The 60,948-nt window shown below is 40.0% G+C and overlaps 1 protein-coding gene across 1 annotated transcript; it reads right to left on the bottom strand.

The window, feature by feature from the left end:
• Positions 1–1,584: 1,584 nt before the first annotated feature.
• prkx (protein kinase X-linked) lies at positions 1,585–46,453 on the bottom strand. The gene is made up of 8 exons (XM_073462471.1): positions 45,752–46,453; positions 36,581–36,749; positions 30,739–31,002; positions 22,124–22,243; positions 15,148–15,243; positions 6,402–6,459; positions 2,749–2,826; positions 1,585–2,057 (listed from the first exon to the last, which is right to left on the bottom strand). The coding sequence occupies exons 1-8, from the start codon at positions 45,897–45,899 to the stop codon at positions 1,932–1,934; spliced, it is 1,059 nt and encodes a 352-aa protein (XP_073318572.1). The 5' UTR covers positions 45,900–46,453; the 3' UTR covers positions 1,585–1,931.
• Positions 46,454–60,948: the final 14,495 nt, after the last annotated feature.

Here is a 60,948-nt window from a genome sequence, read left to right as displayed (position 1 = left end):
GGTGTAAAAACAACAAGAGAACAGTATAACAATATGTTCCCAGCAGTCCTGTACTGAACCTTTCAGCCACAACAGCTTGATTCAGTTGTGGATGTTGTTCCTTTCTCATAAGTTAAACTGATGCTCCCGGAACATTATCAATTATAATGTTCCAGGAACCACACCAGCATGAGTGGTGTGATATGATAAGAGATAGGACAAACCAGGACTAGATACCAGGGGCTCACTACACCATTTTTTGGGATGGAAGCTGGAATTTGCAACATGAAATTATGTCTCATTTGAAAGCTTTAGCACAAAACTACTGTTTGAACTTGTGGGAGTCCTGTCCGACTATCTGCAAACAACGATCAATTGCAAAACATGACAAAAAACTATCAAAACAAAACCAGTTTTCTGTTAAAACCTGGGGAATTATTACTAAAAGAGGCTTTTCTGCATGATGTTTTATAGTACAGTTGCAATGATTAATCGATTAATTGTCAACTATAACTATTTTGATATTCAGTTATAGTCATTTTTTGGACAAGACAAGACATTTGAGAATGTCATCTTGGGCTTTGGGAACCACAACTGATTAATCTAGGATGAAAATAATCATGAGTTGCAACCCTCCTTTATTGTCTAACATCCTGTCTACACAAGCCACATGATAATTTAATGCTGATGTGCTATGCAGCCAGTGTAGCGTGTCACTGATAGCTGAAGCATCACGCCCCCACCAACACGGCTCACTGAGCTTTTTCGACACGGTGCCGTTTTTAGTCCAAACACGATGAGATATTTTGAGTTGGGTAACGAAGGGTGATGTTCAGAAATCGTCACTTAGATATGAATAGCAGCAGACAAAATCATTTATTTTAAAGGCATTGCCCCAAAATGCCTGACTACGGCAAACTGAAATGTCAATAAATACTGGTGGTCAACTTTAATGTAGCTCTGTAGAGCGAGAGGTTAAATATTGAGTGCCAAACACCTTTCACCACACGTGACTTGGCTTTAAATGCATGACAACAATGATGATGAGGATGAGGATGATGAGTGAAGTGAGTGGGAGCATAAAGTCAACCAGAAGTCAGTTGTTCATTAGTGGAACAGCTGTGTGGAAATAAAGTATTAGCTGTCAATGAACCTGTTTTAAGAGGTGCAATAGGAAAACTGGGGGGAAAGCTGACAAGTAGGAGACATGAGAGAACATTCAGCAGCCTGTTCTCTGTAACAGCACCTCACACCAACTTCCATTATTACTACACACAGCGCTAATGGCTGAGAAAAGCACTATTTCAAGTGAACTTGATGTAATTGCAAGACATCATGCCCGTCATGGTGATGTAAGGCACCTTTTAACAAGTGCTACTGGTCACGCATTTTCAAATAAAGTGGCTGAATCACGACTACATACAGTATCAGGAGTCTAACACCGCACATTAATGACAACTGGCCAGCTGACAGTTACAGCACCAGTCTGGAGTCACATTAAATATGACCGCATGAACATTTTAAAAAGAGATACAAAATTAAAACATGATAATATTAAAAAAAGACCTGATTTTTCTTTTTTTTTAAGCCTAGAAAGTAACAGTCTTTTGGTTTCAAAGGAACCACATCTTTTCTTTTTTTGTTTTTTTGCATATGAGCAGGCTCAGAGAACAAACTGTGATAAAAAAAAACAACTTTAAAACAGCAAAAGTTTGACTTTGACGTCAGATAAATAAAAATATAAAAAGCAAATCATCTCTGTGGTATGACACACGTCACAGTATCAATCATTTGGAGTTTGTCTTTGGGGAGGTCATTATTTCAGATACAATGCGACTCTCCCGCTTTGATAAATAAGGATTTCCTCCATGAAAGTACCTGTAACAGTAACTTTACAATATGTTGTGTCAATTTTCAAGATATTTAATCAATAAATAAGCCAGGCTGAGTGATCAGAAGTTCTTGAAGATCTCCAAGTCCTTTGGAGGCACGGGAGGGTCTTTCTTCCAGTCCTCCTCTGGGTAAACATCAAAGTTAGAGGTGTCCCCCTCATGGGAAACTTTAGGAGCTATGGGAGGCTGTGGAGACAACGGAACATTCAGGAACTGACGACTGCCATAATATACATGTCCTTCACAAGTCGATGTAAACTTTTGACCACAGCTGTATATCATCATCATGTTATATATTAAATATACCAACAATATTAGAACAAGTAAAACAACATTTGGTTGCAACAAAGTGAGAACTAGTCGAGAGATGCATTTTTGAAAATGACAAATTCTTAGTTTGGGTAAAAAAATATTTTTTGTTATAAATCTATTTAAATTAATACGTGTTACAAATCATCCTTTGGGTTTATTGGATGATTCGGACAAATTTCAAACCCAATCCAGTGAGAAATAAAGAATTAGTGAGGCTATGAATAGATATACAAAGAATCACAAAAACTGATTTAGCTCTGAGGGCCAACCTTCAAATACTCGAGTACAGCTACAGGATTTTTTGCAAGGTCCCATGAATTTAAAAGACGTTTTTACATGATTCTTTTCAAGAAAATCCTCAACATGCACTGGGAAAAGTTCTGAATTCTGGGTGAGTTCATAAGCAATGATCCACCTTTGAAAACCAAAATAAATTCTCTAACTTTTTTGCAATGGAAAATTTAACGGTTAAGTGTTGGACCAGTCTTAACACAAATCTCACCTACTTACTGCAGTTAATTATCACCAGACAGATTAAATTAATACTTTAGAGTACAGCTCTCACCTTCAGTTTCCTCAGAGGAACTGCGTCCCAGTCAATTGGCTTGAACCACCGATGCTTCTTCACGTCGTCAGCTCCGTTCTGAAACACAAAACATGGCTGTAAATAGGCAAGTTTATTTGTATAGCACAATTCAGACACAAGGCAACTCAAAGTGCTTTACAGGGACATAAAATTACATTAAGACATTAAAAACTGCATTTCAAATCTATTTATATAGTGATGGGAGGATAAAGGATATCATCGCAAATTGAGAAGTTGATTGGGGTGAAATTTCATTATCAGATAATTGACACAAATACTGGAATTACTGGATCTCCTGATGATATTCATCTCTTTCCTCTTTCAACCACTTTCCTTCACTATTAAGGAGATAGAACAAAGAAGAAAAATGCAATTAAATTACTTTTAAGTGATGCATAAATAAAATTAATTAAAATTAAATAAAATTAAATATGGACATCAAATGAGACAAAATAGCCAACTCACAACTTTTTAATTTTTTTGGTTGTTAAATGATAAAATAGTTCAATTTGAAAACGAACCACCATAAAACAAAATTAAGTCTGACCCACGGAGCAGCAGCAGGTGCGCTGATAGTCCAACACTCAACTCCCACTGATATGTAACAGCTGGCCAATCAGAGCCCATGCTGCTGCTCTGTGGGTTAGACCTAATTTCATTTTATTTAAGTAATCTGAGTGCCCAGATACTGTGTGTCAATGAGAAATCATCTGTTGTGATGGGAGGTGAAGCCATGGGAGTTAAGTGTACAGCGTGCAGACTCATAGTCAGCCAGCTGTGTGCACATATCAGGCTGATGTCTTGTCAATACAAACAGCAGGAGCAGATGAATGAGTGACGACGGGCACTTTCCACCCTGTATGAGCTCAAACTGAGAACTGAAGTGGGTGTGCAGTACTTATTCAATGCCTCTGGTAATGACAGAAGACAACTGGATGAATGGCAAAAAAATGATCCCCATGGTCTCAAGAAGATCAATCCTCATCACTTTAGTAATCCTCTGACTTTTCCTCTTGTGCCATCATCACATTCAAATTTTAATTAGTCCAATATTTTTGTTTATAATAAAAAAATAGCAAATTACACATTCCCTTCAGCTGCATTTAACTGCCATTTAGCTTTGTTATTGTTAATTGTTAATAAAAACATAAATGTTAATTACAGAATGTGAACATGGTAAACATTATAGCCCCTAAACATCAGCATGTTAGCATTGTCCTTTTGAAAATGCAAGTATGTTGGTGTGTTTGGTGCATTTAGCTGAAAACACTGCTATGCCTAAGTAAGAGTCACACAGCTGCATTGTGGCTCTAAACTTTTGGACTTAAAGTGTGTAATTATAAAGCTCTTACGTGTGTTAAAAACAGCAGTTGCTAACAAGTGGAAATGTTGTGTAAATGAGACTACAGAGGACTTTAAACGTCATCACAGCGACTCATCTACTCACTAGTCCGTCTTTACAAACTATTCTAACTCTGACTTTACAACTTGTACATTGATCAGTTTATAGAAAACCTGTATAGTAATTGTGTAGTAAGACGCTTAGTGGTGGTGACGTTTAAGTCATGTGATCGTGAGGTAGTCTGTTTATAGCCTAACATTAGCTTTTTACTGCTAGAGATTTAATTTATGCTTCAAAAATCACAAATTGGTGTTCACCTATGAAGATAATCTTGATGAACAAAACGTGCAAGTATCATTAACTTGTATTTGTCACAGAGGTTATTTTTGGCGATATTCATAAATCCAATTCAAAAATCTTTTTGTCGAGGGAACCAGGGCGATGCTAACTTCAGTTTAGTACGCTACATACATACGCTATGTGACACAGGGGTTTGCTACCAGGAAATGATAAACATTGTGAGTGTTTCTACAGAGTCAAGAATCAATCACAGACTTTAGATAGTTAATTAATGCATATTTTAAATGCAATTGTAATTCAACACTGTAGAAGTCTTCCATTGTAGTGGCACAGTCCAGCCTCTTTTCATGAGGAGACAGCCTGTGACGGCACAGCTGCATCAGTGTTAATGAGTGATGTGACTGGAATATTGGCAGCCACAAATCAATATCATCTTGTCTGGGATTATGTGTGTTAATCACTGGGCTTAGACAAGTATTTGTTTTATTGAGAGCAGCTCTCAGTCTGCAGCTCCTTTCACTAATGTTAATTGAAAAGCTCCAGTCCTCCAGTTTGAATGGGAATCTACACAGCAGCCATTGATAAATGATGAAGGGGCAGGCTCCCAGTAAAATGTAAAACATACACACTGTTTTCCATTCAGTAATTCCTCCAAGAGATCACTAGAAAGAAATGGCTCTTAACTTCCTGAGGCTGCACACAGTGAAGTTAGACTAAATGCTTTCCTTTCACATGTCTTCTTGTGTGTTCGGGTTCTGAAATGGAGCTGTTCAGGAGGTTCAATAGGAGTGAAATGGAGCAGATTTATGTGTTCTTTTAATTCCAATCTCATAATCAGGGGACAAACCTCGATAGGCTCTCTTAAGATACATTCATTGCAGTAAATCAACGTATTGCTTTGAGGAAGGAGGCTCACTGCACATGAAATGGTTGGAGCTCTAATGGAAAGGGTCAGAATGGGCTCAGATTGCTGCTGGCAGCCATTGTTGCTACATTAGTACTGAGCTATTTATACTACCTGCCTGAGACCTAGGTACTCTCAACTTCTTGTGTGACCCTGTGTCAGTTAGGTAACTGTATAGAAGTTATGCAAGTCAAAATAATGGTTATATAAATCTTACGTTGCAGTCTCTAGGTTTTGGTCGTGTGTATCTCCCACATTCAATATACAGCTAAGAGCACAGTGAAGCTGTTGGACTGAACATTTGAGGCATAATCCAACTTCCAGTTTCTGTACCACTGTGTTATAACTTATTTATTTTTTATTTAGTAGATATGTGAAAAATATTTGACCATTACAGTGGTGCTGGTTATCAAACATTTATACTTTGAGCACTCAAGATTTTACAGTTTTAGTTTGATTTCTTATTAAACTGTTTACTCGTCATAATCTACACAAGAGAAGAGTAAATAAAAATGTTGTTATATTCATCTGGGTTGCACTCAGTAATAAACAAGTGCTCATAGCAATAAGCTTCACGAGCAGCAGTGAGTAATGTGTGGGCTGCTTACACATCTCCATTGTAGACTAAATGAATGACTAAACTCATGTTTTGTCCTGTGTTGGTGCTGGAAAAAGGTTCTGCGAATATGTCTTTGTGTTCTCCAACAGTACTCTGCAGATTTGACAAAACTTGGAGTTGTTTTGGCTTGACGAGTCATTAAAAACACTTCCATAACTGTGTTGCTGAGAGGAGCAAGTATGTTGCTCATAATAGGGACTGAAAATATTTATATTACAAGTCAGACCTATAATAGAGGCAGCCACAGGCATCCAACCTGCTGGAAGTATAAAACCTTAAAAGTTCAACAGAACCTTCTGTAAGTGTTTCTTCATTTGTGACTAATTGGGACCATGTGGAGCTTCAGTCACACTGAGGGCTTTTCCTGTCCTGTCCTTGTCCTCATACTGCTGACGTCAAACTACCTAGCAGAGGTATGAAATATGGTGCCATGTGGTTCAGGGAGACAGGAAGTCTAACCAACTCACCTTCATGTTGCCTAGCCGCCGGGCTCGGTCAATGACCAGAAATTTCTTGATGAGGTCTCTGGGGGAGAAAGAAACAGTGAGTGAATCCAAAGCTGTACAATCTCCCTCCCTCTCATGAGGAAAAACTGTCAGAAGGTCCTCCCCAGCACTGTCAAAATGACAAATTCATCCTCACCAAAGGCAGCCTGACAGCCTGTAAAAAAGTGACGAGGTCAGGTTAAGTGAGTTGTGTCCCTCTGACAATCTTTTAATTGAAGAAAGTGAGCACTTTTTTCCAGACAGGATCTTTGAGACTATAAACTTTTGCACGTGATGTAGACATCCATGAGGGAGGAATGAGGATGATTCACGGGGATCTTAAAATGGCAAAGTGTAGGCTTTCGGATGAAATGTGATAGCTGCTGACGAACAGAGAGCTTTTGATGAAGGTACCGTATCTCACATCCCAACAGCTGCTGACAGGCTCATAAATACAGCGGCTGGATGTTGGCAAGTCAGCTATTTCTCTGTTTCCGACTAAATCCCTCCTATGCTTAAAGACAGGCCTTTGGAGTGATATGTCACAGAGAAATATTTTAATCAGCTCGAGGGGAAAATATTTGTATTTATGCCTTTTCATGGATTTCATGAAGGAAAATTTATCCAGAAATGATGGGGGACAAAACAAGGGAGGAAGGATATGAAAAGAAAAAAAAAAAGGCTACTGGATATTTTGTGGTTCATTTTACCAACAGATGTTTGCTTTTCCTTTTTCCAATTGCAATTTTCAATCTCTTTACCCCTTTCAGCCGCATTAATCATTACGGTTATATTACCAACATTAATTATAGATAATTATCACCAACTCTGCAGTTCACCCTAAGCTCTAAAAAGCCTTTTAGCCTCTTAGAGCACACTTTTTGGTTTTATGACCTCGAGGTTCAGCTCTCATCTACAGCTTTTCCAGTAGCAGCAGGGAGCTGCCAGTAAAAAAAAAACTGATAAAGCTGATGAACATGACCTGCTTAGCAACAAACAACCGACAGACACAGTTAGAGTCTAACTGGTAGAGCAACAGGGCACAAAATTTTGGATTTGACACCATAGATGAAAATTTTGGATCAAGGTAAGTAAGCAGCAGCTGTGTTACAGAAAGTCTACTCAAATGAGACAGTTAAGAAGCCATGAATAAACATCATATCTTCACAACAAAAAGTTAGTCACAGTTGAGGCTGTGTGTTGTGTAACAGATTATGTGTTAGTTCCAATTCGTTCAAACAAGATTTTATCAATCAATCAATCTTTATTTTTATAGCGCCAATTCACAACAAAAGTCATCTCATGATACTTTCCAAATTGAGCAGGTCTAGACCATACTCGTTAATTCATTTATTCACAGAGACCCAACATTTCCCTCATGAGCAAGCACTTGGCGACAGAGAGAGAAAAAACTATTAAAAAAGTATTTAGCAGATAAAGAGCCGGATAAATTTCATGGAGACTAGACTGCAGCTAAAAATATCTCAACATCTCCAAGATGGATTCTGAAAAACATAGTACAGACATTCATGGTTCCCAGAGGATGTACGCTACTGACTGTAGTGAGCCTCTAACCTCATCTTTAGCCATAAGGGTTGATATTTGTGATATTTGGTGTTTGTGGTCATTTCAAACAAAGCAAGAAGAAGCTGGAAACAGAACCAGAAGTTTGATATAAGTGTGTGATATAGGCTACCACTGATTTATACAAACAACTCCCTGAAAAACTGAGAAACACTTTAGATATTTCATCACAGACTTGTTTTATGTGTTTAAGAATGTGGGCTCTGGGTTAGTAAGTTGTAATACATGATTTGAGGGTTGTCACACCATAAAAAATGTTGTCATCTTCACTGTCTCCTGCCACTGTGAAGAGCAGAAGTGTGTTGACTCCTGTGACAATTTAAGTGTCAACACTGTGGTTGTTTGTATATTTTTCAAACATTTTTAAATTTGACACACGTTGCCATAATGACCAGTTTTGATCATCATAGTTCCAGACTGTTGACACCATCATGCACATCTATGTTAGGCTGTGCTTCTGTAGAAAACCTCTTTGCATTCAACAATTTGACGGGTACACATGTTTTTGTCACTGCTGAGAAGAAATCTTTGATTATTGATTTATTCAGCAGATACCTTCGCGATATCTCGATATCTAAGTCTGCTCTGTTCAACTCTGAAACTAGTACAGTTTCAACTTGAGCCCAAATTTGATTACGATTACTCTTTTCACTGCCGCTGCGATATCGTCACCGTGTCGCCATGGACAGAAGTCCCAGTGAAAGAACCCTGGTAAGATTTTCTTATTTGACCTGAACAGAGTTTTTTCAGTACTGTGCCTCTCTCGTCCAGCCTCAAATTTGCTGTTATTTCTTCATATTTTGTCTTAAGCTTCAAAAAACATAGTAAATCATTTGAAAGCAGATTCATTTTCAAACAGGATACATTCAATGAATCATTAATAATTCTCTTGTGTTAGCCACATTGGGAAATGCAGTACCTCATAACCAATGTCAACATAAGACTGTACGACTGACATGTAGGTTTGCCATTTGTGCCATGCAGTTCGTTGCTGCCGCTTACGGCCCGAGCATGCCGGCTGCAGTACAGCTGCAGAGCTCTGAGCAGCTCCCTCACCCAGATGTGAAGGAACTCAGAGATGTCCTGTACTCCGCCATCATCGAAAGCAAGTCTCTCACAGCTCACAACAAGTCTCTGATGACTGAGATTGGCCAGCTGAAAAAGAGCCCGGTCAAACTGAGCCAGCTACAGAAAGAGCTGACTGAGAAGGAAGACGCTCTAGAAAGGGCCAGAACCACCGCCCGTGTGATGGCTTGGTCATCAGAGCAGTGGAGGAGCAGATGTGATGCTCTGGAGAAGAGCCTTGCCTCCAACTCCACCTCATCCCAGCTGCAGGTATGCTGCCTCAGATCATCACTTTACTTCACAATAATCACCTGTTGGATTCTAACAGCTTGTGTTGGACTGCTTCAGAATCAGCTTTGTTTATGTAAAGTAAAATTAAACTACCGCTTCTCTTTTTTCAGGTGCTCACCACTGACTTAAACAAACAGGGGCAGGTGGTGACTAGCTTGCAGGTGGAAGTGACCCAGCTCCAAGTGAAGCTGGACCACAAAGTCCAACTCCTCCAGAGAGCAGAATCTGCTTTTTTTATGTAAAGTAAAAAAAAAAAAAAATACTGTTTTTCTCTTTTCAGGAGCTCAACTCCAAATTAACGGGGCAGGATCAGATGGTGGCAAACAGCCAGGTGGAGGTGGCCCAGCTCCAAGTGAAGCTGGACCACAAAGACCATGCTGCTGCTACAGAAGGCCATCAGGAAAAGGCGGTCCATCACCAAGACCTATGTGGACACCCTGGACCTGCTGGCTCAGACAGAGCAAGAGCTAAAGAGGAGCAGGCGTGATGCTCAGGAGGAGAGCCTTGTGTCCACGTCTGCCCAGCTGCAGGTACGCTGCATCAGATCATCACTTTACTTCACAATAGTCACCTGTTGGATTCTAACAGCTTGTGTTGGACTGCTTCAGAATCAGCTTTGTTTATGTAAAGTAAAAATAAAATACTGTTCTTTCCTTTTTTTTAACGGTCCAGGAGGAGGCAGAAAGTGAAAGAGGAGGAGGGGAAGATGGAGGAAGAGAGAGTAAAGGTGGAAAATGAGGCAGAGGAGATGAAGGAGAAGGGTGAAGCAAAGATGGAGTACAAACAACGTGAGCAGGAGCAGGAGATGAGGACGAGTGGTGAGAGAGAGGAGAGAATTACTGAAATGTTCAGTAGAGAGGAGGAACCTGCTGCTGGTTGGACTCAGGGGAGACATCATCATCCTCCTTCCCCCTAAAACCCCAACCTGCCTCCTACCCCTAACTACCTCACCCTCTCCTGTCTTCCCCTTCCCTACTTTGTACCCACATGTTAGCATGTCCACCCGGATGTTGTGTTTCCAACACAGTCAATCGGTCATTGAACACTTGAGTAAATGCTGATTATACATATTCACATTAAGACAAAAGCAAGGTGTTAGTGGGTATTCGTGGGTTTTTTGTCCAGTGTGAAAGGGGTATTGGTAAGGCACTCAATAGGCTGGAGGAGTTAATACCTCCACTAAGGAGGTTATGTTTTTTTGGTTGGTTGGTTAGTTGGTTGGTCAGCAGGATTACACTGGCTCTTGGCCCAGAATAGACAACATTAAATTTGGGTGTGGGTCCAGATAAAAGGTCAGGTCCATGATTTTTTTCTCACTATGTTAAATGCTAATTTCCCAGAGAATCATACATGGATCTTGATAAAAAGAAATCAGGTGGCGGGTATCTATGAGTGAGTACAATTTGATGTGGATCCTAGCTCTGCCCTATGGCAGAGCATTGTGACAATTAAGAATAGGGTTAGAGTTACCCATTTAAGTCCCTCTAACACATTCTTGTCAGCCCCCTGGGGAACCAAACACATCTAAGGAATAACATGCAGACTTCCCAGCACATAAAGACAGCAGAGGAAGGTGTCTAGGTGGTGCAGAGGGTATAAGGTCAGGTCAACACAATGTCAACATGTCTATAACAAGTCCTTAACAACCAACTAATTTTATGACTAATGTCTTACAAGACTTTAACTGCCAGGGTCACCCTGGGACAGTTCTCCAGTCTGATGCTCAGCAGCAGCTGCTGCTGGAGACACAGCAGTCTGCCTGCAGTCCTCTGCAAGGCCTTTCACTTCTTGATGGATGGGAGTGTGTGACGTGGAACTGTGTAAGAGTGATATAAATGGTGGAAATATTAAAAATCCTTCTGTCTGCTGGCTGCAAGATAGATGGCTTAACAGTAGGAAGCTGTGGCTTCGCTGAATTATCAGGGGAAGCAGTGTGTGTCTGGTCTCTCCGGGGCCACTGTGTCAGGACTGATTGAGTGAGTGGGTGCGTGTGTGTGTACACACTCACTCACTCACTCACACACAAACACACACACACACACACACACACACACACACACACTCAAAGTGTGCAGAGCCTGTAATCTTGCACATTCCTGCGCCCTCCAGCTGGTCTAATGGGCGGTGTGAGCGGTTGGGGAACCTGTCCAAATCAGCTGGGTGTGTCATTAGTGACTGCAGGTCAACCTGAAGCCCCTCTTTAGCTCCAGGGAGCTCATTGTCCCTGTGTTAAAGGGGACTGCAGCACTTAGAGACCCAATCGACAGCCAATGTGGCCCCACAATCGTTTGAAGTATTATGCTTTAATAGGCATTTAAATGGTGGTGGTGGTGGTTGGGGGAGACTGGTGGAGTGCGTCAGTGACTCTCAATAGGGAGTCTATCATTTCCTGACTGGCCACAGCTTATGAACATGTTCACCTGCAGGCCAGGTTTTGGTTTTAAATGGGCACCATGTGGCTAAAGTTAGGAGTCCTGGCACCACGGCTGGAGCTAAAGCTAAGGACATTCCGGTCATGTTCCTGGTTTGGCTTGTATATTCAGGGGAACTTTTTTGGGCCGATTTGAGCATTTTTTAGACTTAGTTTATTTAAATTTGATTAGTATTTTGATCAACAATAAACAACCAGAATATTTTAAGGATAGAGGGTGTCATACAGATGAAACCTCTTAAAACTTCCTGTTCCTCCCTGACGGGGCTCTAATCGGCCTGTGACGGGCCGTGCTCAGGCCTGAGGGAGTCCGTGACTGGATTGAGATCCCCCATAGTTAACGCGGAGCCGAATCGTAACACCCCTAAGCGCCATGTGTGGAAACCAGTTGCAATGGCTGAAGCATTACTTCAGTGTGAAATCAGCTGTTCTTACTGTATCATGGGCATACAGTATTTGACGTGTGTGAGAGAGTTTCGAAATCGATGTAGTCATTTCCAAATCCACAACATGTCTTTATCTAACAAAATATTCTGTTTCAATCAGTTTAATCACAAAAACAATATTTTCACTGTGGCAAAACAAAGTTTGCTCTCGGATTTCCACACGCATTAGAAATTACATTTATAAAACTACAATAACAAACAAAACAAAAAAAATGTTTTCAGCTCTTTTACTATAATAGTTTGTCCCATCCCCACATCATTAATTCCCCAGCTATATTACTTTACCTTCTATGCAGTACTGTTGAAAAACAAAAAGCTGAAGCATAATATTGATGACCTCATGATATGGTAAATAATCTTTAAATATGCTTGGTCCATGATCATATTTGTAATTGAATATTTCACTGGCCGTGGCTGGTTACAAGACGCATGAACTATTATGCTCAGGTGACACATTTTCAGTGGAAACTATTGTCATTGCGCTGTATAATTTTTCTGATATTTTTCATCAGAAATTCCTCACACAGTGGCGGATGATAAAAGAGGTGCAATCAGTTTCTAAAAGTGTGTTCACAAACATCCTCTGCATATCTTGGGAGGTGACAGAGGCCAAATACTTATTCAATAGACATCCCTCAGGTCTTCCAGCCCCCATGCTCATCTGGCGGCTGCAGGGCTGGTGAATCAACTTGAGAATTTTGTCCCACATTTTGTCAGCGTGCGTCTACAGACACAAAGAGCTCAGACAGATCTTGATAGCGAGAGCTGCCGCTCGCTCTCTAAACTCCGATCAAACTGTCTAAATCTGGTTGTGCAGATAACACATGAAGCAAGAATCTGTTACTACACTGCATTTTCATCCTCCAATATGCTATGAGGAACATTATTAGTCTAGCGCTTAGCTAAAATAGAGAAAGCTTGTGAACCGGAAGCCCCCGCCATTTTGTTTATGTACTATGAAAGTGGAGGCTACAAAAATTCTAACGAAACTGTGAAACAAGTCGGTGGGGGGAAATGTTTCACTTCTCTTGGCGGAACAGCTTGGGAGATGATGGGAGGCATGGTGGTGACATGCAGCGAGAGACGACGGGTTGGGCTCCAACCCTGGGCTTCTGCAGAGTGTCTGTATATAGGCTGCACGCTCTACAAACTGAGCTACTGGGGTGTGTCAGTGAGAGACATTTTAATCAGAGCAGAAAGATCTTCATTGACTGATTTCACACTAAATAAATAGACGTTCATGACGGAATAAACAAATGGTCCATTTCAGAATAATATACGTATAGTATATTCTCGAATTATAACTATTGATGCATTAATGTGTTCAGAACTTTAGGGCTGCAGCAGGTAGAGGATGAACTAATTTTAACAACTGTTTATACTGCTGGGTGGCTTAACCTATAATAATATAACCTAGCTACAACTTTAGATTAAGTATAAATTAAGTAAGTAAAGTAAAGTAACCAGTTGGGCTAACGCTTACTAAACTAACTAAAGCTTTAAAATAAATGTAGTGGGATAAAAGTAATATTTGCCACTGAGATGTAATGGGGTAGAATAATATGTTTTAGGTTTAAAGGGCATATATGCTGTATATGTTTTTTGTGAGGGAAGCGCCATCTCATGGTGACACCCTGCAATTGAATGAATGGCCGTGTTTACAGTGGAATCTAGGCAGACTTTTGTGTGAACTCGGGGTGTTGATTATTGATTAGTCGACTACACGATGAAATGTTGCTACTCTCATTAGTCAGCACCTGTCAGTTAAACTTACTATTATTATCCAGTAAATATTTAAATTACATATTGATATAATTTGTACTGAAATTTAATTTCTTCCTGGTCAAATGTTGCTTCATAAAAAACAGGCATTAGGTAAATTATTGCCTTTAAGATGTAATACACATAATATGAGCTTAACCTTGTAGATTCAATTGTGTTACATTTTTACTTTTTGTTTTCTTATTTTTAGACGTTTATAACTTGACTGATTGAATTCAAAATTGATTGTTAATATGTTCAACAACACAAGAAGTTTGGCTTTTGGTCCAGGTGATCAGGTGACTATTGCAGCCCTAGTGGCCTACCAGGAGACTATGCTCATCAAGAAAAAACAAGCAAATAATCAAAACACCAATCATCCTAGAAGCAGGGTGCGGAGGGAGTTTGTGTTCTACACTGTTGATGGAAAAATAACCAAAAAGGATGAGGCTTTGTAAAAAGGAGCCATCTTATTCTAAAACCACAACGTATCTGTGGACTCACCTGCTATCTGCAACCCAAGTGAAAGCAGAAACAAATGGAGCAACATCAAATGCTTACTTTTCACCCACTCATCCTCAGGAGGCAGAAACATATATGAAGGCCCTCACTGATAAGATGGCAATCCTTATGTGGCATTTTTTCAGGAGAAGGTTGTTAAGATAATGACAGAGCTAAAGCCATTGTTTTGCACGGGCAAATATAAAGACTATAAGGCCATAGAAAGCAAAAATACAGTGACTTTCATCGCCTAGGTCAGAAAGAGCGATGGTGACATCGCCAGGGAGACGAGAGAGATTTTCAACTCAAAGCCCTTTCTCTGGGCAGCCGCCTGCTGCCACAGACGCTTGCTCCTCATTGGGAACAAAAAACGCTGGCACTATGGACATATGTGGACACACAAATAGGTCATGGAATGATACTATCACACTACTGCACGACTCTGCTGCTAATCGCCGCAACGCCTGGTTCTGTCTGAATGAAACACTGTCTGCAGGGAGGCGCGAAAAATTATGCAAGACTTTTTGAGTGACAACTCGAGCACAAACAAAGAAATTAAGGATTAATGTATGCCAAAAGTACACACACATATACACACACACACAGATTCCTGTTGTAATTTGACGCCGGCCTGGTGTCAGGAGCTTACTTGACATAGAAATCCAGATGGCGTGGGAATTCCAGTTTTCCGGCCAGGATCTTCTGATAGATTCCAAACGGATTGTCATCAAAGAACGGCGGGTACCTGTGGAGAGAAATAAATGTCATCTCCAGCCTGCTCCTCTGAAGCTGCACACACACTGTCACAGTGAGCAAACCCAATTTGTGCTCTGCAAAAACAGCATGATGCAAGGAACAGGTAAGGTGGGCAAGAGCTTACACACAATCACCTGGATAAGTTTGAACAAAATGGAGGAGAGGTCACCATTTAGAGTCTGGGGGCTATGACGACGTTGTGCTGTAGACAGAGCAGCCGTTGTTCACAGCTGTTTTGAAGATTCAGTGTGTGTGTTAGTGTTTCTACCACCCACAGGCCCTCTGCTGCTGCACTGCACTCCACTAAATGCTTCCCCAGCTCTCCTGTTCTTCCCTCTGCTCCAGCCTGGACAAGTCATTACCCACAAATTACATAATGGGACCAGCCTCTAAATGCATTACGCACGGGGCAGACAGGCGCATAATCGCACCAGTTTGTCACACGCCACTTGCCTTCCGAGTGAAAAGCTCCAGAGTCAGGAGACTGTGGGATGGGGGCGTCTGGAAGCGCCACAGACTCCGCTCATGTGTTTTTTGTTTTTCTTCTCCAAAACTGGTGCTGTAATAGGTGGAAAATCTGGGTCACTGAGGCAAAATGGGAGGAGGATAACATGATACGACCATTTCGTAACTTAAATGGTTTGTTTAAGAGGAGACAATATTAATAATAATAGTAAAGGGGCTGCTGTGGGACTTAAGGTGGAAACTTTTTACTTCAGAATGACTCTGAATTTGTTGTTGAGTGGATGGTAAAGGTATAAAAATATGGATTTAAACTACTATTGACATCCTGTGAAAAACTGTATCCATCAACCAAAATATCACATTAATTATCACATATGTGTTAGAGAGGAAAATTCAATTTTGGTCTTTTGCCATTAGACATTTCATTCACAAGATGTAAATGCATGATGAGTGCTGACCACTTTGAGTGCTTTTATTATTCCAACTAACAGTCTGAATCAAGGTTTTATACTCAATGTTTTTTCAATAATGAGTGCTTTAAACAGCCCTTTCCAGTTCAGTGGGGAGCACTGAAAAATGAATGACTTTCGTTGAAAGCAAAAATGGTTTGGTCACATAATTGTCAGCAGAGGGCTTCACTGACATACAGTTATCACAACAGACAGTGCACATTTACATGAACACTGCACAGGTATATGCACAAAGATCCGTCTAGTGTGTGTATTTTACTGTAATTTATCTATTTATTGCAGTATTTTGTTATTTTGTATTCCAACTCCTACCTTGTGCTGCTACTTTTTGTGTCGTATCGTTTTGCACACTGATTGTTTCCCCTCTGCTGCTGTGCCAAATTGAATTTCTCCTACAGGTGATCAATGGAGGTACATCTTATCTTATCTTAACAGATTAGTCACTGAAATAAGACAACACCATCTTTTAGAAAATGCAGGCTTTTTATTCTTAATATGTGCTACATTTGTCTAACTTCAGTTTCTGTTTTATTGATTTTGCATGGATGTGACTTGTAGCACCTGAGAGTCGGGGCTCTATAAAAACAACAGTACCAAAGAGGATCTTTTACAGCTTCTGTACTCAAAGCTTAAAGAGGCTAAGCTTTTTAGGTATGATATTTATCCTCTAGGCATGTGGCCTGCTCACATATAAGACAAATAACTTTAATGTGTTTGTTTTGGATGTGCCAAAGTCAATTTGGTGTCTAATAAAGTTCTATTCTATTCTTTACAATTCTGTTATCTGGTTTGAGTATTACTGTGCCCTTGAGGCAGGGCTCCAGACTAACTTTTCCCACTAGTAGCACTGGGGCTCTCTACAGACAATCTTAGGTGCACCAGCTCAGAATTTAGAAGCAACACGTGTAACAAAACACATGGCTGTATCGTCACTATGGTGCATTGTTTGTACACTATGACAATCTGGTCATGGTCACTTTTCGCCCACGCCCAGGCAATATCTCACATCCTCTTCCTCTCTTTAGGGGAGAGGGTGTCAGATTGGGTTTCGTAAGTAGAGGCACAAACCTGGTATGTATTGAGGAAATGGATCAGTGTTTTGTTTTCTTTTGAGATCTTTTGAGCAAAACGTTACAAGTGGTAACGCTGTTCCTGGTGTTTCACATGATAAACAATGATGGTTTTAAAAAAACAAAATCACAGGGGATTTTCAAGTTCCACAGGTGCTCCTTGTATTGAACTTTGGTTGCACTGTCTCCAAAACTGCTCACAAATGCGACTTAATGGTGGCAGCCCGGAGCCCCGCCTGACGATGATTAGGAATCTGATGGTCTCTCCCCAACCTCCACTGTCACACTACAATAAAAGGCTAAGATTTCCAGCTGTACTTAAGAAATATTAAAGCCACTCATTCAAAACTGTCTGATTTTCGTGCCCCTTAGTAATAGTTAGAAAAAAAACACCTTGGTAAACACACCAGGCTGCACCAATTTTCACTCGGATGATTAGGCTTGTCTCAAGGATCCTCTGATTTCAGAAACCCCTGCTGTCGGGGAGTGCCGTTGCCATTAGGGGATCAAGGGGCATCCACATCATTGCCAAGTCCCAAGGTTTCCCAGCAGAACATTGCATTGCAACAAGATGATCAACGGTACTCACATCACCTGTCAGTAGTGTTATGTTGTGGCTGATCGGTGTATAAATTCACATGAATATGAAGATGTAAAAGATTATGTTCTGATTATTATTCTGGTTGTACTAAGCTTCTTAAATATATTTTGTTAGAATGATCTCAGGTTAAGAATCTTCAACTATTTATTTTTCTTATTAAAATAATTTTATTTTCTTTGTGCAAAATTGAGTAGCAAATTTGTAAAGTGCTTTCAAGACAGAAAAGACGTGTTTAATTTTATCTTTGAGCGTGCTGAACTTTGTTGCTTCAGCCTCTGTTTCAATGTCACAACCTTCAGTTCAGACTGATCATGCTGAAAGTGTTACAGAAATGTCCAAATCCAACCAAGTAGGACTGCTGTCGGGACTTTTCCAAAGTCACCTGACACAAGAGACGATCATGTGAAACTGCTATCATATTTATGTGAGGAAAAGATGGACAAAAAGTCACAGACAGTCATGGGACATACTGAGAATACTTATACTCCTTAGGGACGTAAAACTCGTAGAAAACAAAATTATCAGGGCATCGTTTATTCCACTTTTGTATCATGAGTAAAATGATCTTTAGTGTGACTATTGAAAAGGTATCACATATGTTAGAGGAAGGAGTCCCAGTATCACATAGTGTGTCAGTCAGAACTACTGCAGACACTTTGACTTTGTGGGTGGCAGTCTGGTGTGATAGGACAGAGTGTTTCACCAGGCTGATGCTTCACTGAAATGAGCTGTGTGAGGACTGTCCAGGGAGCCAAGGAGAGGTAAGAGATGGGAAAAGGGTCAATTTCATTTTTATGGAGCCAATCCAGAAAATGGAGCAGGGTAATAGACACACTTTAATTAGAATTCCAAAGTGGGATTCGCCTTCACATTAAAATATTTCTTGATGCAACTGATTTCCAAATTTAGCATGAAGGCGACACTGAGCCAAACACTCAGGCCACTGAGACTGAGTGAACCGAACAAGTTGTCATGGCTTTCCTACAAACTGAAGCAGGTCTTTGTCTTGGGGGTAAAGACAACGTACAGGAGGCAGATTTTCAGGATGAGAGGAGCTAGACTTCATACACACATCCACATGTACAACTCCATATACACACAGGATGATTGGTTTCCATTAAGACCAGAAATCTGGCCCTGAAGGCAGGATTATGGAAGGAAGACCCATTCTCTTTCTCCCACTCTCACTTGGCTTCCTCCCTTGGAGGCCCTGACCCTTCGCTCAATGTTTTTTCAACTTGTGCTTCACCCCAGAGGAGGATGATCTACCACTGCTGACTTTTTCAGAAGTAGCCGCTACATTCTTGGATCAGGACCCCTGACGAACAGCTACACAATATGGCAAGATGAAGAGAGCTCTTTGTCTGGGGGGCCTTATAATGGTCCCCCTCCCTGGACATGTCTGCTGATGTGCTAAGGGCAGCACAGCAGCATGCAGTCTCTGTCAGGACTGCAATACTTCAAAGCCTGCACTGATGAATGCTGGGAGAAGGTCACATTCCTGACACAAACTCAAAGCCACCTAGTTTCTCCTACACGGATATGAAGCACATGGATTTAGGGGTGACGGTAAGCCGGGCTCACACAGGTAACATTTCAGTGGGACTAGAGAAAGGTGCTCCACATTAGTTAAAGCAGTGGTCAATCACTGGTTCTCTACAGGAATAACTATTTAAACTAAAGGGACGTTTAATCAAATTTCATACAATAACCATCTGAAATATTATTAAATATTAAATATTAAATATTTATCAAATAAACAAATCACATTTTCAGTTTTATTCTTAAGTGTCTCTGGGGTTTCTGCACCCACAACAATTCAATGGTGTTGAACAGAACTTGTTTAGAACTTGTTGTAGTGCTTAAAATTACTTTTAAATAAGACTGTCAGTCTGCACGTGGCTCTGTGGGGTCGTACTTCAGGACAGCAGTGCTTTGAACTAAAGGCTAAAGGTTAGTCTTGTTGGCCACATAAAATCTTCACTATTCAATATTCTAGATTAACAACAGATCTATCAAAATAATTATGTGTAATATGAAAGTCAATGTTCATAGTGATGAAAACAGAATCATCACCAACTCTGCAGGTATCAGCCCTACAGAGCTTTTTAGGCTTTTTTGGCTCATTGTTTTGGTTTTAAAGCCAGCAGCTTTATTGTGTTGGCTCGCATTCAGCCTAATTTCCAACAGCTGTTTCCAGTGAAAAACTCGCAAACAGATGCAAATTTGAGTGTGTTTGACTTTTAAATGTACAGTCATACTGATAACATTTTTATGTGGACAAATATTTTTCTAAGAATAAGACATCTGCAGAGCTTATAGAAAGGTCCAGAACAAAAGTATCTATTTTCCTTAAGAACATTATCATAAATGTGAATCAATAATTTTCAAATATTTGTCGGGTCCAAAGCGATTGTTTGTTCGTCTCTGTGTAAGAATTCTGACGGTGGTTCCAGGTTCTAACAAGGTTTGTCAGCCAGTAGTGTAACGCCATTGGAATCACGTGGTATCTGTGTTTCGTCAGCGATCAAAAGTCTTGGTAGTTGCTGGTTTGTGGAAAAAAACATAAGAATGGCTCAGTTCTACAATATGCACCCAGCATACTGTACTGCCCTCACGTTATCTAGCTAGCGTTAGCAACTTTAAGGTTTGCTAGCTAGCATTAGCAATGTTAGCAACATTAGCTAGTGCACAAACTGGCAGCTACATGAAAGATGATTCAAACAACAGCGGTACTGTAACATGAATGCAATGGACGTGGGGAGATGCAAAGCCACATTTAGTAGCTGAACGTTATCAATAACATCTTCAAGTTCAAAAGTATGATTAAAAGTCATTTAATACATATATTTACATTCATGTTTAAACTGTCTATGATGGGTTTACGATCATCTGCCCGGCTGATTATCAGAACCAATATTCAGCAGTTTTCTGATTATTAGAGTGTTTTTTAATCCAATTGCTGATAAAAGAAATTATTTTAAAATGTGCTACTTTGGCTCTGATGCAGCATGTAATCTGCAAAGTAACTTAAGTTATCAAATAAGTATATAAAGTAAAAGGTACAATATTTGCCTCCAAAATGTAGTGGAGTGGAAGATAGATAAGGATAAACTAGCAGAAGAGATACTCAAGTAAAGTACATCAAAACTGTACTTATTGTACAGTACTTCAGTAAATGTACAGGTAAATATACCACTAGAGGGCGTTGTTTCCTGTACTGTAAGAATAATTCTTTTATGTATATTGGGTGAACTGGCCCTTTAAGGAGGGTTTCACAGGAGAAGGTAAGTGCTCTACATACCGCATCATAGGCAAGCGATTTTTGAGAGGAAACAGAATACTTGCATTTTATGTTTACTTTATGTATGAAAAGAGTCACATATAAAAATGAAAGTTCTTAAATGTTGCCAAAATTACCAAGGAGTTCAGGCTGGGCCATGGTAGTTGGTTTAAACCATTAACGTCTCAATCATAGAATATCACCTGGTGTGTCGCTTGTCCCAGTCAATGTTTAAGTCAGTCTCACCTGCAGGCCTGTTCTCTCACAATGCCAATAATGCACAGACATTATTATTCATCGCGACTGACTCAGAACAATAGAATGAAGCAGAGTGCTTTCTAACAGGGATCAGTGTCATTGTTCTTCATCTACAACAATGATTCCCATTCACAGATTAATTTGTTGCAGCTCTGCAGTATCCAATAAGCACACAATGAATAGATTTCCCACACTGAGACAATAACAGCAATATGATTAATTGAATAATTCCTTCGTTGCAAGAACACAGGCTCCTCCACTGCTCTGTACTCTCACTCACATTTACTTGCAGGGCTGTTAGGTTGGATTGCATCACTAGTGTACAGGTGTTATTGTGTCATTTTGCTTTGTTTTGAGAGATGATCATCAGGTTAATTCCAGTCACGTGGAGACTTGCTCAAAGCGTTCATTGTCTGTGCTTCACAGAGGGAGATTTTCACCTGTGTGTGTGCTTTGTTTTTGTGTGTGTGAAGTTAGAACATGAGAAATTCTTTCTGCAGACATTCCTCTGATCTCTCAGAGACCCCACCCCCCTCTCCCTCAACAACACCACACAATTCGAGATAAACTGTCTTTACTTTTCAAATGGCCTGTAATCTGATTGCTCTTTAACAGCGGTGATGTTCAGCGCTGCTTAACTTCAGTTGCTCTGGTGGAGGAGAGCGCCCCCTGGTGCTTAAAATGGGTGGAGTGTGGTATATACTGTAAACTTCAGCACTTACCCAGCCAGCATTTCAAAGATGAGGATGCCCAGAGCCCACCAGTCCACCGCTCGGCCGTGACCTTTGCTTTGGATGACTTCAGGAGCCAGGTACTCAGGAGTGCCACACAGAGTCCAGGTCCTGATCGCACAGAGAAGGACAAAGGGTTAAATGTTGTACCTCTATTTCCAAGAGGCTTCATCTATTATTTATGAGCCATATGTTTGAGGTTGTGCTTAAATGATTTGTCGATTAATCCATTGGTCAACTGAGCATTATTAGCGAGTATTTTAACAACCAGTAAATCATTAAGGCAATTTATCCGGATGCCCTGTTAGCTGTTAGTGTGTTAGTGGGCGCCCCATTCCTGAAGGCTGAGTAAAGTTATTTATCAAGCACAAATCAAACATTCTGTGTTGCAACTTCTCCGATGTGACGATTAGACTCTCATAAACTGAATATCTTTGGGTTTAAGACAGTTGAAATTGACATGATTAATGTATTAACCATTAGTTACAGATATTACTCGTGTATGTATGCTCATGTCACTTCATTAAGAATATTATATTATTAGTATTAATATATTATTATTATATATTTCCAGAAGCTGGAACAATAAAATGTTTGGCATTGTTAAAGATAAAATGACATAAAAAGCAGTAATGATTTTGCACTCGTGGTTTTTTGTATGCGATTAACACAATATTTGAGTACTTTCAAACAGAAAGCAAATATTAAATGGTGAAAAAGTGACATCATTGTTTTTTCAAGGCAAGGTTGATTTTTCTCGCCGTGAATGAAGGCATCAACCAATCTTATTGTGCGATCATATGACAATGGTAGACCTGTTGATTGTTTGTCATCACATTGTATGATACAACAAAGGGCACAAAATTATTAAGACAATGTGGAAAAGGTGATTTGGGATGAGTAACCTGTGCTCCCTGCACAGACAGACTGATTGGTATGTGGGATTTACTGACGAGGAACTGAAGCAGTTATATCCATCTCTGCTCTCTACAAATCCACCAAGCTACTGGGATAAAAACAGTCATTCTACCTTGCAGAACATGGGTGTTGCTGGTCTACTGCTGCCTCGATCGGCTATTTTTAATATTTCTCTGTTTCAGTACTCATTTTCCACAGTATCGATACTGATACCAGCTGTGCTTTCCCGCTCTCTCTTCTCTCCGACAGCAAGTTCACACACACACACACCGCTGCAGTGCCCATTTAGACCTGCCTCCTCACACCCAATTACCTTAAATCCTGCTCTGCTTATCACACGAAGTTAGAAATTTCAGTATTGTGGCAACACTATTTGAGTTTTAACTCACTAATACATGTTAATGGACCGCACCACACCAGCCTGGACCAGAGCTCCCAACACAGGCAGCTGAAACAAGTGAATGCGACCTCTCTCTATGTATCAACAATCAATCAGTGCTGCAGTACTGAGACCCTCGGGTGCCCTCTTGAAGCTCTGCAAGCTGGCGCTGTTTTTCTGTGTGTCCTGCTTGGTCTGCAGAACGTCTCATTTTAAAAGGGGCATTAAAAAAGGTGCAATATGTAAGAAATTTTATTTAAAAAAATAAAAAACTAAAGAAAATGATCAACTGAATGTGAGGAAGTGATTTTTGACGTCATGTCAAAAATTTGTTGTAATACCACTCCGAACACCCAGTCCGGACCAGTAGCTGCGCGGCTAACAGAGCTAACTACTAAAACGGCAGCTACATTTTGCGGGAGTTAACGGCAACTAAGGCGATATGCTGCTCTCAAATTTGTTTGTCGCACATATTCAAGAGGTGGCAAATTCTTACATATTACTGTGTCACAAATTCACATGTTGTAGTATACAACAGCAAATTTGCTTTGCTGCCAATGTAAATAGTTTTGATGTGTCATATACACAGGCGAGTATTTTGCATATGTGTTTGTCTGTGTAGAGGCCTTTAATCCGTCTTGTTTTCAATATACTGACACTCGTATTTAGGACATTTCTGAAATAGGGAAAGCACTGCCAGAAATAAGTGCAATTATCTTTAAATGATTTGGAAATATGAGCAATTTAAAAATTGTATCAACATTGTAAAAAGTAGGTTGCTCTAATGTTCAGAACCTCCTTTCTGCCTATGTAAACATATAGGGTCACGTTGTGAGCGTTTTGAGCCACTACTCTCTGACACATGATAAATGATAGCCTCTGCTCGCTCTGTATCTGTACATTACACACCGTTTGTAAAAAGAAAGTCTCCAATTGCACGGGGAAGATGACCCCTGTAGGTACAGTGAGCCTTCCATGCCACCTGACCCAGCTGTGTCATATTTTATAGTACTATGAGGATATGGGAGCTCTGTGTGGATACAGCAGTAATAGATCTGGAGGTGTCAGTCTGTATTGGCGAGGCGACCACAGGATGAAAGTGTAATGAGGGCTAGAGTCCAAATACAAGTACAGGACAATAAGTGAAGGATGCCTGTCGAGCGTGAACAATAACAGGAAGTCTAAAGCAGATTATTTGCCTCTGGCTGACAGAGCAGCTGACTGACACTTTGTGCATGTGTAACAAACATGCACGGTGTTCTCTGTGAAATCCACTTGTCCTCTGATGAAGAGCACTTGGCCCGCCGCCAGCCTTTCATCGTCTGTCACCGATATCACCTGGGTAATGACCTCTTTCGGCCAGTTGCCATGGCGACAGTAATTTGTATGGAAATGATGTTGGTCCTGATGGTGGATGAGGAGGCTGCTGACGATGGGGGAGTAAAGCGTGGGGTATGGAGGAGGCGTGTTCGCGGTGGGAAGAAGACACACGTGCTGTTGATCTTCAGGGCGGCATGTGTCATCATAAAGAGCCTCCGGTTGAAATGTGTTGGTGAGTTTGTCTGCCAGCAGGGGACACTGTGGCAGCACATGGAGCACTGGGCTGTGATGATGCTCCATGACATCCTGAACAGGGAAAAGTACAAGAGAGCTTGTGGCAATGAGGCGGTTGTCTTCCTATCCCAGGCTATTCTGCTGCCCTCCATTTATATAAGTGAGTCACTTGCACATCAGAGAGGTATCTACTTCCCCATCTGTTTTGCTCTCCCAGTCTGGGGGAAAATGTAATCTTACTCCATTATGTTTACATGTCAGCGGGGGTCAACGCAGCGCTGGGTGAAACGCTTGGGAGAAACACTGCAGTAAGTGAGGCTGCAGTGCAGATATAAAGCCGTCTTTTCTCCTCTACAGTGCATCTTTTCAATTCTGCCGAGGTCGCCGGGAGGCCTCGCCCACTGGATATCTAATTCACACTAAATGACATCAGTCGGGGGAAGTTTGTCCTTCAGTGGCACTGCCAGGGGTTTCTTGGAGTTGGGAGGATACCCTCAAATTCCCAGAAGAAAATATGAGCTTTTCAAGGACATTGAACACACAAAGGACATGAGCAGGATGGCTTTTCCTCATTCCTTTTATATTTATTTGAACACAGTTAATAGATGTCAGCATCAACTAACAATTTAATCATGTAATGAGGGAATGGGCCAAACTAATTAAATAAAAAAAGAGAAAATATTATGTTTTTACCCAATCAGGCAAAAAGAAAGAGCTTAAGGATTCATATGCGCCAAAGAAACGACTTCCTGCCTCCCTCTCTCCAACAGCTCTGTGTCTCATGTGTGTCTTTGTAGTCTTGACACGATGAATCATACAAATAGGTTTTGAGGAGAACTTTAAACCCTTACTACTTTCTCACATCGGCATACCTAACCGGCTGCTGGTGCTGTAAGATTCCCAATTCCCACGACTTCCAATCCCACCATCAGAAACTCCATCAGGAAGGGGTTTCAGGTGCTATTAGACAATCCAAGAAGCAAGTCCTTTTAGACATATTGAGGGCAGGGATTCAGTCTCTGAAGTGAGGGCTCCTTTGGTGGGACAGTGAGACACTGATAGTCAAGCTAATCAGATGCCAAAACACTGCACAGCAATTTGTTTTAATCACAGACAGAGGACAACTCTGGAAAGGTCACAGGGAAAACCGCTTTTAACTTTCATCTCGACGATCACAGCATTCATGTTAAAAGTAATCAACCACAAATGTGCATTTGCATTTATTTGATTGGCTGATTTCAAGCAACTTCTTATGAATTAAATTATACTAAATTAGTTATTGAAGTTTGAATTACCTCCACCAAGGAGGTTATGTTTGTTTGTTTGGGTTTTCAGCAGGATTACACAAAAACTACCAAATAGATTTCCACAAAACTTGGATAGAAGATGGGCCCAGACATTGCAAGATGTTTTTCAACATTTCTCAGGGAATAATGCACGGATCTTGATGAAAAAAATCAGACATATTTAGGTGGCTGGCATCTGTGATCAATTTGATGCAGATCCTAAAAAAAATCCTGATCTAGCAATACTGTAACAAATAGGGATAGAAACCTGCAACTACTGTCGCCAATGTGCAGCTTAGATAATGGGGATTCAAAAAGACCAACAGATCTTTCATAGTTATAGAAGCATATGCAAACGGATATGAGGGATATTGGTTCACATCCAGATCTGTGGGGAGAGTAAACTAGACTACGCTCAGCAGCTGAACATTTTGAAAACATTTTAAACCGTATACCAAATAGATCTGCGTTCAATAAACGTCTGGTGCTGAGCACAGTCCTGACCTGTAAAAACTGTATAATTGGACGTGGTAAATAAAACAAACATTCTGATTTTAGCATGTCATAATAATTTATAAAAACACAGTGAACTACAAAATCAAACTCAAATGACCACAGAACTAATGAAATCACGTAGGACTAGTACAATGATCCAAACAAGTAAAATCTAAAATCTTTTTATCAACCTATTATTATAAAAGTCAAAGATTAAGTAAAAATGAAAAAAAAAATCATTTTGAGTAACAGACCTGTTTGACATCTCAAGAGCCCTCAAATTCAGCTCGTGGCTAATTAGACGGGCCTTAACCAGCGGGTGAGAGCCAGTAGTGAATAGCCAAATCGCAAAAAAACATTTTCATTAAAAAAAAGTGCAAAAAGCTGTTATGGAGAAATATGGTTGATTGTTGAGTCTCATTCCCAGGTTGTCAAAATACAGACACTGTTGGGTTTTGGTAGGTCAGGCCGGCCACCAACCCAAACCATCAGTATTTGATGACCTGGGAATGAGACTCAACAATCGACTATCTTACATATTGCACTTTTAATATCACAATATTGATTTCCACTAATGACTCAGCCCTTGTTATGACCCTCTGATGTAAAATGTTTTATGTTAGGAGCATTTCTAAACTCTTCAACCACTAATTTCCTGTAAATGAAAGAACAGGTTCAAGTCTTTAAAGAAAGGAGAAAGTTTCTGTCTCCTAAACTGAAACTGATGCAACCAGTCGAAAATCAATACAAAGTGTAACTGTGCCCTGAGAATGAATCCTGAGGAACAGGATGACCTCCAGACTACACCAAGCCCTAGATGTGTTTCTTCCAAGTTCAATTCCAAGTTGAATCAGGATTTTCCACCCAATCCACACTGTACAAATAGAAGATAAATCTAAGTGTAGCTTGCTCAGCGCAGCCTGTGAGAGCATGTACAGTATGAGCTCAGATGTACAGTGTGGACTGACAGCTGCTTTATCATTCACCTCCTACTGACAATCAATCAGACATCAAACACCGTGAACTGAGAGCGGAGCATCCCCAACTGTCATTCAGAGCAGCCACACACACTCCAGGAAGATATGAGAGAGAAGGCAATTGTACCAAAACACAAAGAAATAAAGAAGTTTTAAGGAACAAGTATCAAAAAAAGATGCAATTCATAAACACTTGAAAAGTTCTGATGGAAACTAGAGGTGTGGAAGTTTCTCGATTATAAGATGCATCGTGATGTAGAAATCATCTGCAAGCAATAAAAAAACTTGCCAAGTATGTTTTTAAACTGACCTCTCAGGGCACATGTTGGATTTTAAGAACTTGCTGGGAAGCACAAATTGGACAAGACCCACGCTGAGCATGACTTCTGCCTAACAACAATTATTAATCACGTTAGTTATTTTCACCTGAAGCTAACATCTGCAGCCATAAATAATAACTGTTACAGCAAGCCCAGCTAATCAGCCACGATCTGAGGAGGCGCTTCCAACTTACCATTCAACTCTGAGAGAGGTGTGCAGCAGAGTCATTGAAAGCCTTATCTTAAAGCTGCCATGTGAAAACAATATTATTGTAGATTACAACAAACGTGTAAGGCACTGCAGATGGATAAATGTTTTGTTTTTGTAATGTTTATGTATTGAAAAGATGCAGCTTTTATTTTGTAGACTGCTGTAGTCTGATTATTGGAAGGACTTTCTGAATAAAAGGTGAATTTAAATGATGAAAAGAAGCCATGTGCAGTAATATAGATCACTGAGATGCATCGATAATCATTTTGCATTCGAATTGTTGACAGTTGAATTGTAATCAAATCGAATCTTGAGGCCAGTGAAGATTCACACCTCTAATTGAAACAACTGTAACCCAGTAGCATATCATTTGTACATATGCTTAATTACATAACTGTGCAGGTCATTTTCCTTGTTGGTCTAATGTCTGAGTAAACGCTAGAATCACACTGACATAAATGTCACGACAGCAGTCTGATGAGGTCAAAACTGTGACGAGTTTAAACAAAACTGTCACACTAACACAAAGGCTGCAGTACCACAATGTTATACATAGGAGATAATGCAGATTAAATGCACATCTTGTTCCACAAACTTCAATGTATAAATGTATGACAGACTTCATTATAATGTCTCCTATACAAAGAAAATAAAACCAGTTAAAATGGCTCTGTGGAACTTCTGTATTGTGCTGGAAGTCGCTCGTTAGTTTATGTAAGCAGACTCCATTTCTAAACTAATGTTAGCTACTGTTGCTCTCTATTAGCAGAGTGGAGAGAGGCTCTGAGATGAGGCACTCGAGAACGTGCATAAAGTCACATCCTTTGGACTCAAACTTTACGTAACATTACAATCTGCTCACATACAGCCAATAAAAATGACTACAAGTAAATTGCTCCAAATTGTTACTTTGAGCCCCTTTAATTAACTATGAAACATTTCATTAGCCAACTGAGACAACTCTTGTCTTAAAAAAGTCATTTTAAAAAGTACGCAGTGAGTATGTGAGTTTTATATACATGACACTAGCGAATAGAACTTAACTTAAAGTTAAGTTACTTAATGTCCATCTATGCTTGTGCACTGGCAAACTTGATCTAATAAATGATGTCTGGTTATGTCTGAGTAGAGGATAAAGCCATATTGGATTTTTATATAATGGACACCTCTGAATGACAAAAGACCATCACTTTAATAGACAGATGTTTGAAAAGGGCTTAACTATAAGCTCTGCAGTAAGGGCAATGATCCCATGTGTTTAAGGTTAATAGAACCCTTTTTATTTAAATATTATTTGTTAAATGAAGATTTCCCTCTCATCTGCAAATCAATAGGGCTACAGCTAACATTTATTTTCATAATCTATTAATCTGCCGATTAGTTTCATGATCAATCAGTTTATTGTTTAGTCGATAAAATGTCCAAAAATTGTTACAGTCAAGAATCTGGAACCAGGAATTGTTGACATTTTGCTTGAAAAGGGACTCGAACGATTCATCAATTATCAAAATATTAGACTATTATTTTTCTATTGGTCGACTAATCAATTAATTAGCATCGTTGCAGCTCTACAAATCATGTAAAATCATGAGTCTGATACTCCTCATGCTATTTTTAAGATTTCTTGTATGACTGAAATTTAGGCATGCAGCTAAACATAAATAATCTCAACAGCTTATCAATGAATCTGTTGATTATTTCTTTGAAAAATTAAGCATTTAGAAGTTTAGTCTCTAAATTGTCAGAAATTAGTGAACAATACTAATCACAAGGTCCTAGTGCCAAAGACAATTAGCACTGATTGACCTGAATGTGACTCTGTCCTGGGAATTACCAATGTTATTCGGTCGGCACCCTTAAAAATACTAAGTTCATTACCCAACTGGTAATGGCTGGTACCAAGTTTATATTATGAAGAAGTTGTTATTAGCTCCTTAAAGGACCTATTTGAAGGATGTATGAGAAGTTGATTTTTCAGTCTCATTCCATCACGTCAAATAATGACGCTCTGTGTTGCCGACTCGTAAAAAACTGATGATTTGGGATTAAAGGGCGGGTCAGCCGCCATCCCAAAGCGTCAGTTTTTAAAGAATTGTGAGTGTTTTTTTTTTACAAATCGGATCTTTAAAAGTATACATTAACAGATTACATCCAGTCTTCCAAATCCAGATTGAGAACAAACAAATTGAGATTTAAAACTAACTCTGGGCAGCTCTTTTCACTCAGGCCTCTCAGACTTAGAACTGACTTGTCTGAGCTCAGACTGAAAATCAATCACCTCTTAAATTCATTCTTAAACTCCATAGATGCAGAAAACGTATTACCCGATTTTTGTTATCTCTTTTCTGAATATCTCCCCTTGCTTATACTCTATTCACCGTCAATTTGATTAGTTTCAGCTCATTTTAACTTCCTTATAAATCACTCTGTAATTGCAGTTATCAAAATCAACGCTATTTCTATCACCTGTCAGAGAGCTTCTTAGCGAAGCCGAAGTCGGTCAGGCGGATGTGTCCTTCACTGTCCAGCAGGATGTTCTCAGGCTTCAGGTCGCGGTAGACGATTTCTTTGGAGTGGAGGTACTCGATGGCGCATACAATCTCAGAGGTATAGAAGAGGCCAGTGAGGTTGCTGAAGCGCCCACGGCTGCGTAGGTAGCTAAACAGCTCACCGCCTGGCACGTAGTCCATCAGCATGTAGAGGAAGCGCTCATCGTGGTAGGTCCAAAACCTGAGAAATAACAGGACACAAACGTAAAATAACATGGAGACGGTTATATTAAAGTCTTTTTAGGAAAAAAACAGAACACTGAGTTGCTTTTCAGTCCGCAGTTGTCCAATGTGTCCATCGGAAGGTAAAAGTGTTAAAGTACTGTCTGACGGGTTGAGGAAATCAGATAAAATGAGAGGCTGTATCAGTCTCTGGCTCTTTTATCCCCCAGTGTGGTTTGGAGCAGTGTGCAACAACTATTTCAGCGGGAAGGGCACTTCAGAGGAATAAAAACAAGAGAGCACTGTCACTGATGAAGATGGAGGAGGCTCCAGTGTTTTCCATAAGTGCTGGCTGCTGGCCACAGAGACGATTACTGACTCTTTCTTACACTGCTATTTTATCTCCACACTTCCCTTTTGCTTTTTACTGCTTTCTCATGCTATAACCTCAATTTATTTCAAAATAATACGATAGTGCATATACAACCTTGTGCATATTTTATGTTGTCAATCAACAATCATCAGATAACTGTTCAAAATCCACACCATTAAGTCTTTTTTATGATGCTTTTTGTTTACTTGAATCCTTATTTACAATAGATTAGTAACCAACCGATAAAAAGGCCAGCTAATATTAGCTCAATGCAGAAAAATTCTAGTAAGTACATAAATGTCAAAGATATGTTTGAGGTCAACTGGAAACTCAGTTTCATAGTTTGGCCACCACAGAGCACTGACTACTGAAGTGCATTCTTACACTGTAAAATGTGTCACTCCCAACATATATTGGTGACAATGCTCTAATCAAATCAAATCAATTTAATTTATATAGCCCAAAATCACAATCACATTGCCTCAGTGGGCTTCCTCTGTCCTTAGACCCTCGATTCGAGTGAGGGAAAAACTTGCCATACTGAGAAAAAAAAAAGACGACCATGTTTAAACACACAGCAGGTAATTTCTGCCACCAGGGCTCTCCTTAAATCCAACAATACAAAAGTAAGTAAGTAGTGTGTCTTTTTTACATCCACCATTGTTGATGAAAATGTATCTACATGATACGGGCAGAAATGTTCACAGACGAGGTAATGTTTTAAACTTATAGTCACATTATGTTTAGTTTAGTTTGCCCACTTGCTTCCTCACTCTCTGCCTTTCTGCTGGAAATGTTTGGGATAATGTCAGCTCACAACTCAACAAAATATATTACAAAGGTCTCGGTGTTCTTAGATTTTAATTTAACATATTATATCTTTAAGGAATCCTTATCGAAAATGTTGTTTTTGTCAAATGTTAGTATCCGCGTCAGTCTGCTTTACAATAAATCATATACCATTAATCATATACACACATTTAATTGTTTTACGATTACGAGGAAATTACACTTGTGGTGGTTAAAACAAAGCCAGAGTTGTTGGAATTCTTTTGTGAGATTCATGGAATGTTTTTACAGTAACAGCCCTTGCGCTGTTCAGCAATACACAAGCTGGCAAGGGCACGACACCATTATCTCAACTCTAATAAGTTGATTAATGAGCTGTCAATCAATTACACATCAGAGTCTGTGCCCTGGGGAGAGAACTTTTCTATATTTAGAAGCTTTCCAAAGCCAAGATGTGTACCAGGAAATAAGATGATAACATTACAGTCAAGAAATAGATGGGAAGCGACACACATGATCTAGTAGTGAAACTGTTGGCCGCACCACCAACACAACTAACAGCTATCTACACATTCAAGATTTAGAGTTTCCTCTAGCTTTGATCACAGCTATGATAGCATCAGAAGGCTATGAGGTTTCTGTCATCCATCTGTTAGACTTGAGAGCAGCAACACAAGAAGGAAACAGAGCTTCAAACTGCAGTTATTTGTGCTTTGAAATCTATAACACAACTAAAGCTGCAAATAATGAGCCTTATTCTATTTGTTACATTTAATATAATTGTTTAATTAATAAAACAATTCAAACCCAAAACGCCTCTCATTATACTGTGTATGGCTTTCTCTAATGTTGATGCCTTATATGTACAGGAGTCCTTACCTAATAACAGCGAGTGTAACCTAACGTCATATCATACTGTGCTGTTTAGTACAAGGTTGAGGTGACCTTAACATCTCACCATGCATTTGAAAACATCTGTTCATTTTCTGCACTGTACAGACCCAGTTAAACACTCTTTAGAAACTACTATAATTTCATGAGGCAACACAAGACTATTTATTTAATAACCACTGTGTTGATGAAAGGAGAAATGTGTTAGCTATATTCTCAAGACAGTTTGCTATATTGAAAATGACACTGAAACTACCACAAAGAATAAATGGGAGAAACTTTTGGAAGTTGTTATTCTTACAAGAAATGCAAAAGAAATTTGCTCAGGGATAAGAGTAATTATCACCTAAGTACAGCATATGCTCTGGAGAAACAGTTGCAGTATTTTATTACACCAAATAAAGTCCAATATGACTGATCTGTGGACAGAATCATGCTGATTTCCCTCTTCTGCTCCTTAAGTCTTTAAATTATATTGGATTATATCAGTGGGGAAATTTACTCTATTAGGGAGATTTTTATCAGAATAGGTCTTTGATTCATATTATTACGAATAATATCTGCTGAGACAGTGGACAATGAAGGTCCATATTTCATTAGATTAAAAAAACACAGTTACTTTAAATGAAAAGTTCAACATTTAAGGAAGTAATTTTACTTCTTTTCAAAAGCGAGATGAGAGTCTATGTGTTTGGTATGGAGCTGGAGCCAAGATGTTGTTAGCCTAGCTTACGGTCACAGTGAGGTTGCCAGGTTTGGGTCATCATGCCTGTACAGTGACCAAAACCAAAACCTGTGCTTAGAGACTGTGGCACATCAAACGGCTCTACAGGCGACAGTGCACAAAAGTGCTGCTTGGATGGATACACTGTGATACACACTTTCTCTTCAGATACAACTCCATGCACTTCCAGAAGTATCGAACAACTCTCCAGCTTTGGGTGGCATCAGCAAGTGGAGGGAGGCAAATGGAACAGTTCAACACTGGTGTGACCAAAGAGTTGGTATTAGACTTCAGTTGGTAGAAAACACCCCCTAAGCCTATTTCCATCCAGGCGTTTGCTATGGACACTGCTCAGAGATACTGTACCTGGGAGGACACCGGACACCAAGTTGGACTTGGCTAAGAAACCTGAGGTTGTGTTCAAGAGGGGGCAGCAATGACTATACTTCCTGTGGAGGCTCCATTCAATGTCTGCAGCACTATGCTGATAATTCTGGTTCTGATACAATGTTCTTTCAGCCTGAGATAGCTGGTGCTATTTCTGTTGCTGTTGTGTGTGCTGGGGCAGTGGAGTGAGGGTAGTCGACACCAACAGAATCAGCAGCTCATCAGAAAGGCTTGCTCTATCATGAGGATTGAGGTTGATTCTTTGGTGTGCCCGGGGCGAGGAATCAGCAAAAACAGCAGACTATAATGGGTGTAGCTACACCGGTCCAACAAAAGACCACGATTCGTACTGATGTCTAGATTTTCAGCTTTATTTCTCCTCCTCCACCGACGTTGTTACAAAATCGTAGAACACCGTGAAAACTATAAGTAAAAGCATAAGAGTCCATATGAGTCCATTGAAGCTAATGCTAACTCAATGTAAATAAATAAACACATGAAAAGGATACTGTATGCTCAAGCATATTGTAAACAACCAAGAAATGAAATACAGATAAAACAAAAGCACAGTTACCGTTTGCGCCTCTTGAACACAGTGTAAATAGCTCTGACCATGTGCCATGACTTTCTACTTCCATGTCTGTGGTCCCGCTTCTGCTTCTGACCCACAATCCCACAGTTCACCCTCAAAACAGACCAGGGTCATGTGACTATACACTTTCAAAATAAAATGTTCTCACATGAAGGTTTTTAAATCACAACTGAAATCATTTAGCATTACATTTTTACACAACATAAACCCTTTTTAATTCTCTTATTTATTGTCATGAATTTAAACCTATTTTTGTATCTTTGTAACATGTGAAACATAAATTTACACAATTAAATCTGTCTCACAGACAGTTACAATGGGCAATGATTCCCACCCTCTCCACGATGTGCCAGTACTGCACAGGAGCGCCCTCAGCATTAGACTGTTACTACCACAATGCACCACAGAAAATCCTTTCTTCTTGTAGCAATCAGATTTTATAATTCATATATCTCTTGTCTAAAGATGGACAGCAGAAGCATGGGGAGCTGAGAAGGTTCCTTAGGCTGTAAATAGACTCTGGGTGTTTATTCCTTTAGAAGCTCTGGGCTCTGCCGACGGCTGTCTCCTCAAGAGCTCCCCAGCTCCAGCAGCTGCCTGCCAGTTAACGCTGACAGGGTCACTCGTTAATCCAAAACACCGGCATCTGTCCCACTACTCCGGTCTGGTAGTCCAATTAACTGCACAGCAAGCCATATTATTTGTCCAGTTTTTGCAAGAAAAATTCTCCAAAAGGCATCAGCATTACAAACACAGTGGAGAGGTGAAGATCAGTGACTGGAAATAGCTGAGGTGAAGTCCATCAGATAGTTTGTGGCTTGCTATCACTCAAAGCTGCCACGCACTTAGTTATGCAGAGCTTTAACCCTCAATATTGATGAAGGTTCTCAGTCATCCAGGTTATGGTAATTCTAAGTGCTATATCGTAGGCAACTTTTCAAGTCCAGTTGCCTACGATACAGCACTTAGAATTCAACCATTAATATAATTTAACAGAGCGAGTTCTATAAATCACCCCTGTACAGAAATTAGCTTAAGAGACCAAAACTGTACCAGGCTGTAAACATGTTTTTTTGCTGTAAGGTTGAGCATTTTAACATGGAGCTCTATGGGAATTGAATCACTTTTGGAACCGGCCTCCAGTGGCCATTAAACGAATAGCACTTTGTGGCACTTCCACACTGGCTGTGGCTCAGGGGTAGAGCCAGCGTCTTGTTATCGGAAGGTCGCTCGTTCGATTCCCCTGGTCTGCATGTCGAAGTGTCCTTGGGCAAGATATTGAACCCCAAAACTGCTCCCGACGTGCTGGTCAGAACCTTGCATGGCAGCCATCGCCATGCAAGGTGTAAGTCACTTTGGACAGAAGCGTCTGCTAAATGCCCTTAAATGTAAATGGCTTCATTTTCCAGCCCTTGAGGTTGCTGCTTGGGTGGCTCAAGCCTCCATTTCAGCCCTGTTCTTTTCGATTGTAATAAAATGTGAATTAACCATATAAACTTGATATTGTGCTTAGCTATACACCACTTCTCATGCATATCTATGATCCATACTGTTATATTTGGCATTGTGTATATTGTGAATTTGCTACTTAATAAATTATATTTGCACTCGTTCCTACTTTGTACTGCGACTACTGCTGAACAATTTCTTATCTTATATTGCGTTAATTTGATTATCTACACAGTACAGGGGACTTGGCAGTAGATATTTATATTTTTTATTGGAATCAATGTGTCAGAATTCACTGAACTTTGACCTTTTTCATTGGAAAATTCACCCAGTAGACCGTGACCCCTGCCACCCCCGGTGTGTTTGTGGGTAAGACTGGGGAGCACACTCACAGTCGGATGAGGAATGGGTGGTTGACCTCTGTCAGCACCTCCTTCTCGTTGTGGACGTGTTGCTCCTGCTTCAGTCGGATCACGTCGGGGATCTTCATCTGCTTTAGGGCGTAGAAGGCCCTGCTCTTCTTGTCCTTGACCAGGAAGACTCGGCCAAAAGTCCCTGTTCCTGAGGTGGGGGAGAGAGGGTGAGGATTAACCAATGTGACAGGAATCCAAAGCATACTGGGGAATTAGACCATGACAAACAACTTCTTATCTAATGTTCTGCATCTATTGATTATGTTTGGGTGCTGTGCTGTACCACACTGATGTTCAAACCTGTCATTTATCATTAATGCATGCAAAAATAAATATTCAGGGCAATCAGTGTCAGCCAATAATCCATGCACTCAATTAAAGTTCTTAGAATTCATTCATCAAAAACTGATCTCCTCTACAGCTGTAACTGATGATAACATCATGAAAAATGACATCTTCAAATCTCTGATGAAAAATCCAAAAAAGAATGATGAAATTCTGAATGTAAAATGACAGAATATGGTCAATTTGACATCTGAAGTAGTGTAGAAAAGTTTTTTTGCAGTGAGGTCAACCTGAAAAGTAACATGGGAACAGTGGCAGGTTTTGCAGGGTTTGTTTTGCATGATCTTGGGTAGAAGTTGAATCAGTCATCTGTATCATGTAATTATAAATCACCTGGTAAGTTCACATTTGAAATTTGTAAAAATGTAAAACAAAAAAACAAAAAACTGCTTTAATTTTTAAAACAGCCAACCAACATCAGCACTTAAGAGCTGCACAAACACTACACAGGGTTGTACAATGAAATGCAAGCTGTGGTCCTTTTCAGAGCATGGATATCCAACCCTAACCCACCGGGACACAAAGGGCTAGGTAGGGTCTCAGACAAAAATTTAGAAATAACTGTCCTAAACAAGTTGAGTTTGGATGTAAAAAACAGAACGCCCATCAAGTTGAATACAGAATGAATGAATACAGATTTTGTGGCATTATATTGCCCTGAGCTCTGTGTTGTTGTTTTCCTCCTAAGATTGAGGAGAACCATTTGGCATTTCATTCCTGCAGTGTTGATGAGCAGCGAGGGAGACAATAAATGGCTGATGACAATATGTGATATAACAGCCACTCCGAGACAGACATGGAACTGCTGGAACTTCCTAATGAAATGCTGTCTGTCTCGTTCCTTTACCCACAATGAACCTTTGTCCCAGGCTTATTAGTGTTGCCATAGCAACAAACACCCTGCAATACACCATCTCTGTAAGAATAACTAATTTCGCCGTAATGTCAAACTTTTCAAGCAATGAAAAACATTTTATGTAACTACATCTCTTGAAACATCATGTTGATTTTGAACAGGATCCCATAAAGCCAGTACAGGTTAGGTTAGGTGAGGCTGTTTTATAAGAGCAATAAATGTGAAAATTAAATCAACAGTAAAACCTGTAAGAAATAGGTCTGAACTCATTTATCACAACAATAAACTACTGCCGACCAATCAGCCAAGATTATCAGCGATTTTAGTTATTGCCGTATATGTCAGCTGGAAAAGAACAACAAACTGCAGTATAGCAAAAGATGTGTTTCCACTGCAGGGTGCGTCTCAACTCATACTTCTTGTATCAGGTACTTTTCTCTCCTTCTTTTTCCACTGCAGATACTATCACCCATACGTAGGCGGGAATTGTAGCTGTTCATTTTAATGATGTCGCCCCCCCATTCACCTTTCCAGCTGTTGGGAAACAACACATCAGAGTTTTACTCTGATCTTGAGAAGGTGCAGCCTTTATTCACTGACAAACTGTAACCTACACAGTACATTTACTGGTAAACTGACAACTTCACTGTCTGCCGCCTGCTCTCTTTCTCTTGCTCAACCAACCAACCAAACGCACTCAGGAGCTACTAGTCTTATAACACAGGATATGAATTATAATACAGTCAGGGTTGCCAACTTACAGGCAGCAGGACGCAGCTTGCCGTAGGAGTGGAGTTTAGGAATGTAAATAGTTTGTCTGAGCTTCTCTTTATTTCTCAAACTCTGGATTAGGGTGTTATACAGCTTGTAAATATATAATAATAACATAATAATAAATATATAATAGATCATTTCATCTTGAAAATATCTAAAGGAGACATGCTCATTTAAATTTTTTGGGGGGTTACTACTTGAATAGTAATCATCCTCACCCTGGCTGTTTACTGTCATTTTTAATCCGTCGATGAAGACAAACAATCACTAACAGGACCGGCATGCCAGTAGCACAACAACAGAGCAGCTCTGTCTTTCAGTAAACTGATCAGCGGGGGTTCCCAACATGTCACACACACACGGACCATGGAGTGACTCCCACACCGCAACACCGCTGCTCTGCCGGATCCAATGTGAATCCAGCTGCTGCTTCCACTTCAAGTGCTCGAGCATTAGAGTAGTACTGATTACATCCTCCGCGTTGACGCACGTTACATACATCGACATATTTACTTAAATCGATTATGTCGATTACGTCAACGCGTCGCACTAGCCCTAGTGTGACCTTTCTAACTTTCAAGATCTTTTACATGCAAAAGAACATATACAACACACTGAAAGGGGAAAAGATCGAAAAAGAATAATAGGTCTCCTTTAAATACTTGATTTGATCTTCTCTCTACCTTTATAGATTTACTTTCCTTTAAATATACAATCTCCCCATGGTGAGTTTGTGATTTTTTGGCTAAAGGTTTCTTTATCAACTTTTTATGACAGTGACAGCTCCCAAAATGTTAAGTGTTCATTTGTGCATGTTTGTTATCCCGAGGGGTTTGGCTGAATGAGGTCATATGTATGCACATTTTATCACATAATAACAGCCTGTGACAATTTTCTTATCATAAATTATAGACCTACATAAATCTTGATGATAATAGGCTCCAAATCTGAGACAACGGTCATTATACAACACAGGGTTGCATAACAAAATGAAAGTTCTTAAACTCATTCATGTTACACAAAACAAAAAACATATACAGTTACTATGTTGTGGTGGAGACAGGTCTCTGATTTCATGTTGTTTGGCCGGCCTGAGTCCTATTTGCCCATTTCCATTTCCTGTGGCCAGACATTAGCCAGGAGCAGCCTTAAACCAAGCTGGCTTAGCAGGGTTCTTATTCTGACTCTCTACCTCCTCTTGGGCAGTCCGGCTGGTCTAGTTGGATGGATGAAAGATCCCGTGGGCCGTGATCACCTCAAAGTCTGCTGCTAGTAATCCCAAACAGTACACACTCTCTTCTTCAATGCTGATGACAGTATTTCTGCCACAGGCAATACGTGTTTCAGCAATAAAGCTAAAAGAATATCAGTTAAACAAAAATGTAGCGAAATTTGGAGGAGCTACCAGCTGCTGCATCTTCATGTGCCGCTGTTGCCATAGCAAAACAAGCACAGAAGCACAGAAGCAGCATACTAGCTCCATTGGATTTGACATTTATATTGACAGGACTGATATTTATAATTGCTTTGTCATTTCTTAGTACTTGCATATGTTCAGACAAAATTTGTCCTCTGTAACCCGTCCTATGCACCCAGAGCGCTGGGCAGCTGCGGGGGACCAACTCCACTTCCAAACTCTCTATTAGCTATTAGCCTAACTCTGTAATGTTTAACAACCTGAGCTTGAGAGAGAGGTTCACTGTCAAGCCTCTGCACACCTGGCCAATCACGGTGTTAAGTGGGCATAATTGTTTAAAATAAAAGTTACAAAATGTTGGACATGGGCCCTCAATGCGCACTACATTTGACACATTTAATCACTGCATTTGAAGCCTACTGACGCCTTTAGTTTCACCAAAGTCAAAGGGGGGAGAAAATAGATTCTTCCAATCAGGTTGAAGCTGATAATACTGTATGAAAATGACATCAAATTGCAATGCCACACCGAGGAAACACAAGGTGCACTGCTTTTAATGATAAGATAGGAGGTACAGTATGTCAGGTATGAAAGCCCGCTGCTTTTTTGCATAACAATGTGCTAAACCTGTGCACATTTCACCTTGCCTAACAACCCCTTTATTGTACAAGGCCTGCATTGTGTGAGTGTTTGAAAACATACATGATGGGGAGAGGGAGAACAAGATAAGCTATTCTCTCTGCACACTAAGTGATGTTGTAAATCATATGGCTGCTTCTTTGGTATTTCCTGAGCCAGGATTGTTATCAGAAACCAAACAGGGACAAAGGCAGTGAGACTAGAAATGGCTAGTTCATTGCAGAGAGTAATGTACTGTAACTGATATTTACCCCTCTGGAAACTGGGTCATCCCCAACTCCTCTTCCACCTGCTCTGTTTCTGGGGCTCACAGAAAACAAATGCACTGCACGCAACTCTTGAAATTGTTATACTGGCAGGATGCAACTTTTATGAGCAACAGATGCATATGAGCTAGATCAACAAATCCCTAAATAGCATGTTGGAGATGGGGATGTTGCTCATGAATTCATTTGCTCTGACAGGGCTGCAGTTGGTAATGCCTTCAAGTGATATTGTCTGGGTCATATAGGCTACCACAGCAACGAATAAATGTAATGGCGCAAGAGAGTTGCCTCATGATTTCAATGACAATTAAACAACAGCAGGCAGATAAAGAGCTCTAGCTGATTTGTTTTAGGCTGCAAATCCCTCTCATCAGACAAAATGGCTTGGCAAATTGGATTTTTATGCAGGGCTCATAAGCTTGGAGCTTTCTCCCAACAGCACAGGATGAATGTCGTTCCCTGCTGCACACCTCCCTGACAGGCATTAAGCCCAGGCTTTGTTGCCCACATGTAGCTTAATGCATATTATTGAACTCGATGTCTTCCGTAAAGTATGCAGCATGAGATCATAAATCACAATGTACGTTAAATCTGCCTGCAAAATCAAACTATTACTATTAATGAAAAAGGTTTGAGGGATGCTGTGTCATCACTATGCAGTGTTTGCTATCAATCCTATCACCATCTGGCCTTTTATGATCAGTCTGCATCACTGTTACACTGTCAACAGTAAATCACAGCACTGCTTTTAAATTATGAAGACGACAGACTGGTTAGATAGGTACCAGTTTTCACCCGTTTCCATTTGTTGGTTGGTTGGTTGTTTTGTCAGTACGATTACACTAATTACCAAACGGATTCCCACAAAACTTGAAAGGAGGCTAGGTCTCAGCCCAGAATAGACCCCATTAACCTTAGTTGCAGATACGAATGAACGGACTGATCCAGGAATTTTCACACTTTCAGTAGCATTGCCAGATAAAATTATACTAAATTCGAAAAATATAGATATTCAATACCATGGGGTATGTGTGTGTGTGTGTCAACTAGCAGTCAGAGAGAAAATTCAGCTGGTACTGGTGTATGGATACTGCAGAAGATGTGTATTGAAACTGTTTCACATATTCATTGTCAATATGTATCAATATTTCAATAATTTCAATATTAATTAAACACTAATGCATGGGATGAAAAAAAGCAGGCATATTTAGATGACTGATATCTGTTAGTGGCGACTGGCAGAGGTATGCGCTCCGGCTCGGACAAACTCCAACAGCGAAGAGCAGCTCTGGAGGGTAAGTGACACGAGAGGAGCAGCAGAAGACCGGGACAGAGGCTGAAGGGGTTGGGTGCGGCTCGTAGGCCGCCATATCAGAACGCAAGAAAAGCATACATTACTACTGTGTGACAAGCCATAAATGTATCATACAGATCTATTTATACATAAAAACTAGAATCACAGCCTTGAGGTCATACGCCTTTCCACACCAGTCAGGTTGCTGTACCTGCGCTATAGCATTGAATAAAGGGCAAAACATTTGTAGGAGAGGATTTAGATGTCACAGTGCATTTAACCTCTGACATTTTGGATATCAAATGTCATAACTTCATAATTTTATCCAAGTAAAATAAGTGACTTTCCCCTGTAATTACTTAGATACTGTGTAATCCAATGATGTAAGTGTGAGTCACACTTTGGACATGACAAACAGTGATGACTAACTCCCTGAAGGGTAGGTCCTTGCCTGAACACAAACTAACATCGGCATGTCAGCTTCTCGGAAAACTTGACTAACCGGCAAGTTTACACACCTCTGACTTATGGAACACAAGTTCAGGCTGTTTCTGATAATTGATCTATGAAGTTTTGAGAAAATATGAACCAGTTCAATGCTGCTTGCTAGGGTTATTGCTGTTTGGAGTCGTATTGACTTACTGACTCAAGATCTACACGATCCACAAAATAACCCATCGAGCATAGTTTATAGTTTGGATTTACCAAATGTTAAACTCCCAATTTTAAGATTTTAATGCTCCATACTGTACACATATTGTAAAACAAAGCAAAAAATTGACTTCCTGTCTTCATCAAACACGAGAAATTATGCTCTAAAAAGAAAGTGTTATGATTTATTCTTAATTAAATTACCTTTCCCTACATAATAAACATGCCCTATTATGATGGGCCCAGAAAAGTAATCAGCCATTATCGATCATAATCACTCAGAAGAAGTAAAGAGGCCATGCTACAAAGAACATTTGATTCACACTAGTTTCTGTAATCACCAAAATTGGTCACTCAATTAATTGTGTATATTTTCGACCCAACAGATTTGGTCGCATTTTCAAAAATTGTGAAATCAAGCAAAATGCCAATTTCTACATAATGTTGCTTTAAGTATGTCCTTCTTTGTGCTCTACATTTTTCAGACTGTGGTGGACTAACCTCAGCCAGCAGCAGTGTTTATCCAAACAAAATATATAAAAAGGACAAGAAGATAAAGGATTAAGTAGGTCAGCTGGGGCTGGGTGACATATTGATAAAGTGCTGAGATCCTGATATGACACCATCAGTTCAGATTGTTCGCAGCATGGCCAGACGATATGATGTAGAATCTATATCACAATGAGCTGTCACATTAATCTCAATATCACTAAAAGTAAAAATATTTAAAATATGACTCGAAAAATATTGTCTTACGGAGGTTATGATTCTGGATTTCTAGGTGAGACTTCTGGCTGATTGGATAGTTAGATGTCTGGTCAAAATGAAATTAGTTGTTGAGACTATTGGGATTTGCAATATGTAGTCATTGAAAACTTTGGTATAAGTACATTTAATTGGTAAAAGCTTCTTATTGTCATAATGTGATTCGGTCAGCATCACCTAGCTCTACATTCAGTTTGTTTTATTTTTTCTTTCATGAAAATTTTGCTTAAACTTTAATGGTGCTGAGAACTGTCTATCCAAGTTAAGCTTAATCACAGATATAAAAAGTCTTACTCATGTACTGTACAAGGCTGGGCAATGTGAGGGGTTGACCGCGTCTCAACACTCATCAAGACTCGTTCAACCTTCCGTTTTTGTTTTTTCTCGTTACCACAGCAAGTTGTTGCCCAACACTAATCTCCCCATGAGATCACGGACACAGTTCACGTGTGAGCCCAGCTTCAATCTGCATAGCCATGAAGCCAAAGCGCTGAAGCTACGCCCCGGCTTGTGCAGAGAGCAGTGTTCGCTGTTTAAAATGTATTAATATCAAATGTGTCGCATGTCCAAATTTGCATCAAATTCAACACTACACTTCCCCGGGTCCTCAGTAACAAACCTGCCAAATGTGAAATAGATCGGATGAACGGTTCTAAAGATGTGCGAACAACAGACAGACAGAGATTCCTTGCTTGATGGTTACATATTCCAAACAGCAACAGCATTTTATGCCTCAACACAAGCAGCAGTACATGAACTTTGCTTCAGTGTAATACAGTCTAAATATGTAAAGTTACGCAATTAACCAATATCTGCTTAAATAATATGTAAACAAGAAAAATAACCAAGCATTCAATACCAACTATATATCAATCAGTCTATCAGTAGATCAACATGATTTTGATTTGATTATCCAGGGAGGGTCTAATCTAAGGCAACTGGACTTGGTTGTAGATACTTGAAAATGTTTAGCCTCTTATCAAATGGGCTTCTTCAGATCTAACTGATTGGTGGGGAGACCCAGGTAGAGATGTTACAACAACGTATCAGTCAACACAGAGTACAAACCTAATACCAGTGCATTAAAAATATATTATTGTTGTTGTTGTTGTTGTTGTTGTTGTTGTTGTTTAACCCCTGTATACTCCTAAGACCTGTATGGTTGTTAATGTAAATTATGGATGTACTTTAAGTTATACAAATCTTTGCCGTTTTTGAATATTGGCTACTTGTGCAGTAAAAAACCTGTTGTACAGGTGTACTGCTGGGAAGTAGCAGTATGTCATTTCTAACATGTGGTATTGGATCAGTGTATAGACTGGCGCACTCAACAATACTGTTTAAGAACAACTCACAACTGGTCCCATTTATTAAATCTAACCTAGCTTGGCATCTCCATCAGTCATTTAGATTGACAGAAGCCCCTTGGATGAGAGGCAAAACATTTTCAAGTATCTACAACCAAGTCTAGTTTCCCCAGATTCAACCCTCCTTGGATAACCACAACCTGGATGACTAAGAATCTTTATCATATCATTATCATCAAAAAGATTACTTTGATTTATTAATTTTAGGTCGATTCTCGAGGAAAAATACAGAGATTCTCTGGTTCCAGCCACTCAAACATGGAAATTACTACACACCTTCAGTACTACATAACACAATTTAATTTCTTTTGGTTTTGGATTGACACCACCTTGGACTTGTTGTCACAGGCATTTTCCACTGTGTCATGGTATATTACAGTTCAAATGATTCACAGTGATGGGTGATGTGTCCTTTAATAAGCCAAAATTACAAAAACACACCTGTTCCAGCTGCTTAGATGTGAATATTTGCTGGTTTTCTATGTGTTTTATGATAGAAGCCCAAATCCCTTTGGGTTTTTAACTGTACATAACAAAAATTCCAATATGTGAACTTGGACTTAACTATTTCCTATGAAGTCAGGTTTGTGACTCTCCTGACTACAGTGTTGAGGTCCAAGATCCTACTGCATTATCTTATGCTATGTGGTATTATTACATGCATCATCTATTTATCTCTGGTCCTGGAGTTTGGAAACTACTGTATGTTACACTATAGCCACTTGAAACAGTCCAGTCCAGGCAGTTCATTAGTGAGACATGTTCTTGTAACTCACCAACTGTAGCCATGGTCTCCAGGTCATCAAGGCAGTATATCCTGTTATGTGGTGCTGCTTCTCCAGCCAAACTGCTGGCGTTGCTTTTACTTTCTTTCAGGGAGTTGGTCTCACTGTTGGTTCCGCTCTTCACTTTGGAGGACGCCATTATTGTTACTCTTTTCGGTACTAGCAGACTATTTGGGTTTTAAAAATATCCAGTGGGACGCATACACACTTCGTATCATACATTTCTGGACGCAGGGAGTTATCGTCAGTCCATCTTCTTTGTCTAGCTTTGGCAGTGCAGGCACAGTGACAGCTTCCACATTGGAGAAAGTGAGGGGAAAAACAAGCCAACGTTTATGTTAACAAGTTCAATTAATTAGCACTCATCGGGAAATGAAGCCACCGACCTGAGTGGGACAAAGAAGCCGGTGACAGGTGCACTGCACTGGCACGTAACGTTAGCGACTTTGGTTAGCAGCTAACAACCCATAGTGAGCTAACGGGAGATGCACCGCGACACTGGAGGTATGAAAGGGTGGCGGAGCGGGAGAAGGTCCGGAATAAAATATAATAAATATAATAAGAGAGTTTTAAAAGCTCACTGACTCGATGAATCCCATGGCGTTCTGAGTCAAGTTTACTGATTTTCTTCTCCACTTCACAACAACAGACCTCACCCCTCAGGTCTTCCCTGTGTCCACATCAACCAGGAAGAGATACTCTGTCGCCGTCCAAATAATATCCGGGCAGGACTTTCAAAATAAAATGTACTAACGAGCATGGCGGCGTTTGCAGAGTAACGCAGTCCCAGAGAAAATGACACTGCTTTTCATTAGGATGAATGTGCTCTAGGCCGAAATAAGTAAATGCTCCTGTTCTAAGAAAGTAGCTGAAGTGGACTTCTTTTTTATTTTCAGTTACAAAAACTTTTTCTGCCAAACTTTACAACTTCCTGTATGCTCTACCTGTCTCTGTGTACCTTGACAGACAGAAGGCAGGGCCCTTTTTATTATTTATTTTTCATTTATATAGTGTAATTTCCAAGCAGAACAGAGAAGGAAGACCAAAGTAACAACAGGCAAATCAAAGCCATAACGGGACATTAACCAAAAGAGTGCTGCAGGGATGACGTATATTTGTAGGCTGACCTGGAAGCTCGCATCGCCCTGGTTCCCTCCACATGAAGCTTATGGGATTTTTCCATTGGATTTTAGATAATTGCAGAAATTAAACTCTGGCAAACACACGTTTATGATGCTTATACTATTTTGTTCAGCAAGATAATCTCCACAGACGAACACCACTTTGTGATTTTTCGAAGTATATATGAAACCGCCAGAAGTAAAAAGTTAACACTATAAACAAACTACATCACGGTCACGTGACTTCAACATCCCCACCACTAAAAGTCTTCACATTGTACAATAAACACTTTACAATAAACTGATCTACAAGTCTTAAATTAGAATAGTTTGTAACTAAAGTGGGTCTGTTAAGACGGACTAGTGAATAGATGAGTCTGCATGTTCGGTGTGATGACGTTTAATGTCCCCGACAACCTCTGTAGTCTCCTTTAGACACTTGTTAGCAAGACACACTGTTAATTCAAACATGTTGTTCACTGACTTGTTTTATGTCCTAGAACAGAATGTGGAAATATCATAAGTTTGTACTAACTGCAGACCTTATTTCAGGCTTTTAACTGAAAACCCATTGACTTTGTGACGAGGTAATGGAAAGTGCAAAAATATTCATTTATTTGAGGGTTTAAGGACTCATTCCTGCAGCACCCTTGAATGTCTGAAGATGGGTGTGGTGATGAAAGCAGGTTAAAAATCAGTTCACTGAACAAAATGCTCAGGCCTGTTTAAACATTCATTCATGTAGTCTCATGCGGTGGTTTGGTAGCTCGGTGTGATGAGTTATTGTCAACCTAAAACATCACAAGGACAGCAGCAATAGATCTACTGTATAACAGGCATCGTGATGTGACGTTTGATAGCTGGTACTTATGTGTTTCACATACTTGATGAAGACGATCTTATTGACACCTCACATTGCACCTCCTCTGTGTTCACTGCGTCTTTCTACCATGTCTCCAGCATCCATGGCTGGATTGATCGTCCTCTGCAGACAGTGCCACGCTCCTGATCAGCTTCGGCAAATGGGACATCAGAAATCCAATAAATTCACTTGAGGAAGAGGAACTCCTGGTGGTGACTTAGAGATGAACGTTTCTGTTTCCTGGAAATGTTAACCCTAACCCTAACAGCCCCTTTTATGATAACTTGTAACCTAACCAAACCCTCTTCTTTCTCCTCATCTTTAGGGCTCTACAGACACAGATGTTGACTCAGAGGATGTTGTGAACTTCTATAGTGTTCAGTATTTCAGATTTTTCTCATCAGATCAGTCCTGATCAATGCTTGGTGGTGAGACAGACTCAGCTGGAAAAGCTCTGCATCAGCGAGACACAGTTTATTTTTTAGATAATGTTGCATTAGACATCACTTTTTTCACCTACATATGATGTTTATTTCATTTCATTGTGGCATTATGAGATGGGCGGGTGCAGAGTTGATGTTCGGGGGTTGCGCTGTTCCATTTTTAAAAGCTTTTTGTTCTTGCAAATAGCAAATGTACCATTTTTGTCAGAGTGAATTATGGGAAATAATGAAAAAAAAACAACAACATCTTATGAACTCATGCTGCAGTCACAAAAAAAAACATTTCACTCTGATACCTTTCCAGTATGCTAACAAACACATGCAACTTGTACTGTGTTATTTCCCTATGTTGTGAATCTTGTAATAAGATTGTAGGTGGTTCAATGTGTTAATTGATGTTTATTTGCTTTGCTTGCAGGTTGAACTTTTTCACACTTGATGAACTGTTGCATAGTTAAACTAAATAATTGGTTTGGTGATTGAATATTGTGTTTGTGCGGATGTAAAAAATGTTTTAAAATCTGATCGTTTTGGAACGTTTCACATGTAAAGAAGTGCACTTGTGATCCTTTGTATGACAGCTTTTAATACACTTGGTTCAACCCTTCAACCTTTGTGCGGTTTAACACAAAGTAAGAGCACTTATTTTCAGCACATGAAAGCATACTGAAATGCTTTTAGAAAATGTACCTTAGTGTACTTTTGTCATGTGGATGTTTCTAATAGTTGCTGTCCCTTCTGGTCTAGGTTCAAATGTGGCTGTGCAGCTCAGCAGTAATGGAATGTAACTAAGGACATCTACTCAATCCACTCACATCTACAATTTTGAGGTACTTGTACTTCACTTGAGTTATTTCTATTTACTGCTACTTTATACCTCCACTCCACTGATTGATTCCATTGTATATTGTATTGCAGACTCTGTACAGCTGGCCATTGAGAACCTGCAGCCTTTTTTTTAGCACCCTCCAGAAGCATTTATCGCACTCAAGCATTGCATTGAGTACCAACAATGCAAGTAAAACAACATTATTGTAGTAATATTTTCTCCAAGATCGGAAATCATGGATTAATGTAATCTCAAAATCTCCACTGTCAACAGATGGGCTATTGCAAGGGTAACAGAAATCAAGTATCTTGGTATCTGGCTTGATGACTAATTTACATTTTAATATCATATCAGTGATCTAGTTTGTAAATTGTGCCAAAAAATTGCTTTTTCTTCAGAAATAAATCCAGCTTTCCTGTCTTCTGTAGGAAGCGGATTGAACTACTCAAGCAATTTTGGATTACTTTGATGTAATTTACAGAAATACTGTTGCCGCCACACCTGGGCCCCCACTCAGTCTACCACTCAACCCTGAGAGTCATTACTGGTGACAGCTATACCACCCATCACTGCATCCTCGGTAAGGTTGGTTGGCTTTCTTTGTCTGAGAGACGTAATAATCACATATATCTGTTTATCTTTAAGGCCCTGATTGAAGAATTACCATCATTTATCACATCTAAGTTACACTGGAACCCCGGTACTGGTTCTTACAGAAGACACACTTGTGTCATCTTATTGATATTTATTTTTTCCTTACTTTATTTGCATATGTTTGGTATTGAGGTAATCTAAAACTAACTGAAATTAATCAAGTTACATTACTTCAATATTGTGATACTTGGATTACGTTACTGATTACATTTTTAAAGAGATTGTGGCATAAACAAGCACTTTTTAGTGGATGTTTAGGATTATGTTACAGCCATAGCAGCCTTGTGGCACCTGCCAGCTGAGGCGATCTGCTGGACCGATTCCAGAACTGTTGGTAAGTTTGAATCATGTACACACCCAAACATGTAAATTTAGAGCCCAGATTCAAAAATACTGGAATTCACATTTAAGTTGGAATGGCTAAATGATGACATCTGATCCTTAAAGTGTTGGGTTTGATGTGGTGTGTCGATTTGTCCGCAGACTCAAACTGGAACTTGGTGGAGAACAGCAGGAAGCAAACCTTTTTGTTTTAAGTTGGAATGGCCGATTGCTGGCAGGAGGCTTAGGTTAGCTTTTTTTGATGTCAGCCGATCCCATAGATTTGGTGAATGTAGACACACAGGTCCTTTGATTTGTCCTAAGTGGGACACCGGTTCTTATCTGAAATAGGTGGAAGGCGGATTGTCCCTGATTTGTCCAACTTCTGCAACTCTTCTGTCAGCCTGATGTTCTGCTTTTTCTCACTGATGTACATTTCCCTGTACAAAGTACACTCAGCCTGTGAAGCCGTCAACTCTTTCTTCATGTCTCTGATATTTCATTGACACAGGTGGTGCTTCTGTATTGCGTCATCTGGCCACCAAGCCAACGTCTAAGTCAGTTCTTCATTTTCCTTCTTCTCCTCTTGCAATTTTCTTAAATGTGGCTGGATCTCAGAGTGTTGGTGCTGGCACATTCTCATTTTATAGGAGATTTGAGGACTTGTTGTCTTCCACCTTCTCTCCTTGCGCATCACAAAATTAGACTTTGTCTTCAGTTGGATGTTAGAGTTATGCAGGTCCTTGTTGTGGTGCTTGACAGCCTTAATTACCTTCTCAGCTCCCTGCTGATTGATAATTTGCTGCTGCTGTACGACCTGTTCTTTCTAGCTCTTTCACTAACTTGTCCTTCACTACTTCCATCTTGGCAAAATTTTGCTGGAGCATGGACTGTGTCTCACAAGCAGAAGCTAAGCAGATCTTCTGTGTTCTGTTTGTTTCATTAAGCTGCATCTTCAAGTTTTTCCAGCTGGTCCCTCATGGAACGATTTTCCGTTTTAATCCTGCCCAGCTTTAAATCCTTTCTTTGCATCTCATAACTCTGCTCTGTAATTGTATCATCCAGTTGTTGATTTGTTGTGTTCTTTACAGCTATTTCTAGGTGAGCCCTGAACAGATTTTCAGTGATGAGACCTTTTTCACTCTTGAAAAGCTCTGTCTGTCTAATGAGCAACAACTGTCTTTAATTCAATTATTTCCTGGTCTGTGCCCTCAAGGAGCCTGGCTTTTTCCTGTTCCTTTTCTTCGATTTTTTTTTCCTTGACATGACTTAAGGAGTTTTCAGTTGGTGATGTAGCTTTTCTTTCTTGCTGTCTGTAAGCTCTGTTAACTTCTGCTTCAGTTTTTTGATTTCTTCATGGGCAAAGCTTTTATAATTACACATAAAGTAAATATTTCAAGCCTTTTTTTGTTTTTATTTTGATGATGACGGTTTACAGTGCATGAAAATCAAAAATCCAGAATATTCAGTATTCAAATATATATCTCAAAATATTAGAATATTACCAATCAAAACAAGGATTTATAAAACAGATATGATGTCCTTCTGAGAAGTATGTTCATTTATGCACTCAATACTTGGTTGTGTGCTCATTTCAATCCCATACTGTATTTCAAATGCACAAACGGGTGTATGTCTCCTTTAAATATCGTATGGCTGTGTAGGCTATGCTTGGACACAGGGTTAAAGTTTTCAGGGGGCAAGTGAGGAAACTCACGGCATGTGTGCCCCTAACATAGACTTAAAATAGTCCATACTGAGTCAGCTGCCCTCAGCACTCAGTTCTCTTCTTGGCAGAAGAGAACTGGAGTCCTGCTTGGATGCTGTAACTACTTGACTTGTGATTAATTTAAATATGGCTTGAGGTGTAGTGCTTGCTTTGAAGTCCTGTCTGTCCTACATATGTGTGTTTCACACAGACATAACTGTCCTTCAGTATGGCATTAGCTTCCTCTGGACTGAATAAATCAGCACAATTCTGCATAGCAGAATTGCAAGTATAGAATGTGTAACACAAGCACATTAATTTTAATCAAAGATCATTCAGATTTCCTGATTTGCACATTGAGTTATTTAATAGTTTTAAAGTTTGTGACCACATTAGCAATGCAAAGCAGAGTGGCCGCTATTAGTATTCATACTGCAGCCTATTTCTTTTTTCTTTTTTCAGACTGTCTGCAGCATGAATGGAATAAAGATGCGTTTGATTTAGACAGAGGTGGCCTAACATTTGCACTTGCATCCTCAAGCTGTGAAACTATTTGGCACTTCACCATGATAGTCTAAAATATAAAGTTCTGTGGAGTGCTTTTTGTTTCACCTGATGTGCTTGAAAGAGTTGTGAATATAAGTGACTGTGTTAACAAAAAGTGTCTATCAACTAATGATCTGCTATCATAGACTAAGTCAAATAAAGTGACTTCAGTGATGAGAAGAAAAGAAGGAATTACGACTCTTAATTCTGGTATGACACTTAATTCATATAATAAAATATCTTTGAAGAAAAATGACCTTTTTAAAAATATATACATACAGTACATATTTTTCCTTTACTTAGTACAGGTTCCCTCTGATCTTTTCCTGGTCTGAATTTAAATCCGCCTACACACCTGAAACACTCTTGGAACCTAAGAAAAGACATTCTTAGATAAGCAAACAAGACTCTGTCTATCTAATCTAAAGCACCAAAGGCTGCAATCTTTATTAGACCCAACGGTACAAAAAGGGGGGGGGGAATAAACCACAAGATGATGATTTTTCACTTAAGAGCTTTACCAGAAAATGGGGTTAAAAGGTTAAATTTGTTCTAAAGGCAGCAGCAGAAGAAAGATGAAATCAGAATGGTTTATCCTGTGGGGAGCACGGGTGCCCTCAGGAAACTTGGTGCTGACCTACACATTAATTGGGAGCATGAATGCGGAGGCATACATCTCAGTGCGATATTTAGATTATAGATTTGGGGGAGTATTGGAATAATAGTGGTTGATATCCATGCGTTTGAATGCAAGCTGTCCTAAGAGGTGAATGATTTGCTACTTTTACATTTACTTTCTATGTAACATTACTTGTGACAACGACCTAGGAAATTGGAGAGAACCTGTGCAGTTCACTGCCGCTCTAACAGGAGTGACAAACTTCAACTTTAGGTCCTTTCATTTTAGTTTCAGTCTGTGTGTTTTGTAGGTTTTTATGGTGTCTTTTAACCCTTTTTTCCAGTGTTCTGTTTTCACCAGCCTGATTTTCCCTCTACACCTGCACCATATCTCCCTCATTAGCCTTTACCTCCTTCCAGTGTTATTCCAGCTTTTTCAGCCTACCAGCCCCTTCCCTGTTTCTAGCGTTTTTCCATTCATTACCCTCACCTGTGTTCTCCACCTCACTCCACCTGCACCTCATCCCCTCGTTAGTTTAGTTTGTTTTCAAGTCCAGTCTTTTGTTCAGTTTTTGTGGAGTCATCTGTTGAGTTTCTGTAATTATGCTTTTGAGTTTCCCTTGTCTTGCTGGCATGTTTGCCTCTGTTCCTCATGTTACCTTAATCCTGAATACACTTCATCCAATGATCTTCCTGCCTTCTACTGCATTTGGGTCCACCCTCTCTGCCTCACTGTGACAGCAAGCCTTTAATTTATGAATAGCGACCCCCTCTGAGACATATCACTTCACATAGATTCATTGGGCATGCAGAATACCAAGATGTTCACCAGATGTGGATCAAGAATATAATGAGAATATAATATTATTTATTAATTATCATTATCATGATTACCATTATTATGGTGATTTTGACCTATGGGTGACCTGTAGTTGGCCTTTTGTTGCTCATCACCAGGCTATTAAAGATTAAAGATCATCATCCATAAGAGGTACCTTCATCAGTAACTGAGAACCACTATTTACCGTCATTAGTCCAACTTCATCCTGCTTACACTGTTAGCAGCAGACACTGCTTCTCTACAACTTGCCACCACAGTAATTGCGCTGCCACTTGATACACACACTGGTTGCTGGATTCTTTTGTACTTTGGATTTTTCTTATGTCCATTAAAGGTTAAGGGTCACAAAAACAGCAGGAGGATCTTCAGGGGATCATACCATTTCATAGGAACTGTTGCTTTCTGCGGTTATTCTCACTCCCAGTTGGTCTAGTCAATGGAAAAGAATGATCCATTGTGGTCTCCACTTTCACTTACAAATAAATTAAGTCCTGTAAGCATGAAGCCATAGGACCTGTAACTCACCCATGGGACAGAATTCTGCGACTACCATCTTGCAACACTTTTGGATTTTCATCCAACAAAATTGGAAATTGAAAAAGACTGTACCAAGTCATGCTGCAGGTTTGTGCCCTATGCTGTTAATGGCTTTCTCTGGTGTCACAAAGAGCTCATCTAGAAGCACAGACACAGTTTGCATTGGCTCAATCTGAATGAATGCAAACTGTAGGAAACACTCTGTACAGACACTCCCACACAGGGTTTAAAAGCCTGCAACTCCCCTCCAGTTAGTAAGAACTGAAGAAGCATCTTGGATGAGAGGTAAAATGTCTGAAACAAGTTTCAGTGACCTAGGTGACTGAGACTCTTCACCAACGACTCACATGGTGAGATGGACGACTCACATTAACGATTCATATAGCGTATGTGAGTGAAATGCAGTGAATAAAAATTTCAACTCAACTGGAGTAGTCAGGATCTGTTGCAGGGACCTCTCATTAAATCACTGGTTACATTTTATCTTGCTAGACCTTGGCACAAAGCAGCAAACAATAGGAGGTTTTTCTGTGACCCACAATCATATCATTTTACATATAGCCGAATGTGTTTAACTCAATTTCTAATAGTGTATTTAAGTAAATTTATAGTATATTGAAGTATATTCAATACCATATCCTATTTATTTATGCATAAAGCACAGGGCTTTGTCACATGTTTATATAATATTACAGTTTTGCATTTTTATGTTCGACTTGGGGTAGCTCTCTCCCTGATGGGCAGCTTGAGGCCCTGCGTGCCTTCGGCCGTGGCCAAAATGTTGTCAAAGTGCTCTCATCATTGGTGCCATGGGTAGGAGACAGCGCACCATGCGCTTGACCGCTGCCAAGGTCCCCAGACTGGGTTTTAAGGTTTAAAAAATTGTGTAATCCACTCAAGACTTTACAATTTTCTCTATTTTTAGGGACTGTCAGAAACAACTGGTTCACAGTGACAGCAACAGATCAAGAGGTAGAATCGTACATCAAAAGATGGCTTCACCTTGCAAGCGACTGAGACGGAGGGAGAAGGGAAAGAGAAGAACAGAGATGGACTGTCCAAGAAACTCGCAAGTCAGTTTCAATATCTGTTTTGCAATGTATGTGTTTTATTTTGTAACATTAATCGGAACACATAAGTAAGATGGAAACTGTCCATTAGGGGTAAATTTGTTTGTTTGCATTTTGGATGAGCTGTCTCTTTAACTGCTATAATTCTTGTCAAAAGTCAGCATTATTTTGTTTGTCACTTCCTGTGATAAAAGCTACAGCAGCTGAGATCAAATTTAAAAAGGAATGTTGTAAACAGGGGCAGTCATATGATGTTATCTCTAGGACTTTAACTTACTGGAACACTGTAATGTTCCTTAGAACCCTGATAACACGTTTGAAAGAAACAGGGATGACAAGACCTGGCAACAAGCCTATGTTAGCTGCTCTCTCCAATGACTGTCATTAAATGTGCGATTTCAACAATTGAGACACAAAACTATGTGGTTTGTGGCAGTTGTTATACTCTTGTGCCAGACACAAAGACCTGTACAACCTCCAGTAACACCACCATTTTCATAGTCATTATTCCACACAAAAATGGAGGCGTTCACGGAGGACGGTGTGTCTGGAGGTCTTGGTGCGAGATGTTGTGGGGAATCCCATCTTGACCATTCTAGGTCTGTAGGTTTTGCAACCATTTGGAATTTTATTTTTTTGGAATGTTTTTTGGGGTAGAGCAGGTGACCAGTGACCAGAAGGTCGCTGGTTCAAACCCCGGCTCCCCTGGGTGGAACTGAGCTACATGCCGAAGTATCCTTGAGCAAGATACTGAACCCCGAAACTGTTCCTGACGCGCAGTTGGCACCTTGTGTGGCAGCCTCTGCCGTCAGCGGGCCCTGCGATGAGCTGGCGACTCGTCCAGGGATATACCCTGGCCTCCGCCCTATGAAAACTGGATTTGGCCCCAGTAACCCCCGCAACCCCCTGAAAGGGGGGGGTAAAGCGGCAACATCTCCGCGACCCTCACGGAAAATCGGTCAAGATAATGAAATGAACTGAACTGAATGTTTTTTGTTTAAGTGTTTTGTTCTTTGTACCATTTGTACTTGGTGTTCTGGTCCTGACTCAACAGGACCAGTTTTTTTCTTTGTGCATGCCTTAAAGTTCTGCAAGATTGCCACAGCACGGATGGGCCCGGTCAAGTTCAATAATTCCCGTATCCAGATGGTTCCTTGTACTACAAAAAGTAAATACAGACACACTGACGATAAAAACAATAATCCAACAACACAAAACCAAACAAAAAGATAATTACATTCACAATGCCAGTTCATAGCATTCATGTTATAAGCACATTAGCATATAGGTTTTTTCTTTTCAACATCAGATATGGAGGTGTTATATTGTTAAATTCATTAATAAAGTGCAGGAAATACGGATGAATGAATACAGATTTTCCAAAAATAACAAATAGCTTCATCAAATCTCATCAAAGAGGCTTCTTCAGTTTTAACTAACTGGAGGGGAGTTGCAGGCTTTTAAACTCTGTGTGGGAATGTCCTTACAGATGTGTCCCTAACAACTCTGTATGATGTTCTTTTTTCACAAGAAAATGAATATAATAATTCTGATGAAGCTTGGGGCTCTTGATTCCGGTTCAAATAGAAAAAGAGGTCTTTGCAGTAGTTAACCCTTACCTGTTGGGTTTTTGATAGCTTTGCCACAACATTGTATTAGTTCATCAACAACAACACAGCTAATTAGGATTAATGTAGCTAGCAACATTTAACTAGTTAATATACTGTAAATGCTGAGATAGGCTTTAAATTATCTTCCAATCATTTTTAATCTTTTAATAAATCTGGCAAACAGGAGTGCATTGCCAAAATGCCACCATTCCACGGAGCATGTGGGTCATATAAATTTAAGGAATTGGGGCCAGTTGGGGGTATGACCCACACAGGTCTGGTTTATTTGGTTTCTTCTTGGCTGACGTGCAATCATATTGCAACCTGCTTGTGGCTCAGATCAGACAGCGGAAGAGCATAGTGCATCCGTTTTTTCAAAATAACACGCCCAGTGCCAATATAACTACGTAGCCTACTCAACCACAGCAGACGCAAAAAAAACTAAGGAGAAATGATGAAATAAACACAATCTGCTAGGGATGTACCGATATACCAAATTTTGCGACGTTGCGTTAAAAAAACGCTGCAACACCGTTGTGGGACTGTGACGATATTTACTAACCTATCACGTGGCTGTTTTGTTCGTAAAGCTCAGGGATCTAACAAAGGAAATCAGTATTAATGCGTTCTACTACCTCTCCTTGTCATTGTACCAAGTGCCTGTTCTCAGCTGACCCCCTTGTCACAACCCCCTGGGTGTCCTGGTAGACCCACTGTACAACCAGAGGGAGGGAGGCTGCTGGGTTGTTTCGCAATTGTACATAGTCCAATGGCTACTTTTTACAAATGCATAGGTCATGGAAGGTTACTTTTATTTTAGTATAGAAGAAAAGCAGAAGAACCTCAGGTAAAAAGTAAAAGCAAACTGTATACAAATGATAAATGCTGTACACATCACATTTATTATTAAAGCACATTGTTCAAGTCATCTTTTTTTTTCTTAATATCATGACAAATATTGTACTACATAATCATACCACGACTTTTTGGTATCGTTACATCTTTTCTGCACAAGTCAGCAATTTCAGGCAGACATGACGCTTTACCTCTGAAATGCTCCCATTGGGATTTGAAATCGTGTGGAGTACAGAACAAAGCAGCGGCACACATGCAAGGTAACTGAGACTGATTTCTTTTTGCCTCCAACCAGCCAAAATGCAGTTATAACATCAACCTGCACAAAAAAACACACATTTGTGTAATCATTTTAATAATTTTTCTATATTTGTGGGTTAAAAGTGAGACAATATTGATTAATGATATATTTCGCTTAATGCTGCACAGCGCATGTGCAAATATTTAGAACATTACAGCTTTGACCAGGAATTGTAGAGCAAAGTGCACAAGCTGAAGAAAAAAAATCTGAGGTTTCACCCTTTAAAAGCCTATGTAGCCATTGTGGCTAAACAGCTAAAGCTATTCATCAATCAGAAGATTGGTGGTTTGATCCCTACCTCCACAGTTATATTTGTCAATGCTTTACAAACACCTTATCATCTATAATGTCTAAATAAGAGCATATTGTCATTTTGGTCCTTGAAAAATAAAACCATAGCTTCTCAGTTGAAAGCCAGTATTGCAAATCCCAGCGAAATACTACGTCCTTAAATAGTCGGTGACAAGATTTTCACTTTTGAACCAGTTTTGAACGTCTTTCATCAGTGACCATAGACGTTGGTGTTGTATTTGGACTATTTTTCATGGATTTTTTGTGGTGTGCTGTGCTGTGCTGTGTGTGTGTGTGTGTGTGTGTGTGTGTGTGTGTGTGTGTGTGTGTGTGTGTTTCAGAGGTGCTGTGGAATTGCTGGGTGTGGTTTCCTGATTGGCCAGAGCTGACACCGATCTCACACCTGCAGCACGTTGAGGCAATCAGCACATGGATAAAAGCCCTGGTCTCCTCTGCCAGATCATTTTGTCTACCAGATGTGGTATACGGTTCCTCAGTGCTACTTTAGTGCCTACATATTTTTCTAGTGTGTGTTTTGTTTGTTATCCCCAGAGATCTAATTTGTTTCTTTTTTCACTTCCTCCAATGATCACCTCATTCCTGGATTTCCTCTGGCCTACTACGACCCAGCCTCCTGCACCTAAGCCCTTTCCTCCGTGAGTCGCACCATCAACTCGGCAGAGCCTCCAGCCTTCTCCTCAGCCTCCACTGCAATATATTCTATTGTGTTCAATAAACCTTCTCCTAGTTACATCCCAGCTTCTGCTGTCCGCTTTTTGGTCCCTCAACTCCATACCACAAAGTGTGAAAAATGCTCACTTGGAAAGTTAAATGTTTGGCCAGTAGCTTCTGTCTTGGGTCTGATTCATTCCCTCACCACGGGGCCCAGATATGACTGTGTGCACAACAGTTGATTTAAATGTTAATACTGTGACCATTAAAGTCGCAATGTGTTCTTGAGTAAAAAGTATTTCACTTACATAAGTCATGTAATGCATGAATGGGACTCCTCTCTGTGGGAGTTTTTTTGTGTGCTGCCACCACCATTATCTGTCTCATAAATGCTTCTCCCATCTGCTGAAGTCAGTCATACTGTAATATGGTCATCCGACTGTGTAATTTCCCTTTGCAAACTGTGTTCCCCCCGACCCCACAACATTTCATGTCTAACTCTCCTCCTCCATAAGTTCTCCTCCTTCTCTTAATGTTGCCTCCTGGCTGGTGTTTCAGCAGCTGCAGCATTATCAGGATGATGATGGGGCACTGAGAAGTGAAAACAGTGTTGGTGGGGTTGTAGGATTAAGCTGCTTGATGTTATAATGCTTTGCCTTCTCACAAATGTGCCCAGTGGTCATAATTCCTGTCGGGTTTTTTTTTCATGTAGTCTCTTTGTCCCTGTCCTTACATGATCTTTCCCTGTATTCAAGAATCAGGAATCAAAGAGTGGAAGGGGACTTAATAAATTCAATCACTTTTTAGAACTGCATTATTTAATCTTTAGTCAGGATATTAGAAGTTAAGTTTAGAGTCATGAATGGACCTGTCAAAATGAAGACCATAGCTTCCTAATGCCTAGTTCACAATACAAGATTTTAGCCCTGATCTTGCTGTACCTAACGAATGCAAAAGCCACACAAAAATGCAAAAGTCACCACAAATGTGGAAGTCACAACATCACAACGGAAGTGTGCGAGCGACAGTGGAAGTGAGCAACAGCAGATGTTGACTTGGCGGTCCGTGAATAAATAAATGTCAGCTGTAGTAGAGGAGGACGTTGTTCACTAGCTAACTATGATTTCTATCACTATGATTTTGTCACAAATGAACAGTGTTGTTCATATTTATGTACACTGCTATCTCATGTTAGGCTGTTATGAAGCTTGCTATGCAGTAACGTTAGTACCATGTAATGTAGCTAACGTTAGGCGATCAGGTGGACGTAATATAAGCTGTACCATGGGTCAAGACATAGCGATGTTAATACTAATTCATTCAATGCTTTTGATGAGTGTCACTCGATAGAAACTAAACAGTCACCCGTTGACCATGGAGATGACTTAAAACTGTTCGCTAAGACATAGATTGAAATGACGAGCAACTGTTTAACTGTATTGTGACTTTTGCATTCGTGTTGTGACTTTTGCATTCGTGTTGTGACTTTTGCATTTGGTTCAACCCTTCTGGGCCACCATTAAATTCACGTTACAAGATCAACAAAGGGGTTTTGAACTGGTTCTGGCCCTCATGTAGCTGGTGCCCTTTTAATTTTTTCTAGAGCCTTCCCCTTAGAAAATTCAGTCCGCCACTACTGGTAAGTATTGGTGATAGGACAGGTACCCCTCCTCAAGTTCTCACTCCCATTGTCCAGTCAAAGGCTTTTTAATCAGGCAGTTCAGACAATGAAACCAAGATTAATTTAAACATGTTACAGTTAGAGCTACAATGGAAAATGTATGTTCCAGACATGACAGATTCTTGGAAAACTTCCTGAGACTGAGATGAAAAATGGAAGATATATTAGGTGTTATACTCTGGCATAATTGTGGGGTGTCAGTGATGTGAACTGTGAGGTTTAGTGTGA

The sequence above is a fragment of the Pagrus major genome, chromosome 24 (genome assembly GCF_040436345.1).
Source record: "Pagrus major chromosome 24, Pma_NU_1.0".
In the NCBI taxonomy this organism is placed as follows: domain Eukaryota; kingdom Metazoa; phylum Chordata; class Actinopteri; order Spariformes; family Sparidae; genus Pagrus; species Pagrus major.
This window is presented reverse-complemented; position numbering and strand designations above follow the sequence as displayed.

What these genes read in the sequence shown, in the direction of transcription:
- prkx (XM_073462471.1), bottom strand. Translation starts at nt 45,899, where the DNA reads ATGGCGTCCTCCAAAGTGAAGAGCGGAACCAACAGTGAGACCAACTCC. An exon ending in CACCCATTCCTCATCCGACT is followed by an intron (nt 31,003 to 36,580) that starts GTGAGTGTGCTC and finishes GTTATTTCTCAG; the next exon opens with GTTTTGGACCTACCACGATG. An exon ending in TTCCTCTGAGGAAACTGAAG is followed by an intron (nt 2,058 to 2,748) that starts GTGAGAGCTGTA and finishes TTGTCTCCACAG; the next exon opens with CCTCCCATAGCTCCTAAAGT.